The 72089-nt window shown below is 39.2% G+C and overlaps 3 protein-coding genes across 3 annotated transcripts; 2 read left to right on the forward strand and 1 right to left on the reverse strand.

Moving 5' to 3' along the window:
• Positions 1-12483: 12483 nt before the first annotated feature.
• LOC138897959 (uncharacterized) lies at positions 12484-12876 on the reverse strand. The gene has a single exon (XM_070183986.1). It carries the CDS (start codon positions 12874-12876, stop codon positions 12484-12486), a length of 393 nt encoding a protein of 130 aa, XP_070040087.1.
• A 10917-nt stretch (positions 12877-23793) lies between these two features.
• Positions 23794-27612, forward strand: LOC104105063 (vesicle-associated membrane protein 711). Its single transcript, XM_009613300.4, has 4 exons — positions 23794-24305; positions 25438-25628; positions 26283-26446; positions 27203-27612. The coding sequence occupies exons 1-4, from the start codon at positions 24089-24091 to the stop codon at positions 27291-27293; spliced, it is 663 nt and encodes a 220-aa protein (XP_009611595.1). The 5' UTR covers positions 23794-24088; the 3' UTR covers positions 27294-27612.
• Positions 27613-35097: 7485 nt separating this feature from the next.
• Positions 35098-52199, forward strand: LOC104105064 (uncharacterized). The gene is made up of 10 exons (XM_009613301.3): positions 35098-36791; positions 37472-37945; positions 38073-38374; positions 40735-41457; positions 41537-41815; positions 41966-42127; positions 42206-43144; positions 43283-43498; positions 50848-51108; positions 51485-52199. The coding sequence occupies exons 1-10, from the start codon at positions 35402-35404 to the stop codon at positions 51827-51829; spliced, it is 5091 nt and encodes a 1696-aa protein (XP_009611596.1). The 5' UTR covers positions 35098-35401; the 3' UTR covers positions 51830-52199.
• The last annotated feature ends 19890 nt before the right edge of the window (positions 52200-72089 follow it).

Raw genomic sequence — 72089 nt, forward strand, 5'->3', positions numbered from 1 at the left:
GAACGGGTACAGGCTTGTAACATAGTTATCAAATAAGAAAGACTCGAGGCTCAAATGGGTTGACTAGGGATAACAACATTGGTAGGCAATATAAAATTCAAACGGGCCAAGGAAAGCCTACAATCACTTCTCAAGCCAAACAAAACTTAGGATTTCGCCTTGAAATACATTCGGGGCAAGTTCTAGACCTTTCGCACAGGTACTTGGACTAGTGACAAAGTATCTCACCCCTGACACAATTGGATTGTTAAAAAGGATAGATTCGAGGGCCCACAACGACCTCATTCATGATTAAAAATCACTATGGTTCAATTAAACCACTCGATGGTTGCCAAAGTCAACACAAGAGTCACAAAGTCACTAACTAGAGTTATTTCTTTCAAAAATCTTATTTCTAACCATAAGCACATAGTTAAGCGTGTTAGTACCAAATGAAGCATGTTTGACTCTTCGAGCATGACTTAATTAGGTCTTTTTATTTATTACTACTACTATTATTACCTAAACACCAAAAACGGACTCATTCTCTTAAGAAGGTTGTCACGCCATCCATCGTTGGAATGAGTCACCCGGTTCACACAACAACTACATTTGGAATGAACCGTGACATTAAGAAAACCAAAGGCTTATTGTCTATTAAATTAGAAAAAGAAGCTACTAAAACAAACAAAGAAGATACTAACTCAAACTACGAACTAATATTAGACTAAAAATAAAGAAGCTAGTTAAACAAAAACTACTAAATATACATAATGAGAAAAATGGAGAGAATATATACAGAATAAGAAAGAGAAAGAAAATAATATCAAGTTATTATAGGCCAATTGTCTCAAAATGTACCAATTATCATCAAAATAAACTCCACCCCCTGAATAAAAATAAGCATTGTCCCCAATGCTTAACAAATTAAGAGTAAAAGAGGGGAAAGAGTAAAGAAAACTCCTTATGGCTCCTTGGACATGTCTGTGTCCCCAGCAATGTCACTGCCCTCAGTCTTATCTAACTGGATCTCATCATCCTCAACTTTGGGTGTGACTGGGTTGGTGAACATCTGATGCACTGCCTCAGCAGTGTCGGCAGCAGAGCCTGGCTCTTCAGATTGGCCAGCTGGTGCCACCGGTGCTGCAGGATTTGGTCATGAAGTGTGTGGGTCAATCAGCATGTCTTCGAAACCCAAGTACATATTGAGAGTAGCTTGATCAAATCTCACTTTAAGGTTACGCACTTTGGTTACCTTTTTCCCCTTCTTGATATGCGCCACATTGGCGTAGAATTCCCGGACAAGATATTCTTTGGCATTCATTATACTCTGGGTGAACCACATCCACCCCTTGCATTCCTTGAACTGTCTCAGTACTGCCGGGTTATAGCTATCAACTCTAATTTGCCCATTCAATACCTCTCGGTCAGAGAGTGATTTCGTACAATTTGGCTTTCTCAAGACCAAATGGGTATCACACAAAACAGTTAATAAAAACTTAAGTCGGGTTATTACTATCTCTAGGTTGAACCCTTTAATTGGGTAAATCAATCTCTCGATTGACCCAATTCCTTGTTAGAAAAGTTATCCTAGACTAGGTATCTCTTTCTCAAGTAGAGACTAAGTCAAATAGGCATGAGCTAATGTTTGCAACCATTAATTCTACAAATTAAAGCATTAACCAAGCTAAATAATAAATACTCAATCATAAACAAGCACTAAAGTAAATACCCATAAGGTTTACACACTAGGGTTGGGTCACAACCCTAGTAAAAATCTAGCTACTCATACTTGGATTTGAAGAAAATGAAGAAGAAAGACTAATTAAACTCATAATGAAAGCTCAAAATGATTAAAACTATTGTAAAATATGATAAGTGGGGATTTTGACTACTTATTTGCGCCTTTTGAATTTCATTTTAGTTCAAAAATGCTTAAAGGTATTCCCAAAAATTGATGAAATATGCTTACTTGTAGGAGTATTGGAAAATGAGCCAAAGTGATGAAATTCAACTCAAGAAGGAGTGATTTTGGACAAGGACAAAAATCAATCAAAAAGGCTAAAGTGCAGACCGCAGAACAAGAAGGAAATTTGACAGTGCTGCAATGTAAAGTGTGGATCGCACAATAGTTGTGCGGCCGCAGAAGTCAAAGTTCAGAGAGTTGGAAATTCAAGACAATCAAGATCTGCGGACCGCACTATAATTGTGCGGCCGCACCCAAAATTGTGCGGTTCGCAGAACTCAAGAAGTGCGGCCGTAGTTCAGAATTGTGCAGCCGAAGAAACCACTCCTGTCAAGAGCTGCAGCAAAGTGTGGACCGCACACAGAATTGTGCGGCCGCAGAACCTCCGAAAGGGCAATTTTGTCTGAAAAATTCAGTTGTGTATAAATAGTCTTTTTTGACGAAATTAGGTCATGTTTTGAATATTTGAAAGTTGGTAGCCGTTTTTCTTTACTGTTTTAGGAAACTTTATCATAGCTTGTCAATTTTACATTGGATTTTCATCTATTTATCATTAAATATGAGTTTAATCATCTTTTCTTCTTTATTTTCTTCATCACCCACTATGAGTAGCTGAATGTTTAGCTAGGGTTGTGACCTAACCCTAGTGTGGGTACCTAATGGGTGTTTGATTTAGAGCTTGGTTATGGTTGGGTGTGTAATATTTAGCCTAGTTCTTGCTATAATTGTAGAATTAATGGTTGCAAACATTTATTCAAGCCTATTTGACTTAGTCTCTATTTGAGAAAGAGAGACTTAGTCTAGGAAAACTTGGCTAACAATAAATTGGGATGAACTCAAGAAATTGATAGTCCTAATTAAATGGTTGAATCTAGAGATAGTAAAATCCGACTTGAGCATCTATCAACTGTTTTGTGCATTACTCATTTGGACTTGAGAGAGAGCCAAATCAGGCAAAACCACTATATTACCGAGAGGTATTGAGTGGGTAATTATGTGTTGATTGCTATAATACACCCCGACCAATAAAACCCGCTCTAAAGCCCATAACCCATTAGGCAAACACTTAGGTGGAAGTCACAACCTTAGATCTTTTACATACTTGAAAAACAACACCAAAAATATTATTTTCTAGCTTTACATTTGCAAACTGTAGCATAATTTAGAAGTAGAATCAAAACACAGCTTGTGGAAGTGCATCTTAGACACTTTACGCGCTTAGTCTGAATATATACCTAATCCCATATACGCTCCATGTGGATTCTATCCCGACTCCCAATTGGGTAATTATTATTGCAATCGACCGTTTCACAACCCCAAACTGAGGTGTGATTTGGGCGAGATCAATTTTTGGCGCCGTTGCAGGGGAACTAAAAAATGGATTTAGCTATATACTTGGTTTTGTGTGTGACTTGTCTTCCTTTCCTTCCGAGTTACTAATTTTTTTTTTCTTGTGAAACAATTGTAGGTACAAAAATGGCTCTTAACAACAATGCTCCTCTCGGAAACTTGCAATTGGGGGAGGATGTGGATGATGAACAAGTTGACGAGGTTCCTCTTGAACCTCAAGCAAATAGATGAGGCCGACCGCCTCATGACAATGTTCTCGTCCCTCCCCTATCTCCACCAAGAGCGGCTCCATATCGGGTGTTGCCAAACGAAGGATATGCAAGTGCCATAGTCCCGTCCCGCATTAGGGCGAGCAACTTCCAAATCACTAATGTTATGCTCACATTGCTAAAGCAACGAGGATTCTTCACCGGGGCTCCGAGTCAAAATGCATACAAACACTTGAAGGGGTTCGTGAACACTTGCTGGGGGAGTAAACAGACCAACGTCTCCGAGGATGATCTAAGGTTGAGGCTATTTCCCTCTCTCTACGGGGGAAAGCCATGGATTGGTTAGAAAGATTGCCAAAACATTCTATCCGTATATGGGATGAATTGGCGGAGAAATTTATTTCCAAGTTCTTTTCTCCCGGGCATATGGCTACTCTTAGAGACGAGATTCTAGCATTCAAGAAAGAACCCAATGAGCCTTTGCACGAGATATGGGAGAGGTATCGTACTATGGTGAAAGAGTGCCCGAACAATGATATGACGGAGGCGATGATTCAACAAACTTTCTATAGGGGGATCAATACTACCAATCAATGCGTGGTCAACCAACTTGCCAGTGGAAATTTCATGACAACACCATATGCCGAAGCTTGTGAGATCTTAGATGAAATGGCGGATACTTCATCGGCATGACAAAGTAGAGCAAATGTTTCTCAAGGTGATCCAAATGAGATTCACCTACATAAAAAATTGCATGATCATGGGCAAGCAATTGCCGAGTTGACCACCGCAATGAATCAATTAGGCAAAGCTCAACTTCAAGAAGTTCAAGGTCCTAAGAAAGTAAATGCAATGGAAGGTGTAAATATGATGGTGAACAAGCGAAAGCAAAATGGTCAACAAGTGCAAAACCGTGCGGAACAATATATGCAAGAAGATAGTGGGTTTGACCAAGATGAATCATACAATGAACAAGAGGAGGAAGTGCAATATGTGAACAACTTCCAAGGGCAAAGAAATAACTCTCAAGTCCCGAACCAACAACAATGGCAATCTCAAGGTAATCAAGGGAATTGGAACTCTAACAACCAAGGTAATTGGAACAATCAAAACAATCAAGGCAATTGGTGTCTCGCCCCCTTTTTCTTGCGAAATCGGGTTTCGACATGTGATAAATCTTTTAAGGAGGTATTAAAAGAAGAGAGTCACCACCCAACGGTTTAAGGTGAGTTAGGGCACCTATTATGAAAATGACTCTGTTTGACTAGTCAACGCCACCAAAGATCGAGTAAGGGCTCAAGTTACCTCAAAGAGAAGGTGTTAGGCACTCCTCGAGGTCCACAATTGTGGGTCCCGGCTGAGCTTAAGATTATGTGGATTACGATTAAGCTAGGTGATCAAATAAACAAAGGGAGTTCAGAAGTCACAGAACTTTATTAGAACATGATTAATACATATCTTGGTGCGAATATAGGGATACAACTATTTAGATCTAATAACCATATATAAAGCAGAAGGGGGAGGGGGGGGGGGTCCTAAGTTTTTTAGCCTAAAGGATCACCCCGTGCTACATAAATAATACTTTGTAACTCCCTTAAGATGGGGTGTTACTCATATTATTCAGCGGGGTGCATTACCTTCCCTAAATAATACTTCGTAACTCCCTCAGGTCATACCCTATGCATGCATTACCCGTCCCATTCCTATGGTCCAAGAGGTATTGGACTTCTATTTAGGGTGGTTCTAGACTTAAACTTAGGCTTCTCAAAATGATAAAACTAGGCGACATACAAAACACACATTGGACTTCAAATATGTCAATAAAGGAGGGGGCTCAAGTTTGCCTCCGCACTTAAGCAATAAATGCATGCAACCATATATGCCAATCATGAATCTACAGAATCCAATAGATATGCTTTCTAGGTGATCAAAGTATGCAGGTAATTTCAGATACAGGATATAGCTTATAGACAGAATCATGCGGGTATTATAAGCTAATTATTGAGAGTTTTACGTTACCAATCCTATATGTATGATGCCTAGGTGATCTACACAGTTGGGTATAACATAATTTGCTGGGAAGAGCCCCAGAATTATCCAATTTTTCCTAACAGTGATGATCAGGAACATTGTTTAAGTAGTCTATATTAAACAATTAACAAGCAATTATTTCCTATAGGCAGGATCTCTAACAATTGATGATTAGAACTCGTTTTATTTATACTTAGTCCTATAAACAAGATTTCTAGTGAACAATGTGATACAATAGCAAACGAAGTGATCAAAATACTATAGGCATGATTTCTAGTGAATAACTGAAGTGAATTGAAGGAAAATTCATTAACATTTATTCCTATAGGCAGGTTTTCTAGTAACACGCAGCAGCGAGAATAATGGCAACATTTGAATTCATATTTGCTAGCAGATAACGTGTGTGTGTGTGTACTTGTCCTAATGGCATGATTTCTAACAGTGCAACCAAGATTAAAGGCATATACATAGCAGTTGGATAAGTCATGTGAATCCTATAGGCATGTTGGCTACCCTTTCATGCAAACTTAGACATACCCGTTTCTTCTTCTTACTAATTCCCCAAGTGTTTATACAGAGGTTATTACATGCTCAAATACGAGTAAAAATACAAATGTCACATAACAACGATAAGAGGCCCACAGCAAGCCCAAATAAAATAAATTCCCAGTATTGCCCGGGACTTCAATAGATCTTACACAACATACCCAGGCCATCAACAAAGACCCACATTCAATACAAGACTCAGGGATCCATAGAGGAGTCCAGAACCAGTTTACTCAACCATGGCACCAAGTGTTGCATCACTTGAACCAACCAATTCAGGTACATAACACATAACAAGGGGAAGTAGAGTTAATATGAACAATTTTGAGATTGAGGGAGTGACTAAGGACCAAGCCCTGGTGTGTCAGAGTTCACAAGGGTCTCAATTGGACCCCGAGCAGTGCTTACACTAGGGAGGTCAATAATAGAACCTAGGTGGCCTTGGCTTTCAGCCGGCTAAGAATGAAGAGTTCAGAATAGCATAAGTTGCCAGTGAGGAAAATGGACAAAAGTTAGGAGATACATTCATATCCTAAAGTAGACATAGCCAAATTGAGCATATAGAGTAATTAATCAAATAGACCCGTAGGTTTAGCAGGACAGCAAAGCACCACATAGATAGCCTCATATTGAAGAAAAAAAAATAGGTTTGCAAGATATACATAGATTATCGCTCATGACATTAAACCAATTGAGACCTAAGAGGTTCGGATTAAGCTAAGCATCCATCTTATTATCATAAGACAAACATGTTAATTCTCATCAGGAGGGAAGATTGCATTGGGACATGATAGGGAGCACACATTATGACAGTCCAAGCAATCACTGAAGGAACATGGGATTAAGACATATTGGGGGGCATATTAGCAAGGAAGCAAGATCACAGTTGAGGGAAAAGGTCTTATAACATTAAAACACATTATGTATGCAAGACAAGCATCACAGAGATTCAGTACAGAGTGATGAGTAAGCTCATGTTAAATAGCTCATGTGGGTATTCTATCTTCGACACAGTAGACTATTTACCAAAAGAAGGTCCAGATTGTGCTAAGTATAGGTCTTGATGTTATGAAACAGTCATGTTAATTTGGCAATAGGGCAACATTTAGACATGAGAAAAGCAGATCATATCTACTGGTGAATCAGGAGGGGGGGGGTTAAACATGCTAAAGGCATATTGATAGAGAGCAGGGTCAAACATATTAGATAAGCAAGCTACCACAGAAATCAGAATATGATGGGAAACAGGCTTGTGCCATACAGTGGGCGTGCATATCCATGCTTTTGAACTCACTACACTAGTCGACTAAAGAAGTACAAATTATGCAAGTAGGGCATATTCAAGTAACAAGATTTATAGCAAAAGACTAAATTAAACACCAGAAGATGCTAACAAGTGTAAGAGTCCCAAACAGTAATAATTTCTAACACCTTGACTGGTCAGAACTTAATAGAACCCGGTTTAGGCATGTTAAAAGCTAAAGGCTAAAGAGACCTAAAAAGTTGAGGAAAGCAAACGGAATTACACACAAAAGCAATCCAGAAAATATACTGAACTGACCAATCTCAGGAATGAAAATGTATACAAACCATAGATGCCTAGGAACGAAATATCAAAGTATAGTGACTCACCAGTTAAGCGAAAAACAGTAAAGAATAGGTTTCCACAGAAAACCCAAGATCCCTAATGCGTCAAAGTTCTTGAGAGTTTCGATGAACTCAGGGCAGTGCTCGCACCAAGAATGGCCAATACAGAATACTAAGCAAGAGAGTAGCAAAAACCTCAAAATTTTAGTGAAGAAATTGATTTTTTCAAAAGTCTCTCCTAAAGAAGGGAAATGAGAGGGTTTATATAGCAGTCAAAAATCGAACAAACACATAAGGAAATAGAGTAAATTAAGCGACAAATAAGGAAAGACAACATGCAAATCAATTTGAAATCGATTTAAGAGAGGAATCCGATAAACCCTAGTTTTTTTAGGGAAAGTGTAAATCAACAGAAATCCAAACGAAATCGGACTCCCACAGTGTGGAATCAGACGCATCTAGACGAAATACGGTCCAGATTCAAGAAATAGGACTCATTCGAATAGAATCGGACATATGGTACTTGCCATGTTTAGGTAAGTACCAAGTAACACCATAATCTTGCAAGTAACAACGAGATAACGCATAAAAGGCAAATAAATCACAGAGGGAATCCATGATTTACTCGGATTTGGAGAAGATTGGGGAGGCGGCTAGGGTTTCTGAAGAGAGAGGTGAGACAGAAAGAGTTTAAAGGCGACGGGTAAAAGGAAACATGGGTCTTTAAGGTTTAGGGTGAGGGGTAATATAAAACGGGTAGGTTAATTATGGGTCGTTGATCATTTGAGATCAACGGCCAGGATCACAAGGGAAACAGGGCGGGTTATTTAAGACGGGTTCCGTCCGGGTATGAGACTAATGGTCGTTTGGCTTTGGGCTGGGATGGACTGGGATAAGGTTTGGGTAGTTTTGGGCCACTAATGTGGTCCAAAATTGATTAGAATAGGCTATTATTTAAATACCCAAAATTTTATAAAAATAATTTATAAACAAATGCTTAATAAATAAATAAAAATATTATTTATGCACTGAAATTCTTAAAATAATAACTTAGTATTAAAAAATATAAATATGTTGTTTTGACATAAATAATATAAAATAAAGAGCAGTTGTATATGAATATAGGTCATTATTGTAAAATTAGATAAATGGCTTTAAAATGCTAATATAATTATATGAAATAAAATAAAATATTTGAAACATATATTATAGGTGCAAAATAATAATTTTAGGTAACTAAGTCATCACAAAATAATTTAAAGGGATAATTACTAGATATTTATGTAATTTAAATGCAAGAAAATTAATTCAAGTGCTCTAAAAATATGGAAATTATAGGAAATGCTTGTATAGATTTGTAAACTAAATAATGATGCATAAAATGCTATTTTGAAGGCATGTATATATTTTGAAACATATGAGGGCAAAATTGGGTATCAACAGTTGCCCCTCTTTACCCGGGAATGATGAAAGAGTTGTTGGGTAAAGCATATGATGACCAATTTTGGCCGAATTGAGTGAGGGGTGGTATGATTTGAAAAATGGGGGCCGAACCCTGGTTCCTGAGTTGCTTACATATCCCTGGTATTACGGGAATCAGGTCGTGTGTAGTTCTGGATCCAATAGTGAACTTAACCGATGGAGTTGTCATAGGAACGGTCGTATGCTTCGGAAAGGGTTCTTTTGGGTAGGACAATATCAGATGAATTTGCACGAAATCATGAATGTGACTCTGAAATGTTATGGATGTATCTCAAAACGAGTATCTGAACGGTTATCAAGTAAAAGTGGGTAACTGATGGTGGTTGTTTGCGTTTGAAATAATTGTAGGATGTGAACGTTGAATGGAAACATGAGCGATGATTGCTCCCGTTAGGAGAACGGTTACTTCCCGGATTACCTGCAAAACTTAAAACACGATGCACGCAAGTATATATGGATTATTGCGAGAATTTAAACATGATGCAAATTCCCTTTGGACCATGAAAGTTGTCTTTGGACGGTGAGGATGATGTCCATAGACCATGACGTCCTGGGCTATGAATCGTGTGATAAGGGATTCGCAGGCCATGAAATGATGTCGACGGGCCATGAAAATGGTGCCTCTGAACTATGAGGATGATGCCTTCGGACTATGATGCCTTTGGACAAAATGACGATATTTCAGCCTATGAAGTGCAAATATGTGACGCTTGGTCACATGCGAAGATGAGACAAGACAAGGCTTAGTCTTGTGTAAGATGAGGGCAGTGCTTAGCCATAGGTGAACAGAGGATAGTGCTAGGTCTTAGGTGGCGTAGTGGGGATAGTATTTAATCCTGAAGAAAAGGCAGTGCTTAGCCGTATGCAATAGGGAGGCAGGGCTTAGCCTCATGCAAAATAGGAGACAACGCTTAGTCTGATGCGAGTAAGGGAAGTGGTGCTTAGCTTCATGCAAAATATGAGGCAATTCTTAGTCTCATGCAAAGAAGGCAATGCTTAGCCTTGTGCAGTTAAGGATGCTTAGCCTTATGCAGTTAAGGAGGTGATGCTTAGCCTCGTGCAAATAGGAGACAATGCTTAGTCTCATGCAAAGAAAGGAGACAATGCTTAGTCTCATGCAAGGAAAGGCAGCGCTTAACTTTATGCAATTAGGGAGGCAGGGCTTAGCCTCATACAAAATAGGAGACAATGCTTAGTCTCGATGTAAGGAAAAGCAGTGCCTAGCCTTGTGCAGTTAAGGGGGCGATGCTTAGCCTCGTACGAATAGGAGACAATGCTTAGTCTCATGCAAAGAATGGAGACAATGCTTAGTCTCATGCAAGGAGAGGCAATGCTTAGCCTTATGCAATTAAGGAGGCAATGCTTAGCCTCATGCAAATAGGAGACAATACTTATTCTCATGCAAAGAAAGGAGACAATGCTTAGTCTCATGCAAGGAAAGGCAGTGCTTAGCCTTATGCAATTAGGGAGGCAATGCTTAGCCTCATGCAAAGAATAGGAGGCAAGTGGAAAAGTATTTCTTAGCTGAAGATATTTGTGCTAGATAATCTGAAGGCAATGTCTTGATGTATCTGCGAGTATCGTTATCTTATTGTACCTGCATTCAAAGAAAAATGGTGAGTTCTGTGGGGGAAGGTTGGTTCGCGTTTTTCTCTTCTGCCTTGCCTGTGCTCCTGTCTTTAGATCCTGTTTGAGTTACCCTGGGTAACATCTCGCTGTTTATAGAAATAAAGGTTTTCGAAAGAAATGCATGCATTTGATGAATGTAGTTATTTGAATATAGTAGTATGCAATATCGACTAAGTTAGGTGAACCAATGACTGTGACATATTTTAGAGACATTGCAACTTCCTTGCTCTAGAATTTTGAGGGTCCTCCTCAAAATTCTGCCCCAGTTTAAAAGCAATTCTTTGATTGTTCTGCGTATGACGAAATTGGTTGGACTTGCTTTAGAATTTTGAGGGTCCTCCTCAAAATTCTGCCCGAGTTTCTGACCATGGCAAAAATGAAGATTTTATTGAGATGTGACCGAACCCACAGGGCTGCCTACGTATTCCCTCTTAAACGGGAATCAGTTCAAGCGTAGTTCAGTTACATCAGATGAAGAAATGTAAACAATCTAAACATAGTATCTCTTGACTGCGTCTGAGTTGATAGGTTTTGGCCAAACTTCTCCTTCCATCTCTGCGAATATGAGCGCCTCTCTGTTAGTACTCTGTAAACTATGTAGGGCCCTTGCCTATTGGGTGAAAATTTCCCTTTGGCTTCATCTTGATGCGGGAATATCCGCTTCAACACCAGCTGCCCCAGTGTGAATTGTCTAGGCCCGACCCTTTGTTGAAAGCTCTGGACATTCTGTTCTGGTAAAGTTGATCGTGACATACTGCATTCATTTTTTTTCCGTCAATGAGAGCCAGTTGCGCATAAAGACTTCGTATCCATTCTGCATCACTGAGTTCAGCCTCTTGTATGATACTCAAAGAAGGAATTTCTACTTCAGCGGGAATGACAGCTTCAGTGCCATAGACCAGCAAATAAGGAGTTGCCCCAGCTGATGTGCGAACCGTGGTACGATATCCAAGTAGGGCAAATGGTAACTTCTCGTGCCATTGTTTATGATTATCTACCATCTTCCTTAATATCTTCTTGATGTTCTTATTGGCGGCTTCCACAGCTCCATTCATTTGTGTCATATATGCTGTGGAATTCTTGTGCTTGATCTTGAAGGTTTCACACATTGATTTCATCAAATCACTGTTAAAGTTGTCGGTGTTGTCGGTGATGATTGATTCCGATACCCCGAATTGACAGACAATACGATCCCTAACGAAGTCCGCTACGACCTTCTTAGTTACAACCTTGTAAGATGCGACTTCAACCCATTTTGTGAAATAATCTATGGCCACTAGAATGAATAGGTGCCCATTTGAAGCGGCAGGTTCGATTGGACCGCTGACATCCATCCCCCAAGCGGAGAAAGGACAAGGTGCACTTGTTGCATTGAGTTCATTGGGTGGCACTCGTATCATATCAGCATGTACTTGGCATTGATGACACCTTTGGACATACCTGATGCAGTCTGTTTCCATAGTTATCCAAAAATATTCCGCTCTTAATATCTTCTTAGCTAAGACGAAGCCATACATGTGTGGTCCGGAAAAAAGTTCTGGCATGTATCTCTTCAAGCAATTTGTATGCTTCATTAACGTCGACACACCGTAATAACCCTAGATCTTGAGTTCTTCTGTACAGAATTCCTCCGCTTTGGAAGAAGTGGTTAGATAATCTTCGGAGTGTGTGTTTCTGAGTATGATTTGTGTGCTCCGGGTACTCTCATTTTGCCAAGTATTCTTTGATGTCATGAAACCACGGATTCCCATCAGTTTCTTCTTCAACATGAGCACAATAAGCTGGCTGATTATGGATCCCTACTGGAATAGGATAGATGAAATTCTTGTCTGGGTGTTGTGTCATGGAAGATAGAGTGGCCAACGCATCTGTGAACTCATTCTGGATTCTCGGAACATGTTTGAACTCTATTTTTGTGAATCTCTTCATCAACTCTTGTACGTAGTATAAATATGATAATATTTTGGTATTCTTTGTAGCCCATTCTCCTAGAACCTGATGTACCAAAAGGTCTGAATCTCCAATTACCAGCAATTCCTGAACGTTCATGTCAATGGCCAACTTGAGCCCCAAGATGCAGACCTCATATTCTGCCATATTCCTGATACATGGAAACCTGAGCTTTGCGAATACTGGATAGTGTTGACCTGTTTCTGACACTAAAACTGCTCAAATACCTACTCCTTTGAAGTTTGCAGCTCCATCGAAGAACATTCTCTAACCGTCATAGGTTTCAGTGATATCTTCTCCTACGAATGATACCTCTTCATCGGGAAAATACGTTTTCAGTGGTTCGTATTCTCCACCCACAGGATTTTCTGCCAGATGATCTGCCAATGCTTTCCCCTTGACCGCCTTCTAAGTTACATAGATGATGTCGAACTCACTCAGTACTATCTGCCATTTTGCCAACTTTTCCGTAGGCATGGGTTTCTGGAAGATGTATTTTAATGGATCTATTCTTGATATGAGATATTTGGTGTAGGCACAGAAGTAGTGCCTCAACTTCTGAGCTATCCACGTCAAAGCACAGCAGGTGCGCTCCAGTAAAGAATATCGTGCTTCGTAGGGTGTGAACTTCTTACTTAGATAGTATATGGCCTGTTCCTTTCTTCCCGTCTCATCGTGTTATCCCAAGACACAGCCGAAAGCCCCATCCAGTACAGATAAATAGAGTAACAGAGGTCTCCCAGGTTCTGGTGGGACCAGAACAGGTGGTTTGGATAAATATTCCTTGATCTTGTCAAAGACTTTCTGGTATTCTTCAATCCAACTTGTTGCAGCGTCTTTCTTTAACATTTTGAAAATCGGTTCACAAATCACAGTTGATTGTGCTATGAAACGGTTGATGTAATTGAGACACCCCAAGAAACTCATCGCATCTTTCTTGTTCTTCGGAGGTGGCAAATCTTGGATAGCCTTGACCTTTGACGGGTTTAGCTCAATTCCTCGGCAGCTGACGATGAACCCTAACAACTTTCCAGTAGGGACTCCGAAGGCACATTTTGCGGGATTTAATTTTAGGTTGTATCTTCGAAGTCGATCAAAGAATTTCCTCAAATCTGCCATATAATCTGTGCTTCTCTTGGATTTGATGATGATGTCATCCACGTACACCTCTATCTCCTTGTGTATCATGTTGTGGAAAATGGTTGTCATGGCCCTCATATAGGTGGCTCCAGCATTCTTTAGGCCAAACGACATCATTTTGTAACAATATACTCCCCACGGTGTAATAAAGTCTGTCTTTTCGGCATCCTCTTCATCTATCCAGATCTGATGATATCCCGCGAAGCAATCCACAAAGGATTGGAGTTCATGCTTGGCACAATTGTCAATCAGTATGTGTATATTGGGCAAAGGGAAATCATCTTTGGGACTTGCTTTGTTTAAATCCCGATAGTCGACATATACCCTGACCTTCCCATCTTTCTTTGGAACCGGCACAATGTTAGCCAACCAGGTCGGATATTCAACCACTCTGAGAACCTTGGCTTTGATCTGCTTGGTGACTTCCTCCTTTATTTTCAGACTCATATCTGGTTTGAACTTCCTGAGCTTCTGCTTTACAGGCGGACACATGGGGTTGGTAGGTAGTTTATGAGCCACTATGAACGTGCTCAAACCGGTCATATCATCATAGGACTATGTAAAAATATCCTCATACTCCTTCAAGAACCGGATGTATTCTTCTTTCTCTGACGGTGATAGGTGAATGCTTACACGCATTTCCTTGACTATTTCAGAATCTCCCAAATTAATTGTTTCGGTCTCATCCAAATTGGATTTAGGCTTGTTTTCAAAGTTTTTCACTTCTCTGACAATTTCCTCGGGTATTATATCCTCTTCCGGATCCTCTGAATCACTATCCTTATGTTGCGATATCTCATTACATGTCACAGTCGTAGGTTCATCGGGATAGGTAATAATAATGTTGTAGAGAAAAAATGTAAAGAATAATAATAAATACTAAAATAACAATGCATTAGATAAATCTTGAAAATGTCAAACAAGTACGACTCGATGACTCGAGCAATTATTTCAAAACAAAATATGTTTAAAACAAAATACTGAAAATGTCTTAAATGCCCATAAAATTATTTTCAAATATAAATGATGCTAATTGTCAGTTTACCCAGGAACTCGACGGGCCCTTGATGGTGCAGCAGTCCAATTCTTGAGAACAGCTCCCTTCTCCATTGTCTGAATAATAAGGCCTTCCTCCTCCTCCTCCTCCTCAACTATCGCACCGCAATCCATGTCTTCATCATCCAGAAACAAATTCCTTATGCCAACCAAAACTTCATCTTCTTCAGACCCCCATATCATGTCATCTTAATGAAATGACTGGTGCAAATGTGGTACCGGTTGTTCTAAAGGGTAATAAGGACCACGCCACAGTGGCGACCAATTCTGATACTCGTGCCAGGTGTATTCATACCCAAGCCCAAAAGTTGTGCCGTGACGCTTTAGCTGTATGGGTTTGGTGATCCCCTGGAGATTCTTACCGAGACCCTTGCTAGGTTCATACCCTGTCCATGCCAATATGCCTTCTATCTTATTGCTCCACCACTTGTCCTTTTCAATTGAGTTGACGCGCTCGATGCGATGGTATGTTTCTCCACCCAACTTCCTTCTATTCTCGACGATCTGAACAATTTGATTGGTGTACATGAGATTACCTCCATCCCCATGGATGATCACTTCCTGATGGTTCCACTCAAACTTCACGACCTGATGTAGTATAGAAGCCACGGCCCCAACGACATGTATCCACGGTCGTCCCAACAACAGATTGTATGTAGCAGATATATCCAATACTTGAAACTCAACATCGAACCAGGTCGGGCCCATCTCTAAGCTGAGGTTGGTCTCCCCAATTGTGGCCCTTTGAGACCCATCAAATGATTTTACATTCATACTCCCTGCTCGTATCTCGTGCAAACTTTTACCCAACCTTTTCAAAGTAGTTAGTGGACAAATGTTGAGATTCGAACCCCCATCTATCAGGACCCTGACAATGAACTTGTCCTCAAACTGCACTGTGATATGCAGTGCCTTGTTGTGACTTAGTCCTTCTGGTGGCAGCTCGTCTTCATGAAAAGTGATCTTGTGGCTTCTAACACTTGCCCTACCAGGTTGGCCATCTCTCTACTGGTGATGTTGTTAGGTACATAGGCTTTATTCAACACCTTCATCAGGGCATTCCTATGTGCCTCAGAGTTTTGCAGCAGCAATAAAATAGATATTTGAGCAGGGGTTTTGTTCAAATGATCAACTACAGAATACTCTCCTGCCTGCACCCTTCTCCAAAGATCATCTAGGCCAGTCTCAATGACATGCGGTTTAGAGGCGACTTCTTTGCTTGTTCCTCCCAAATACTCGGGTGTATAAATCCTACCAGTTCTGGTCATGCCTTGCGCTGCACCTGTTTCTTCCATTTTTGCCTTTCCTTTCCTTCTTGCTTCCGCAACATAATCCCATGGTATAACATTAGACTTATAAGACATTGTAGGTGCTACCATCACGGTGAAGGGCGTTGTTACTTCAACCTCAAATTGCGTTGGTGCAGCTACCTCGACTTCAATTGGTGCCTGAGTCTGTACCATGATAGGTGTGAGAGTGACTGGAGATGTTTTAGAATTATCCCCTTCTCGAATGAGTCCAATTGGCCCCTCTGAGTCCCATTCTTCATCAGTCTCTATTGCGATTACCCCTCCACCGCTGTGATCTAGGAGAGGATTATTACAGATATTGGGTGCAGCCTCCTTTGCCTGTATGACTTTGGTATCAATTAATGTCTGAATCTTATCCTTCAAAGTACGACACTCATCAATAGTATGACCTTTTATGCCTGAGTGATATACACACGTCTTATTTGGGTTAATCCACGGGGAAGAGTTTTCCATAGCAACAACGGGAATAAGAGTGATATAACCGACAACCTTCAATCTCTCGTACAGCTAGTCTATAGGTTCAACAATTGGGGTGTATTGTCTGGGTGGCATGTGGTCGAAACTTGTTCTAGGTTTTTGGTAGTTTTGGCGGGCTGGTGGTGAGTGGTAGTATGTTGGTTGGGTGTTATAGGTATGGTAAGTGGCGGTATGTTGTTAATATCTGGGAGGTGAAGGATGATATGTGGGTGGAGGTGTTTAGTATGTAAGAGGAGACTTTAGACCTTGGGCTACCATCACCACACCTACTTCTTTCTTCTTGGAGATACCTCGTGACTGTAGGGCTTTATTTGTGGCTTGGAGTGCTTCAAAATTTGTCACCATTCCACTTTTGATCCCTTCTTCTATTCTTTCTCCCAATTTGATGATGTTGGAAAATTTATGGTTTTCAATAACCATTAGTCTTTCGTAGTATTGTGAATCCTGAGCTCTGACGAAGAACTTATTCATCTGTTCTTCTTCTAATGCTGGCCTTACTTTTGTAGCTTTAGACCTCCACCGAGTAGCATACTCGTGGAAAGTTTCTATTGGCCTCTTCTTGAGATTCTGAACGTAGAAAATGTCTGGTGCGTTTTCTGTGTTAAATCTGAACCGATCCATGAAATCTGATGCATGCTCACCCAATTAACCCATTTCTTTGGGTTCTGACTAATGTACCAAGACAGGGCATCTCCGGTGAGGCTCCTCATGAACAGCTTCATGCGGATTCTTTCATCCCTGCCAACTCCTACAAGCTTGTCACAATATGTTCTCAAGTGCACCTTCGGATCACCAGTTCCGTCGAACATTTCGAACTTAGGAGGTTTGTAACCCTCTGGCAGTTCTACATCTGGCTGAATACACAAATCTTCATAATTCAAACCCTCAATGCCTTTGCCCTCTTCGACACTTTGAACTCTGCCAGTAAGTTTCTTGAGTTCCTCCGCTATGTTCTTGATGAGCAGGTCCTTCTCGGTGGATTCGGGTATGTATAGGGTCTGTTGTGGGGTATGGGGGTAAGGTTTCCACATATATGGGATTGCTTTGGTGGACTCCGGGAATCTGGGCGCAATGGTGGTCATTGGTTGAGTTTTGCGGGTCAGGAGTAGGTTGTGGTGTATTTTGAGGGGTGTGGTATGTGGTTGTTTATGGGTATTGAGTTAGGTGGTGATGGTGTTTTTGAGGAGTAGGTATCAGTGGAGGGTTGTGGGTTTGCGGAGGTGTGGCGTATTGATATGGTGCGGGAGGATTTTGTGGATTTTGTGTGTTTTGGGGAGGTACCGGGTTTTGGGCGTTTGTGTTTTATTGATTAAGGTCGGGGATGTTTAGGGTGAGGGAAAGGTTTGCCAAGTTCCGGACTTGCTCAAGTTACCCTTGTAGCTCCAATATTTTTTGTTCCAGACATAGGACCAATTCGTTCTGTGCTGGAGTATTCCAACCGTCCAAGGTTTCAACGTTCTCTCCATTGTCCTTTCTGATACTCCTTAAATCGTCCATTTTTTCTTTCCCTTTGCTTCTGCCTTTAGGATCACTTGGTGGAGGAGGAGGAGGAGGAGGAGGAGGAGGAGGACCTCTGGATCTAGTGTGATATGCGGATGATGCCAGTATGCACGAACCAACCTTGGGGAAGGGGAATAATCAAAAGAAAGAAAAACAAAAGGTAACCAAGTAAGTAAGGGATATTGAAAGAATGCTTGCAATATTGAACATGCTCTGCAAAATCATGTAACAGAATCACGTCCTAATTTGGGGGGACCTTGTCGTGCCCGAGGTAGGCCTAAGCGACACATAGACTTGGAGAAAATTGATGCCAATAATTATGTCATTTCATTAATTCAAAAATGAATCAAACCCTTACTAAAACGACAATAATAAGAAAGTCACTAATGACATTTTCCTTATTACATTCGAAATCTAAAACTAAGCTAAAAAGCAATAAAGAACATCATTTCCTAATTTCTTGGTCCCGAAAGGACCTTCTCCATTCTTGGCCTTCTTGGATCCATCAATCAAGTTCCCCAGGTCGTGCATGTCCAATAGTAGGTAAGCCCTTGCTAGGTGCCCTCCCTCATTGCCTTCCGTATTCTAACAATCCGAGAGCCTCTTCCTCATCTTCCCCTCAAGTTCCATTAACCCTTGCTCCAAATATTCCAATTTTTCTGTTGATTTAGTAGCAATTTCTTTCCATTTGCCGATGGCTTCCATATCCACTTTGTGTTGTTCCAAATATCTAGCTTCAGACTCGAAAACCCTCTTGCGCAGTATCCTATACTTGACTTGTGCTTCAGCAGCGTCATCTATAATCCTATTTTTCAAATTAATCCCTGGCTTGACATCTCTCGCTATATCATCTACCAACCATGATGGGTAGAAGTATACATGGCCGGCATGGTACCTGTCTGGCTCGATAGTGTCTTTCTCTACAACGACCTTTTGATTCCACATATGCTGCGCCTCGAACTTGAACGAAATGATGTTCCCTTTAAAGTCTGCTTTATACTGGACCATGTTGGAAACTCGAGGTATAACCTGCTTTCTTCCCGCTTGCCTCATTACTCTTATAGGAGCATAAGGATAGATTCCCCTTAACCCGATCAACACTAAATGAGTAGTTTCTCTTGACCGGATGATGAACTCGCTGCTAGGGAACTATTCGAACATCCAAGGTACTCTTTCGTCAGTTAAATTGCTGAAGAAACGCACCCAGCTCATAGCATTTCCAGGTTGCGCGAACCTATCTGGGATAAATGTCATTCTTTTTGGATGATGGTAGGCTATGTAGTCATTCAATGATCGTCGCCGAAGTTCCTGACGATATTCACTTCTCTGGAAATGTTCTAATAACCAAACCTGTAGCAACAGATTACAGCCCTCGAAATGCCCATACCCCTGCTTGCATCGATCTAGAGCTCGGTACATTTTGGCCAAGATCATGGGGATGATAGTGTAAGTTTGTCCTTCAATTCCTTCCATTAGAGTCCTAGCGACCGTGGTTAAGCGAGTGTGGATCCTCCCCCTTTTTATTAGAAATATCAGCAACCCCAAGAAACAGACAATGAACACAAAAACTTGGCGGTGTGTCCAACCTAAGGAAGTAATGGCAAGTTCATCACGGTGAAGGTGATATGACATGCTATGCCCATAACGTTCATAAAGGAATTCAAATGGTATGTATGACTCCTTCAGACAGAGTAATTCATCATTTTTCTTGAAACCCATCATTTTCAAAAAATCGCGGGGAGTGCAATTTTCTGGTACTAATAAGCTCGGAATATCCCATGGCAGCCTAGCGAAGCCTCCTATTTTCTCTAAGAGAGGGGTCATCTCTACATTACCAAAGCAAAAGACAACTCTTTTCTCATCCCAAAACATAGTGGCGGCCTCAATCAAGGCGTTATTTGGCCGAATGTCCAATAAGGAAGGTAAATTTTTGAGGGCCCTTTTCACATGATTTTGGTCACTAGGTGAGAGGTTCTTCCACCAATCTAGCAGCAAAAGTGGGATGTTTTGAACCATGCTGAACTAGGGGACTTCGTGCCTCATTTTCTGCAAAACAAATAGAGTTAGCCCTTTCCTCCTCTGGATCTGACTATTTACACATTAATGATCAACATACCGGTATGTTTTCTCCAAGTAATGCACATAACGTGATGGTGTCCATTGGGATTATGGAAATCCCATCGGGTTTTGGACAAGGCTTATCTTAGTGGATTGTCACGCGGACAATGTTCTAACACATACTAGGTTTGACATGATGCATACACAGTTGATATTGGAGCGAGGTTTCTAGAAGGGTCTAGACTGGTACTCTCAAGTAGACAACTTGAGAGGGAAAGACACGGAAACGTTGACTGCACCGATGATCGACTAGTTTACCGCAAATAAGCCTTTCCAATTTAAAGGGTAATTTTGGAAGAGCGCGGACACTCATCAAGTACCGCTATGGTATTAGCTGGTATTGGGTTGTTGAGTTGAGGCTGGCCTAGTTCCACGATAGGCGCCATCACGACGGTTGATTTTGGGTCGTGATAGTTCTTGACCCATCAACTTTATTAAATCTTTCCGATAGATCTTCCCAAACAGCTTGGGCACTTGAAGCATACATAATTCCTCCTAGCAGGCCCTTAGTAACTGAGTTTATTATCCAAGATAACACTATTGCATTGACCCTTTTCTAATGATTTCCCATTATATCCGGAAAGTTTTCCTTTCTTGCATGTACCATCAATCATGCCTAATTTGTTTCTTCCTAGTAATGCTACTCTCATAGACCTATTCCAGATGGAATAGTTTTCGATACCAGTTAATTGAAAAGAAATGATTTGAATCCCACTTACATCGGTTGGAGACAAGAACAATGGATGATTGTAATCAACACCTGCAATTGGATTTCCAGAGTATTGAGTCACACGCTTCCATGTGCCCAGATTTGTAGAGTTCAACCCTAATTGTTCTCCAATCGACCCCATTACTTCTTGAATTTCAGAATTCAGCTATGAATCTTGTTACTGGTATAAACTCGATCGATTTACAAGCTTCAATTTCTAAGCTTGTGAAGCTGTGATACCATGTTGTAATTCAATAAGAAGGAGAAATATGAGTTGCTATGAAGAAGATGAAGTACATAGATGAAGAGAGAGATAGAGAGAGAGTTAGTGTATTGAGTATTCTTCTGTATCTTTACAAAATGAGAGCTGTTAAGCTTAAATAGTGTTAACTAACTAACGTTAGGAATAATAACTAACTCACTAATAACGGCTAAGCTGACTTCATTTACAGCTAACTACCTAGTGTAAAATGACTGAACTACCCTTTATTATTTAACAGAATGAAATTTAGTAGAGGTCCAAATTTTACTTCTTTTTTTTTGACGAGTCTTTCATTTTTTATGTTTTGCAAATGTTAAAAAATCGCGGACATATGATCAATGATTTGGTCAATTGGTAATGAACCAGCGTCTTTTTCCATGCTGTGAAATACAATAAAACAGAAAATGATGAAATGCGCATATGCGAAGAAATAATTTTAGAATGTGAAAGTGTTCACTTTCATAACTCAGAAATTAAAATGCATTCACTTTGACAAATGGGATAGTTTTATGTGAAGCAAAAGCGAAGGAAGGACTAGGATTCAGAGATTTGAAAGCTAAACTTACTTGGAGAATCTTGATAAATCAACTAGAGTTCCCAAAAGTAGGTATTTTCTGAATAAACCCTTTCATGAGAAGGGTATTGTCTACATTTGGCTCTTGGATTTGTGAATAAAACAGAGAGATTTTGGTCGAAAAAAATATATTCCTTTCTTTGTTTTTGTGCGGAATATATAAGTTACAGTTGCAATTTACAAAGATTATGTAAAGCTCGGTAAATTTTATTTATTCTTTAGGCTAATTTAAAACTTTCACGAAGTATTTAAAGTTATCCCAAGGTGTATTCGAATCCACACGAGGGTGATGAAGTTCTTAGAATATGTGAAAATAATTAAGGGTCGTTTAGTGGGAAACAAGCTATTTTATGATTAATTATTCCGGGATTATTTATCCTGAAATTAGTTATATCACCCTCCCATAGGGATAGAAAACACTACAATCGCGGGATAACTAATCCCGGAATTAGGTATACCACCATTTTATCTCAACCAAATACGAGATAAATTCATCTCAAATTTAATCCCGAAATTAATTATCCCTTATCTCGGGTACCAAAATATAAAATTAAGCCAAGAAGTCAAAAATTTGGAGGGGTTGTGTGTTACTGTTCCAACTTACTACTTTTTTGGCTCCATAAATAAAGTTTGATTGCCACAGTCACAAGTTCAATAACATAGATGAAAAAAGAAAAAACATAAATTGCACCCTATAGTTATCCTAATTTTTTTTTACACATTTTAACTTTACGAATGTTTCTTTATACCATAACCTTGTTTGACGTGGAACAAGTAACCCTTTGTCATAAGATTCCAAATTTTGGTTAAGATAGACAACTTTTCTTTCACGATTTGAAACACACCTTCCAAAGAAAGGAGTTATAATGAAGCTAGTGCATCCTTAACACTTCTGGGGCTTGATATTTCGTTTAAGGTATGGTCGAATCATGATAAAAATGTTCGATATTAAATAAGAAAAAAAATTAGGTTTATTTATCTATAAAAATAATTAAAAATGGGTGAAGTCACCAAATTCATATTAGTATTAGGCCCATTTTAAGCCATATGAAACCAACAGAATAATCAATGTGCACAAGATATGGGATATGTCGAATAGGAAATTTCCTTTCTTTATATATCTATTTCTATTTGTCCAAATTCAAACCCAATTTGTTTTTACGAAATCAACAAGCACTAAATAATGACAAAAAGAGTAAAGACAAACAAGAATATACATAGAAATGTGTCGGAATAGCATTAAGAAGCGTAGTAGTTAGTTAAGTCTGCCCACATGTACGAGTAATAACAGGCCGAATGTTTTAAAATATCATCGTGCAAGAACAACAATAGAGGAAAGCCAAATGGCACAAAAACTCTTAAAGACTAATTTTGAAACTTGCAATATAATTTAAAATGTAATTGGTCATTTAAATATGAAAATACAAAAATGCCTGCCGACAAAATGGGAAAAAAAATTAATTCGTATATATTTATGACGCTCGTGACGGAGGACGAACCAACGAAAGGGATAAAAAAGAGTATTGAGAGACTTTAGGCTGACAAACTTTTAAAAAAAGGAGTTAACATAACATGTCATGTGAATTTCACATAATAATAGATTAAACTGAAGAATTTTTATAAGTCAAATTACAACTTCACATGGTATGCATATTTCTGAACTGAATACATAACTCAAGGAACAAATTGTATTTCTGTTGGGTCAAAAGGGACAATATGTGTCATGAACTTGTATTGTGACTATTTATTTAACATGTTATACCATATTTTTAGTCTTATATATAAGATGACAAATTTTACTAATTATACGTAATTAGCCACAAGTTATGTTTTATTTGATTCATTCACTATGTGAATGCAACTAAAAAAATATTGTAGTAGATAAACGGCTTTCAAATTTTAAATTCAGTCACAATGCATAAGCTAATTTGACAACCCAAAAAGGCAACAGAAAAGCGTGGGTCAATGTTCCCCCGCCTAAGATCCAGCTTTCAATCAATCATCTTCCTCTTCTTCTCCTGTACACACACATATACCCCACTCATTACTTTTTAATACGTTAATTCATTCATTTTAATCTTAATTATTTCCAATTTCAACTCTTTGATAGCGATTGATCCAATCAGATATATACAAGTACAATCATACACAGATTTTTTCACAAATTATTTCTATTATTCAGAGGAAGAGCAATAGATAGAGAAAAAGGAGAAATGGCGATTCTGTATGCTCTGGTAGCGAGGGGATCGGTAGTATTGGCGGAGTACAGTGCTACGTCGACAAACGCAAGCGCAATTGCGAGGCAGATATTGGAGAAAATACCAGGGAATAATGATTCTAATGTTTCGTATTCTCAGGATCGCTATATTTTCCATGTTAAACGCACTGATGGACTCACTGTTCTCTGTATGGCCGATGAGGTTGCCGGAAGTAAGTTGTGTTTTTTAAAACAAAAAACTTTTTTTTTCTTCATATTTTTAGGTTGTGATGTTTGATTTTGGAGCTTAGTAACTTAGGATTATTGAATTTGATGTTTTATATACTTCTCAAGTGCCTATTTTTGGTCAATTTAATTATGAAAAAGTAAAGAGTGGCAACCAAAAAAAAACTTGCAGTTTTCAGGGTGTAATTGACTTTAAAATTCAAGGAATGTTTTAATTTTGGATTTATTTCCGGAAATTCGAAACCAAAATATAGAGTCGTTCTGTTGGCTAGAATTTGGATTGTACTGAGACCTTGACAAAACTTTTAAAATAAGATAAAAGGGAACTATTGTATTTGGGAATTAAACAGTTCTTTTCTATGCTTTTGAAATGTTTTAAACTAATTTTAGATTTATAACATTTTATATGTAGTTTCTAAATATCTAAGTTTATTTCAAAAAAGAAACGTGTACCAAAATTACAACGGAAATTAGAAATGCTAATGCTCGTGTGATCAATCATGTCATTCTTTTTGCGACTGGTTGGAGTATTAAACAGTGTTGAGGAGAACCTTTGGTATGGAATCTGTAGTGTGCACTAGAGATTAATAAAGAATTCTGTGGTAGTTTATAGTTATTGGGCCTTCTCATTACCTCACTCACTAGCTTCCAACAACGTTAGATACTGTTAGATTATTTACTTTGTTCTCCCTCTGGACGTCTTGAACTTCAGCATTGTACTCATTCTCTAGATTATGCATTTTTAACTTCGGGTTGTTATTTTCTAAGAAAACGATTTAAAGATCATCAGAATTCAGACATCTAATTGAGTTTGGTTAAATCGTTTCAAATTGTGAAGTTGATCTTGTCATTGAATCAACTGCCTCAAGTCCAAATTAGTTGGGAGCTATATGAATCTTCTGTTTTTGTTCCGCTCTATTCTGGTCTATTTCTATTCAATACTAAATAATCAGTCTTTTAAGGTACATTATGGATTTTGAAAATTTGAAGTTTTCTAAATCTTATACAGACTGATCTACTGTAATATTACTGCACTAGGACAAACTTTATATTTTTGACTGTTGGCTCAGAAGACTGTCATCTTCTATGGATATTTTACTGTATTGTAACTCCTTACAGGGAGAATCCCTTTTGCATTCCTTGAAGAAATTCACCAAAGATTTGTGAGGACCTATGGTCGGGCAGTTCTCTCTGCACAAGCTTATGCCATGAATGATGAATTCTCAAGGGTCCTTAGCCAGCAAATTGAATATTACTCTAGTGATCCAAATGCAGACAGAATAAACAGGCTAAAGGGTGAAATGAGTCAGGTCAGTTCCCATATATTGTTCAGGAAGCTAATGTGCTAGATGAATGCACATCAGCAGATGTGTTGAAATCTGCATTTTTCTCAATTTGAAGAGGGATGCACCTGCGCATATAGTTGCTTACCTCTAAATGCCTCAATAAAAATATTACTGGTAGTAGTACCTCATCAATACCATGGAAAACTTAGCACTCTCCAACCCCAATTTCTTTGACACTCTTTCCTTTTTTGTCCATCCCAAAAAGATTGGCACCTTTGAATAGTTAGACATTCTCATTTTACCATTGACATGTCTTGTTGTGAGTTGGATAGATAACAAATTATTTGATACAGTGGTACTTTGGGTATTTTATGCATATTTAGCTTATTTGTTAGAAGTCTTAGCTTTTTATACTCTATTTTATAGTCAAACAATGCCAGACAAATTGGGATAGGAGGAGTGAGTTATAGACCAAAAAAACGGTGTATATATGCAGTTTTTCAATTCCCTCAGATTATCTATCAGTATAATACAATTGTAGTAGTGACTTATGGATTTAAATGATGTTTGTAATGTCATACATCTTTGCATACATGCTAGAAATTGCATTCAATCATATGATAACAGCCTTATTTTGTCATTTACTGAAAGTTTGAGGATATCCCATGCTTGTAACAGGTACGTAATGTCATGATTGAAAATATTGATAAAGTTCTGGAGAGAGGTGATCGCCTGGAGTTGCTGGTTGATAAAACTGCTAATATGCAAGGAAATACTTTCCGATTCAGGAAGCAAGCTCGGCGCTTCAGAAGCACTGTGTGGTGGAGAAATGTCAAGCTCACGTAAGCAGCTTAAACAAGAGTCCTTTTCCTTTTCTTTATTTCTTTCTTTCTTTCCTTGTCTTTTTCTTTCTTTCTTTCTAAAATGGAGTCATTTCTTTTCTTGGATAGGAGTTTAAACTCAACTTCATACATTTAGGGCTGCATGTCTGAGGCACTTAATTCCCTTTAAGAAAAAGGAAAAGAAAAGAAAAAGGAAATGCACTCTATCCCTAATTACATGGGGGAAGCTATAGTGCTACTGACTACCTAGATGACTTGAAACTGATAGTGCATGCATCTCAAAGGATCAATCTAGAGAAATATTCTTTAAAACGTCAATAAACCCCGTTCTTATATCTTTTCATAGTTCTCCTGCTGAGTTGTAAATCCTCATGGTTTTGGGAAGTCCTATCATAAGTATGTTAAAATGTCTAGTATTTTATTAGCATGACACATCCACACCTTGTTATATATCCCACTGTGTTTTGTCTGTTTGCTGCTATGGTTGACTTCAGAGTTGGTGACAAATTCTTCTTTGACATTTCAATATAGCTAGTGCCAGTTGTTGTCATAATTAGCTGCTATCTTTTGCTACTTTAATTTGGATCTTGAGATTGTTCCAATGGCGTGTGATTTGTGAAGTAGTTCTAATGCATATGGCTGATTGGATATACATATTACTATAGTCATTCTCTTGAAATGCATATTCCTTTTTCTTATTTATCTTTCTTTGTGATCTTGACAGGATACTTATACATGATATTTGATTTTTTGCAGGGTTGCACTAATATTCCTTCTCCTTGTGATAATATATGTTATTTTGGCTTTCGTTTGTCACGGGCTCACACTTCCAACTTGTTTGAAGTGAGGATCACTCGATCAACATCTACTGGGATTTGGTTGTTGTTTTCTCGCTCTCTGTTTTGGTTCTCATACGTGCAATTCTTTGATCTTAATTCTCTAGAGGTAAAGCTTGAATTCATGTTTTGACATTGATCTTGTGCTTGCAATGTTGTATCTGTTCCAATTGCCAGAAGTTATTCAGGTTGTAAGTTTGCTTAAACTCTTGCTTGAGAAACGTGGAAAGAGTTTACTTTTCGAATTGGGCTCATGTAACCTATTCAGATTTCGACGTTTTGTGAAACTGATTATGTAGTATAATGATACACCATTGACTCTCGGCTTAACTCTGGTGGAATATATATTGCTGATTGTAATTTGGAATGTATTCTGTGGTGATATATATTTTGATATTTTTTTCATCGATCATGTATATATTCTAGTAAGAGGGAGAATAGGGATCAGAAGGCTTCAAATCTAAGAATGTTCTGTCTCAATGTGTTGGTGCAGTCTCCTTTGGTGTCACAATGAGAAAAATCAAAAGATACTCATTTCCTCTTGTACTTTGATGAAATAGATGAACTGACGAATTAGTTAACTTTCACTTTAATAGTGTCACAATAATTAGACTTTCGAGAAAAAAAAATCTTGTTTCCTATTAGGTAAATACAAAATTGAACCTGTTACAGTTAGAAGGTTCAGTCCCTGTAAGATACTTCATATTTTGTGCGAGCAATTGTCCATTTAATGCTGTCATTCACACTGATAAACTGGAATTAGTCACTGATTAATTTGTGCCGTCAAAACACCATACAATGCAAACAATTCTTAATATTTTTATTTTGGGAAAGTTGGCTATAAGGAATGTTAGATGAGTCACAGTCCTCTTGTTTGGAAGGTTAGGTTTCAAACATCAGCAGAATTGAAATCATAAATAAAACAAGTTTGCATGATTTGATGTTGAAATCCCGTAGTTCCTATCTTGAAATGATAGTACCATTGATTTTGTAGCATATAATTCTATCTATAATTGTTTCAAATTTGAGATAATTATCAAACAATATTAATATTGTAAAAGTCGTTTTCTTACTTTTGTGTTAGCTCATGATCTTAAAAAATTGTAACATATACACTCTAATACATTTTTATCTGCAGTGAAGGTACCTCCAAAGAGCAAAGAATTTTGTAACATTTTTCATTGATTATCTAGTAATACTACTAAGTTATGTAATAATTGACATATTGAATCGTATCCATATAATAAATCTCTTGCTATGCAAGTAACTCCACAAAAAGTGAGGAACTGATCAAATATTTGTGTAAAAATCAAGCAAAATTGGTTGGTTTCCCAAACATCAACCATAAGAAGGGAGCTAAATATAGTAAAAGTGTAACTCCTGCTATTGACTTGGGTCAGTTGGGTGCATCTTTCCCTCTTTTTCTTTTCTATTTTTAGAATTTTATTATCAATAATAATATTGCATAATTCAAACGAAATATCATTTGTTATATAATCTCTTTCGCGTTACATATTAAAAATCTTATCATTCAATTTACGTGACTCGTACCTATATGATACTAACAGCTTGTTTGGACGGTTGTTACACATCGTTTTATAATGTATCGTATTGTACTGTATCGTTTGATGAATACAATGTTTGGATAGATCGTATCGTTTGCCGTTGTTTCATGATATCATGCACCAGCAATACGAAGAATAAATTTACAATATTATAAAGAAAAACTACGATACAGGATAAATTTATTATATAAAAAGGTAGGGTAAATGATAAAATAAAATTATTTAATAATAATGAAGGGTGATATGAGAGAAAAAGACAAGATAACGACGTAACCACACCAAATCGGTCGTTACATAAAGTGACATATTTTGTCGTTACGTAACGACGGATTTAACGATACGATATAATAAAATTTAAGTAACGACCAAAACAAACATCGTATTTAAAGTAACAATACGATACAATACAATACAATAGATAACGACCATCCAAACAAGCTGTAAAAGAAAAAATCTGCCCAAAGTAAGAAAATCATGCAATAACTTAGCTTAGGAACATATAAAATTTGACATTAAAGTGAATCACATTTTTTAATCAGCTTTAATAGTTAGCAAACATATGTTTCTGTATTATTCTAAACCAAAAAACGAGCTCCAGAAAAAATGAATATTATTTACCGGTAAAACGATATAGTTGAATTTATGGCGTGGTTTATAGACAAGCGAATCGATTTGATCCCAAAAATGATATGTGAATTAAATAAAATGCAAGACTTAGTATCGAAAATCGAGATAAAATAGCAGATAGCTTAGTTGCGGGAGAAGACTTCCGAAGGCAGCAATGAGAATAACGTTAGACGGAAAATAAAATATTATTTAACTTGGAATAGTGTGTAGCATCAATTTGTCAGAGATTTTTCGTGTGTTATGTCATGGGCTGCTTTCCATCATCGACCCATGACTCCTTGGACATGCCCCGTAGTGTCCCGGCAAGCCTCCCAACGCCTAGCGCCACGGTCGGCCCCGTAGTCTCGGCAGCGCCAAGTGACAAGCGCGCATGCGCCTCTGTCGCCCCGCCGATAATCAGTGCCAGCGGCTGGCCAATGCCATCAGTGCAGCGCGCACCGACAATGCCGCGCGCACAAACCATCATGTTTGCCAATAGCGCCGCACACACAGACAGTGCCCCGCGCGTAGACCCAATGCCAAGCACCAGCGCCCAGCCGCTGGCATATCCAAATAGTTCCGCGCGCGCCAACAACAATGCGCGCGCAGACCCTGATGCTCAAGACAAAGTTGCTGCCATCGGACTTGCTTCCATAGAAGACTAAGTCCTTTTCATTGTAATTATAGAATAGTTTTACTTCATTCATTTTCAGTGTGCTTCTACAACTTTCTTAGGTCAACTCATGTAACTTTGGTTTATTTTTTTCAAGCATTATTAAGGGGGACCAAATCATTCAAACATTCAAGCATTCAAACAATTCTCTGTACTGGTGTCTTTCCCCCGACACCGCATTGCATCTTGTAATAGCTTTCATCATCATCAATACAATCATCAGCTTTCATCATCAATTGCTTATTTTCCACTGCTCAATTGCTCACGATATTGGTTTTTCCGTACGGCACTGACAATCTAGTCTAGCGTATGACGAGGACCTCAGTTGGCGCATAGCAACCGCACTGACATCGGTTGCTTAGCCTTACGTCGCCCTTCCAAGGAACTTCAGGAAGGCGTCGCGTATCAGTTGGTATAAGAGCCTAGGCTCGACATCGGACGAGGGAACTCATTGCCATCATCATCACCATTTCTGACCATGGTGAATTACGGGGATAGTATCACGACCCTAGAAGAGACGGTTGACGCATTACGGCCCATCGTGGATACGTTGCCTGATCTAAAAACCAGCTTAGTGCAAAGGTTAGATGACCTGGACCGCAGAATGCGGCAGACAGAAATTGACATAGCAAACATCAGTCACGACTCTGAGGAAGACCGGGAAACGGCTGCCGTCGAGGCTACCAAAATTCATGGCAAATTCGAGGACCTCCAACAGGAGCATGCCGAGGATTTAGCCCATCGGAACTAGAGGCAGACTGGCTGACCGTCATGCAGCAAACCATAGACAACTTGACAGGCCAGCTCAATGTTGTCAATGCTGCCCTTCAAAGCCTGCTCAAAGGAGGTGAAAACCATATCAGGGTGCCATGAACATTGCCCCCATGCCACAAAAGTTAAAAATTTCGGAGCCCAAGCCATACAACGGAGCCCGGGATGCTAAAGAAGTGGAAAACTTCATCTTCGACATCGAACAATACTTCGATGCCGTTGGACAGTTGGAGGAATCCAAGAAGGTAGCAACTGCTGCCATGTATCTTCAAGGCGATGCAAAACTCTGGTGGCGAGTCAAATACGAAGCCATCATGGCCGATGAAGATACTCTCCAGACATGGGCAGAACTGAAGGCCGCCATACGCCTGCAGTTCTTCCCCGAAAACGTGGAATACAATGCACGGAGAAAGTTGCGTGAACTCTGCCACACCAGGTTGGTGCGTGACTACGTGCGTGAATTCTCCGCACTCATGCTAAACATACGGGATATGGGGGACAAAGGCAAACTGTTCGCATTCATAGAAGGTTTGAAACCTCATGCTCGTATGGAACTGCAAGGACAATGGGTAGATACCTTGCCCAAGGCCATTCAAGCTGCAGAGTGCCTTGGGGATTATCAGTTGGAAACTCAAAATGATAGGCCCCAGCCGCCTGTCCGAGGGGGATACAATAGGAGCCAACCTAGCAACGGTGGCCCCAACAGAAACGGAGGAGATCGAGGTACATCCAAATCTAAGACTCCTTCCTCAAGCAGCAACAGTGTTGCATCAGTCAACAAAAATCAGGGGAGAAAGCCCCCATCAGAATGCCGTCATTGCGGTGGGGAACATTGGAACAATCAATGTCCCGATACACAGATCAATGCTCAACAGATTGTTTAAAACGAGTCAGATACCGACGACTCAGACGGCCCCGATCAAGTAGGTGCCTTCAACGCATTTGTTGGCTCCATTCATGATACCTTGGCGGGAACCAGTGCCGGCAACCCCAAGAAGAACGCATTCCCAATCGACAAGAAAGGGAAAGGAAAGGCGGACGAGGGGCCTCCCACATCACAAAAGAGGACCTTAATGTTCGTTGACATGAAAGTAAACGGCAGACCTATTCGGGCATTGATAGACACGGGTGCTAGCCAGAACTACCTGGCCTCAACTCAGGTGCAACGCCTCGGTCTAGCAGTGCAAAAATGCAAGGGTCGTGTCAAGGCTATCAACTCTCCATCTCAGCCAGTGAGTGGAATAGCCCAAGAAGTGCCAATGAAGCTTACCATACAAAGGAATATTCGACCTACGCATAGCTATCATCGATGACTTCGAACTAATAGTGGGATTGGAATTCCTCAGGCAAACCAACACCATCCCGGTACCATATGCCAACATGCTCCTAATGATGGGAGACAACGGGGCCAAACCCCGCACCATACCGTGCATACCCATCAAGATGGCCGCTGGAAACATCACGGCCATACAGTTAAAAGAGGGAACCAACAGACCTGAACCTACGGTTCTGGCTGCCCTCAACATCATCAAACAAACATCACATCATCGGGATCCAACAGCTCATGTCGCCCCTCATTGTATGAAGACTTGTCAAGCATTCCCAAAGGACAAGTCAGATCACTCAGCACAAGCGGGACTCTTGGAGCCGCTACCTGTCCCACAGAGACCTTGGGAAAGCATTTCCCTGAATTTCATCACAGGATTACCCAAGGTCGGAAATCATGCAACCATCATGGTGGTAGTAGACCAATTTTCCAAGTATGCTAACTTCATCGCAGCCCCACAGAACATATCGGAAGAAGATACATCTCGACTCTTCTTCTCTCATGTTGTCAAACATTGGGGTATGCCCAGCAACATCATTAGTGACTACGACCCACGCTTCACTAGCAAATTTTGGACCCAACTCTTCAGTTGCCTCGGATCCAAATTGAGTTACAACTCAAGCCATCATCATCAGCAAACATATGATCAAACGGACCGGTTCAATGACATGCTGGAGGAATATCTCTGCCAATTTGCAACCGGGTCACAAACACATTGGGTGAAACTTCTGGATGCTGCTCAGCTGTGTTTCAATTCACAAAAGTGTGCCCATACAAACAAAAGCGCTTTTGAAATTATTATCGGACAGCAACCGCTACTCCCACAAAATGTGAATGCACCAAGCGTGCCATCATCTCATCGAGCTGCCAGTTTCTCGACAGAATGGGAGCAAACTTTGAAGATAGTGCGGAGCTATCTTGTCAAAGCCCAAGAGAGGGCAACGAGGTATTCCGAACAAAACCTTCGCTTTGCCCAACATCAAGCAGGGGACAAAGTGATGGTAAGAACCCCGAGGCGGAACTTAATTGCAAAGAGGACCCAAGATCCTCGACTATTGCAAAGCTACATCGGGCCTTTTTCCATTGAAAGGCGCATCGGGAAATCCACATACCAGCTGAACACACCAGCATGGTGGAAAATCCATCCAGTCTTCCATGTCAGTCGCCTCAGGCCATTTCAGAAATGCATGGAAGATCATTCAGAAAGACATCTCACAACACCGAGGGGAACAGATCTCCCAGCCAACAAGAGCCTGACCAATCATCATCATCCGGCAGGTAAGGCTCCGAGGACGTCGCCAACTCAGGTGGGGGAGAATGTCATGGGCTGCTTTCCATCATCGACCCATGACCCTTGGACGCGCCCCGTGGCGTCCCGGTATGCCTCCCAACGCCTAGCGCCACGGTCGGCCCGTGGTCTCGGCAACGCCAAGTGACAAGCGCACATGCGCCTCTGTCGCCCCATCGATAATCAGTGCCAGCGCCCAGCGGCTGGCCAATGCCATCAGTGTCGCGCGCACCGACAATGCCGCGCGCACCGACAATGCCGCGCGCACAAACCGTCATGTTACCAATAGCGCCGCACACACAGACAGTGCCCCGCGCGTAGACCCAATGCCAAGCACCAGCGCCCAGCCGCTAGCATATCCAAATAGTGCCGCGCGCGCCAACAGCAATGCGCGCGCAGACCCTGATGCTCAAGACAAAGTTGCTGCCATCGGACTTGCTTCCATAGAAGACTAAGTCCTTTTCATTGTAATTATAGAGTAGATTTACTTCATTCATTTTAAGTGTGCTTCAACAGCTTTCTTAGGTCAACTCATGTAACTTTGGTTTATTTTTTTAAGCATTATTAAGGGGGACCAAAGCATTCAAACATTCAAGCATTCAAATAATTCTCTGTACTGGTGTCTCTCCCCCCGACACCGCATTGCATCTTGTAATAGCTTTCATCATCATCAATACAATCATCAGCTTTCATCATCAATTGCTCATTTTCCGCTGCTCAATTGCTCACGACATTGGTTTTTCCGTACGACACTGACAATCTAGTCTAGCATACGGCGAGGACCTCAATTGGCGCATAGCAACCGCACTGACATCGGTTGCTTAGCCTTACGTCGCCATTCCAAGGAACTTCAGGAAGGCGCCGTGTAACAGTTATAATGGTTGTTGAAGCCACTATTTATAGCTATACCTATGTAATAAGGTCTTAGATCAAGCTCCTCTTAAATAACAGTAATGAGGGCCATTGATGGATACGTAACGGCAGGTTATGAATGCCAAAATTCTCTATAATAGCTGCGTTTTTAATAATGAGGAATATTCTTAATTGAATGTCATCTGGTGACAAATATTCTTTTACTTTCGTCGTAATGTTCCCTTCAGGATCTACCTGGTGCTTACCGAAACTGTTGTCCCTGGTCTTGATTTTCACTCGCTTCATCTTCCTTCTGTCCGGGTTCTACGTGTCACTCCGCCATTCCATATGTATAACAATGTTTTTCCTTTCGGGTAGAAGCTCACCTATGATAAGCATAAAATTTCAGGAAAAAAAAAGAAGTCAAAAGAAAAAAATTCGAAGGAACGAAAGTGGGAGAATTTTAGTCTCAGTTTGGACTTTGGACATCACCTTTTTAAATTTTTAAAATGAAAATTTTATATTTAAAGATTACAATAACAATACTATAAGTTTTATAAAAACTAGTAATTAATTTAGATCTTAACATTCAATTCAGAAACAACTATTTAATTTTCCAAAATAATAATAATATTATATTCAAATAGAGCAAACGAAATATTTTTTTTTTGAAATATTAATTAAAAAATGGAAAAGCAATAAAAAAAGAAAGGCTCGCCCACGATAATTAACGTGCACCCTCGTTCGTACTCCTCTGCTGTCCTCTCTTTCACTCTCTCACCCACAATCACATACATTTTTGGCAATAATCACCATACCTCTTTCTTCTTCTTATTTTCTTCTTCTCCGCCATTGATGATCACAAAAACCACACTATCATACTCATAATACACGTAATTGGTATATAATATTACTAAGAGAGAAGAAGAAATTTCGGAAAATATAATTTTCAATTTATATAAAAGACAAAAAATCTTATAGAATCTACCAGAAGAAAAAAATTCCTAAGCTGAATCCCAGCTAAAAGTGCACAGAAAATGAGAAACCACCATAAGAATTTGGCCTCCGCCGGAGAGACGGCAGTTTCATCGTCGGCCGAGCAATCACAGCCGTCCGCCGTGCTGGTGCCGCGGCGTCCGATGATGTCATCATCTCCGGCAGCCACGTCATCGTTGTCGTCAGAGAAACCAATGGCGGCGTCGGAGGATCCAGCTGCCTCCCGCGACCCTACCTCTGTCACAGCTACTGTGGCGGCGGAGTCCGTGATGGTGGAGAGGCGAGGTGAGTATGCGGCGGTGTGTAAATGGGCAGTCAGTAATTTCACACGAGTGAAAGCTAGGGCGTTGTGGAGCAAGTACTTTGAAGTCGGCGGTTATGATTGCCGTTTGCTAGTTTACCCTAAAGGTGACTCACAAGCATTGCCGGGTTATATATCCGTTTACCTTCAGATAATGGACCCTCGAAATACGGCGTCGTCTAAATGGGACTGCTTCGCCAGCTACCGCCTCGCTGTTGAGCATCCAACGGACAGCTCAAAGTCTATCCACAGGGACTCGTGGCATCGCTTCTCGTCGAAGAAGAAATCTCATGGCTGGTGTGATTTTACTCCTTCTAATTCCATCTTAGACTCAAAATTAGGATTTTTATTCAACAATGATTGCATTCTTATTACTGCTGATATACTTATTCTTCACGAGTCTGTTAGTTTTTCGCGTGATAATAACGAAACACAATCTAATTCTGCTTCGAATTTAGTAGTTTCTAGCCCAGCTGGTGATGTTTTGAGCGGGAAATTTACTTGGAAGGTTCATAATTTTAGCTTGTTTAAGGAAATGATTAAAACTCAGAAGATTATGAGCCCGGTTTTTCCCGCTGGGGAGTGTAATGTAAGGATTAGTGTGTATCAAAGCTCAGTAAATGGGGTGGATCATTTGTCAATGTGCTTAGAGAGTAAGGACACTGAGAAGACTTCGAGTTCGGATAGGAGTTGTTGGTGTTTGTTTAGGATGTCAGTGTTGAATCAGAAGCCGGGTTTGAATCATATGCATAGGGACTCTTATGGAAGGTTTGCTGCTGATAATAAGAGTGGGGATAATACGAGCTTGGGATGGAACGATTACATAAAGATGGCAGATTTTGTAGGGTCGGATTCAGGGTTCTTGGTGGATGACACTGCAATTTTCAGTACTTCGTTTCACGTTATTAAGGAGCTTAGTAGCTTTTCCAAGAATGGCGGATTGATTGGTCTTAGGAGTGGCAGTAGTGCCAGGAAATCTGACGGTCATATGGGCAAGTTTACTTGGAGGATTGAGAACTTCACAAGGTTGAAGGATCTTTTAAAGAAAAGAAAGATTACAGGGCTTTGCATAAAGAGCAGGAGGTTTCAGATTGGCAATCGGGATTGTCGGCTGATTGTTTACCCCAGAGGTATGCCTTTATGCTGATCACAGCAATCTCTTTACATGGGATTTTTTTTTATATTATTGCTGTAACTACCTTTTATAGTATTGGGAGGCTTCTGAATTTCGATATACAGATACCCTTAAATTTTGGTCGGTATAATTAGAGGTCAAGGTTCCCTAGAAATAAGAGGATCATATTCATGTAATGTGTACATTTCTCTGGTTATTGCCTTTTCTTACTTCTTAAGAAATGATCCTTTATGTCATAGTGACTTTTTATTTTATTGTATAAAATACTGGTGGTGCCCATGGCAGCTTGCGCTCACCTCGACTAATCCACCGAGCACCTACTCCACTAGTGGGGGTTCTGGTACCTCTCTACACCAAGGCTTTAGATAGATCGAAAGAAATTACCTAACGTAATGGAATCCTGGCCTCCCATGGTCCTTTCCAGCTTACACCCTTGGGTGCCCCTTTCTGTTGTCTGCTTGTCCATGCACTTACAATTGCCTCAAGTGTCCTAGTCATGAGCGTGTTAATTGCTGAGCACTTTCAGTGCTCGACTCCAAAATATATGAAATCTGTAGATTCCTCATGCATCTTCGTGCATCAGTCTTTCATTTGGAAGTATATGAGCTTCTTTGAGTTGCTTGTCTATTGCTCCTCCACTAAACTAATATGTAGTACATTTATTCACGGTATCAGGGCAGTCTCAGCCTCCATGCCACCTTTCAGTATTTCTCGAAGTCACAGATACAAGGAATACTAAGAGTGATTGGAGTTGTTTCGTGAGCCATCGGTTGTCTGTTGTGAACCAAAAGATGGAGGAGAAGTCTGTCACAAAGGAATCTCAGAATCGGTATTCTAAAGCTGCAAAGGACTGGGGTTGGCGCGAATTTGTGACCCTTACTAGTCTCTTTGATCAAGATTCTGGATTTCTTTTTCAGGATACTGTTGTGTTCTCTGCCGAAGTCCTTATTTTAAAGGAGACATCCATCTTCCAGGAATTGATCGATCAGGATAATGAGTCAGCAAATGGAGGTTCCCAGTTGGACAAAGGTGGGAAGAAAAGTTCTTTTACATGGAAGGTGGAGAACTTCTTGTCCTTCAAGGAGATAATGGAGACACGGAAAATATTTAGCAAATTCTTTCAAGCAGGCGGGTGTGAGCTTCGTATTGGTAAATTGCTATACCCTTCTCGTCCTCTTCCTCCTCTCCACCCCTTTTACTTCTCTCCCTTATGATTCTAAACATCGTTGTTGAATTCCACGTTTGACAACTGGCATTTATTTATTTTAAATTGCAGGTGTATATGAATCGTTTGACACTATATGCATATATCTAGAGAGTGATCAGTCTGCTGGTACTGATCCAGACAAGAACTTTTGGGTTAGATACAGGATGGCTATTCTGAACCAGAAAAATCCTTCTAAAACAGTGTGGAAGGAGTCCTCCATTTGCACTAAAACTTGGAATAATTCCGTTCTTCAATTTATGAAGGTCTCAGATATGTTGGAACCAGATGCAGGATTTCTCGTACGCGATACAGTCGTCTTTGTCTGTGAAATTCTGGATTGCTGTCCTTGGTTTGAATTTTCTGACCTTGAGGTTAGTGGTTGACGCACTTGTGTAAATTGGTTTTCCTTGTTTGTTGGTGGGAAGGTATCTGCCACTTCTTTCTGTCTGTGGCTTATCCAATTTACATGAAGTGTATTTTAACAACAATATCTAAGACACAGAGACATGCATTTCAACTGCACTCCTTATCCAATTTACACGAATGTATCAATGATGTTCATTCTCCTCCTTGTCTCTTTTTACTAAGCACTGAAATATGTGCCTCTGGAATTTAGGTTTTTGAGTATTAGGTACTGTCATGATGAAATGTGTAGCTTGAGACAAATGCTTCCTCTTTATATGAGGGTGAAGATGCTCCAGCTGCACTTTCACTGTAAGATATCACATGGCTTACCAATGAATTATTGATATAACTAGGTTTACTGGTAAATCTTCTTTATTGAACTGTTTGGATTCTTTCGGAGAATGTCTAGGATGTTCATTAGACTGATCCACTGGTGGATTCTTTCTGGTAATGTCTAGGATGTTCATTAGGACTGTGTATCCAACTTAAACTCTTTCTCTTCTCTATCCTGTCACTACTATTGGTGGAATTAACAGGGGGTAGGGGTTGTGGATGCATTTATCTAGACACAAACATAGACACCTCCCCAAACAAGTTAGTACCTCTATCCCGGAAAGCTTGACCCACTTTGTCTAGTGTGGAGAGTTAGAGAAATTTTAAATTGAGTATTGTATTCAACCGGGACTCCAAAGGACTGACTATTTCCCAAAAAGAATTTAGAGGACCGACTTGTCTCCAAAATAAAACGAGTGTAGACGTTAAAAGAAACTTACTGGTAGACATATTAAGTTACATATGTTGTTACTTTGGATCGAAATTACACCCGTCAAAAACTTATATACGTGCTCTGATCAACAAGTATCTAAGGACTATAACTTTCGTTAACATAAGGAACAGAGAACTCTTCTGCCACTGGATAGATTGTGGCAGGAGGATGAGATTGTTGGCCTTCTTGTTGCACTATGCAGGGGGGTGGTTTCAATGAGGGTAGAAGAGAGGAAAAGCAAAGAGTTTGGCTGGAAAGGCAAAACCTAGTTGGAGATACCAGAAGGAAACAAATTTTTGTATGTACAAGCAAAAGGGGGGGAGGAGATCTGCAGTCGACATTGAGGCAGAGAAGTAGATTCTTTATGCTCACAAAAGGAAGTTGTGTATGGCTTTCAATTTGTCGTTCTGTTGGTGTGCTTTTTTTTCTTTGTATGTGAAGTTTAACTTAAGATAACCTCATAATTAACGTATCAACCTGGCTATCGTACAGTAGTTATGTTAATTATCTACTACAATCAGAAAAATTATGTTAACCATCTATAGTCAACTGATCACTGGCCAATCTTAATTGTCAACCTAGCTGCTACGGACGTGTTCATTCTGTAATTGAAATTTTTGTTTCAGCACTTTTCGGATCTTTCCCTTCGCTGTCCCTTATGTAGAGCTAACCGTAGGTTTGGTTCAAGGGACATTGCTCTTCAGCATCTTTTGTTGCATATATTTTATAATTCATGTTATAGTTGCAAAAAAGATAGTGGTAAATGCAAGGGTATTTGGTAATCGTATCATGATAGTTTATTTTTCATGGTAGACGGTTTCCTCCTTTTTTTGGTTGGTGTGTGTGTGTGGGGGGGGGGGGGGGTTGAGAGTAGCGTATTTTTTGGGGGTGAGTGGGTATCGACGGACCCATTACAGTACTTGTAAGCATTTTTATCTTGGTGTTTATATCTTTTCATTTCTATAGTAGCTTTCACAGGCTGAAAATTTACGTTTGTAGCTTCTCTCTGTATTCCGACATCTTCTTTCTTCATTAAAGAAATGAAGTTACTCTAGGAAACTGGAAAGTGAGTACTATGGTCACTTGATTCATTACGGTTAAATATTGAAAAGTTTTCTTTTAGTGTTTACTTACAATGAATTTAGAACGGCTCAATATGAACTGACAATTTTGGCATCAGTCACCAAGTCTTTGACTTAGCAGGTATATAGGCTCTTATCCTTTAGGGTTAAGCGTGAGCCCCTTTTTATTATTAACTCATAGGAAATAGAGGATATCGTATCATTTTTAATGATCTCCAAAGTCCGAGGCTTTATGTTTTACCACGAGGTCCGCTTTCTGTAGTTATTTAAGGACAGTTGCATTTTTGCAGTCAAAATGGAGCTGAATATATAGAGGCTAGTTTGGAATTGAGATGTAGTTGATTGATTGATTGATTTACCTTTGTGGTCAGTCATCAGTGGACTTATTTGAGTGCCCCCATGTCATAACTCTCTATCTATTTTTGTTCTCCATGGGATTTTATATATTGATCTAGTAATTTCACTTGTTATTCCTTAGGTATTGGCATCCGAGGATGATCAGGATGCTTTGACAACTGAACCTGATGAACTCATTGACTCAGAAGATAGTGAGGGAATAAGCGGAGATGAAGAAGATATATTCCGGAATCTTCTTTCTAGAGCAGGGTTTCACCTCACTTATGGAGATAATCATTCACAGCCACAAGTCACTTTAAGAGAAAAACTTCTTATGGATGCTGGTGCAATAGCTGGGTTCCTGACAGGACTTCGTGTTTATCTTGACGACCCTGCTAAAGTAAAGCGCTTGCTCCTTCCTACTAAGATATCTGGCTGTAATGATGGAAAGAAGGTAAATAAGAAGGAAGAATCTTCACCAAGTTTGATGAACTTGCTGATGGGTGTAAAAGTCTTGCAGCAAGCAATCGTTGATTTACTTTTGGATATAATGGTTGAATGCTGTCAACCTACGGAAGGAAGTTCTAATACTGAGTCATTTGAAGTGAGTGCCAGAGCTATTCCAAGTGGCAGTGGAGGGAGTAGTTCTTTGGAGTCTGATAGGTGCAATAGTGCAAATGAACCTTTGCAACTTTTAGTCCATGACAGATTGGATTCAACAGCGGATGAAAGCATGAATTCATCTGCTGTGCAAAGCTCTGACATTGGCAGGATTGATGCTCCCGAGAAGGCTTTCTCTGTACAGCCTATTTGTCCACCAGAAACATCTGCTGGTGGTTTCTCTGAAAATCCTCAGCGCGCAAAGGTACTACTATGTCTTGCTCTTGAAGTTTTTATGTTTAAGTTGTTCTTGTATAGGCCATTCAAAGCCACTGTAATTTCAGACCAAATGGCCAGAGCAGTCCGAGGAGCTTCTTGGGTTGATAGTGAACTCCTTGAGAGCACTTGATGAAGCTGTTCCCCAAGGTTGTCCTGAACCAAGGAGGAGGCCCCAGTCTGCACAGAAGATAATGCTTGTACTGGATAAAGCTCCCAAGCATTTGCAAGCCGACCTAGTTGCTCTTGTACCGAAACTGGTTGAGCATTCAGAACATCCTCTTGCCGCTTGTGCGCTTCTAGAACGACTTCAAAAGCCAGACGCCGAACCTGCACTAAGGATGCCGGTAAGATAATCTGAAGTTATCTTTCTTTTCTTCATCTGAGATATGAAAATGTAACTTTGGTCTTTATAGATCATGTATAGCATTGGGAGAATACAGATTTTTGATTCATAATGTCACTTTTCCCGATGATCTGATTGCTAAATCTTTCAGGTCTTTGGTGCACTTAGCCAATTGGAATGCGATAATGATGTATGGGAACGTGCTTTTTTCCGGTCATTTGATCTTTTAGCAGATTCCAATGACGAACCTCTGGCAGCAACAGTGGACTTTATATTCAAGGCTGCACTTCACTGTCAACATCTTCCAGAAGCAGTACGCCTTGGAATTGGTTTTTGTATACATTTAACCTTTCATCTCTTTAAAGGTATAATATTTTGATTTCCCCTGCAGGTAAGAGCCATACGTGTCAGGCTTAAAAATTTGGGAACCGAAGTCTCTCCATGTGTTCTTGATTATTTGAGTCGGACTGTAAATAACTGTGCAGATATTGCTGAAGCTATTCTGAGAGATATAGATTGTGACAGTGATTTTTGTGACAACCACTCAGCTGTACCTTGTGGGCTTTTCTTATTTGATGAAAGTTGTCACAATTCTGATAGGCCACGTACAGTGGATGAACAAGCTTTCCATTTGACTCATCATTTTTCTGATATTTATATGCTGATTGAGATGTTATCAATTCCGTGTCTTGCTGTCGAAGCTTCCCAGACATTTGAAAGAGCTGTAGCTCGAGGGGCCATTGTCGCGCAATCTGTAGCCATGGTTTTGGAGAGGTGTCTTGCTCGGAGATTAAATTTGACCTCTCAATACGTTGCTGAAAATTTTCAGCATACTGATTTGGTTGTAGAAGGGGGAACCATTGAGCAATTGAGAACCCAGCGAGATGACTTTACTTCAATTCTTGGTCTAGCTGAGACATTGGCACTCTCTGGAGATCCGCGTGTAAAAGGTTTTGTAAAGTTGCTTTACACCATTTTGTTCAAATGGTATGCTGACGAGTCTTACCGATTGAGGATCCTCAAGAGGCTTGTTGATCGTGCCACAAGTTCGACAGAAGGTGCACGTGAAGTAGATTTAGATTTGGAGATTTTGGTAATCTTGATTCACGAGGAGCAAGAAATTGTTAGCCCAGTTCTCAGCATGATGAGGGAGGTGGCTGAACTTGCAAATGTTGATCGTGCTGCACTTTGGCATCAATACTGCACTAGTGAGGATGAAATTCTACGTCTTCGTGAGGAAAGGAAAGCGGAAAGTGCCAATATGGCTAAAGAGAAAGCTATCATTTCCCAAAAGCTTAATGAATCAGAGGCTGCTAATAATCGGCTCAAGGTATTTTGATCATTAGTGTTCCATGTTTGGGCTTTCTTTTCTTTTCTTTTCTTTGTTATTGGTGGATGCTTGCTTGAAAAAATATCTTCTTTACTTGATATTTTTTCTTTGATGAAATTTACAAACCTTATGGCACAGTCTGAGATGAGGGCCGAGATGGATCGTTTTTCTGGGGAAAGGAAGGAACTCATGGAACAAATACAAGAAGTTGAAAGTCAACTTGAATGGCTACGCTCTGAACATGATGATGAAATTACTAGGCTCACAGTAGAGAAAAGGGCTCTTCAAGATCGCTTGCACGATACGGAAACACAACTTTCCCAATTGAAATCACGGAAACGTGATGAATTAAAGGTCTGCAGTTCATTTTCTGAATTGGCACCAGTTATTATTTTTCATTAAGGCTTGATTTTGTATATTTTTCTGGATGAGCTCATTAACGCTTTGAAGCTATCTAAACAATGTTAAATAACTTTAAGCCCATCTAAGCAAAAGTAAAGTTTAATTATGTTTAGATAACTTCAATGCTTTACTTAGCCCTTGCTCAGTCCTCTGCCATTTCTGCAGTCGCTTGGTTTTCTTTAGATAGCTTCAAAGCTTAATGGCCCTCACTCCATCCTCTGCCTTAATTTCCATTGATCTCGTTTTTATTTCTTCTTATTAAGCTGTCTGTTTTCATTACTTCCACAACCTCATTTGGTATGACACTTTATCTTGGAGGATTTAACTTCTTTTTTTGACTATGGTTTTCTTAAATATTTAAAGAAGATTTTGACAAGTGTGGTTAATTACACCTTTCAGTGTAGTGTCAAAATATACAAATTGTTTTCAACAAAAATATCAGTATCCTTTCAGTGTAGTGTCAAAATATACAAATTGTTTTCAACAAAAATATCAGTATCCTAAATCAAGGATACTGATATTTTTGTTGAAAACAATTTGTATATTTTGACACTACACTGAAAGGTGTAATTAACCACACTTGTCTCCTTTGGTTATTTAGTTGGCAGTATTTAGTCCCTGTAGATTGCCATATTAACTTTTTGGATTTTGTCAGCTCTTTTGCTTTAGCCTAGTATTTCTTTTCTTTTTTGTATCAAAGCTGACTCTTTCCCCCTTTTGTACTTCCTGCACCTTCTTGATGCCTTTTTCTATAAAACTCATTACTTCATCAAAAAATATCAGTATCCTAAATCAACCTGAAATTTGGACACCTTAGCATTCATACTCCGAATAGTTATAAACTTATCATGCATTTTGGGATTTGAGGGAGGGAGTGTGGGGTTCATTTTGAGTTGTGAATTTTTGTTGTTGATAAACAAACATATGTAACTTGAGATGTCATACATCCCATGAATTTGAGATTCTTGGTCTTACTGAACCAGAATTTATAAATGCATTCAATACAACAACAACAACAACATACCCAGTATTATCCCACACCGTGGGGTCTGGGGAGGGTAGTGTGTACGCAGACCTTACCCCTACCTTATGAGGATAGAGATGCTGTTTCCAATAGACCCTCGACTCAGGAAAGCATAAGCACCACATTAATGAAAATATAGACAAGAAGGAACAATACCAAAAAGCCATATAAAAGCAGAATAAAAACAATAAGATAGTAAGGTGATCAACAAAGAAAGGAAACAACGGCTAGTCATAAAAACCCTACTACTAACAGAAAGCCAGACTGCGTACCAATACTACTGTTATAAACACTCTAGACTACCTACTCTACTACCCTAATTCTCGACCTCCATACCTTCCTATCAAGGGTCATGTCCTCGGTCAGCTGAAGCTGTGCCATGTCTTGCCTAATCATCTCTCCCCACCTCTTCTTTGGCCTACCTCTACCTCTCCGTAGGCCCTCCAATGTCAACCTCTCACACCTCCTCACCGGGGCGTCTGTGCTCCTCCTCCTCACATGACCAAACCACTTAAGCCGCGCTTCCCGTATCTTGTCCTCAATAGGGGCCACACGCACCTTGTCGCGAATAACCTCATTTCTGATCCTATCTAACCTGGTGTGCCCGCACATCCATCTCAACATCCTCATCTCTGCTACCTTCATCTTCTGGACATGAGCGATCTTGACTGGCCAACACTCATCCCCATACAACATCGTTGGCCTAACCACCACTCTGTCGAACTTACCTTTAAGTTTCGGTGACACCTTCTTATCACACAAAACACCGGAAGTGAGTCTCGATTTCATCCATCCCGCCCCAATACGATGTGTGATATCTTCATCAATCTCCCCATCCCCATGAATAATAGACCCAAGTTATTTAAAACTTCCTCTCCTAGGGTTGACTTGCGAGTCCAGCCTCACCTCCCCTTCCTCGCCTTGAGTCTCGCCACTGAACATACACTCCAAGTATTCTGTCTTGGTCCTGCTCAACTTGAAATCTTTAGACTCCAGGGTCTGCCTCCACACCTCTAATTGCGCATTCACACCGTCTCGCTTCTCGTCAATCAATACAATATCATCTGCAAATAGTATGCACCACGACACCTCCCCTTGGATGTGGCGCGCCGGTACGTCCATCGCCAGAGCAAATAAAAAAGGGCTGAGTGCCGACCCCTGATATAACCCTATCATAGCCAGAAAATGGTCCGAGTCCCCACCCACTGTCCTCACTCGGGTCTTTGTTCCATCATACATGTCCTTAATAAACCTACCGTAGGCACTAGGTACACCTCTAGCCTCCAAACATCTCCACAAAACCTCCTCTGAACTTTATCGTACGCCTTTTCTAAGTCGATGAACACCATATGCAAGTCCTTCTCTCTCTCCCTATACTGCTCCGTCAATCTCCTAACAAGGTGGATGGCTTCTGTAGTCGAGTGCCCCGGCATAAACCCGAACTGGTTCTCGGAAATAGACACACTCCTCCTCACCCTTAGCTCTACCACTCTCTCCCAAACTTTCATAGTATGACTAAGCAACTTGATACCCCGATAGTTATTGCAATTTTGGATATCACCCTTGTTCTTGTATACAGGAACCATCGTGCTCTACTTTCACTCTTCGGGCATCTTCTTCGTTCTAAAAATGACATTAAATAACCTAGTGAGCCACTCCAAGCCTGCCTTGCCCGTACTCTTCCAAAACTCCACCGGGATTTCATCCGGCCCGATCGCTTTGTCCCTGCTCATCTTACGCATAGCCCCCTCAACTTCATCAACTTTAATCTGCCTACAATACTCAAAGTCACAACGACTCCCGGAGAGTTCCAAATCACCAAGTACAATGCTCTTGACCCCCTCCTCGTTCAAGAGACTATGGAAGTAGGTCTGCCATCTCCGATGGACTCATCCAACAAAACTCTACCTTATTCGTCCTTGATGCACTTCACTTGGTCCAAGTCACGCGCCTTCCTTTCTCGCGCCTTGGCTAACCTGAACAACCTCTTATCCCCACCTCGGCCCTCGAGTTCCTCATACAAACAACTAAAAGCTGCAGTCTCGGCCGCCGTAACTGCTAGCTTTGCCTCTTTCTTAGCCAACTTATAATGCTCCCTATTCGCCCTCTTCTCCTCCTCGTCTACACTTTTCACTAGCTTCAGATACGCTGCTTTCTTGGTTTTCACTTTTCCTTGCAGTCTCCCTTTTGACCACCAGTCTCCCTTTTGACCACCAGAGTAACCCTTTGAGACCCCTAATACCTCTCTCATGGCTTCCCTAATGCACTGCGCAGTCGTGGTCCACATAGTGCTTGCGTCCCCACTACTCCTCCAAGCCCCCATAGTCAATAGCTTGACCCCCAACTCCTGCGCTTTAGCTTCCGTCAAGGCTCCCCACTTGATCCTATGTTGGCTATACATCGCCCTCTTCCTCCTCTTCCTCGTGATCTCAAGGTCCATGACCAGGAACCTATGAAGGGTCGAGAGGTTCTCACTCGGGATGACCTTGCAATCCGTGCAAAGACCTCTATCGGATTTCCTGCAGAGTAAATAATCAATCTGAGTCTCGGCCACCGAACTCCGAAAGGTGACCAAGTGCTCCCTCTTCTTCGGGAAACTCGAGTTTGCTATCACCAAATCAAATGCTCTAGCAAAGTCCAGCAGAGACGTTCCTCTTCCGTTTCTATCCCCAAAACCAAAGCCACAATGCACATCATCATACCCCCAGACGTCGCTCCAATGTGGCCGTTGAAATCTCCTCATATGAAAAGCTTCTCGGTATGCGGGATACCACGCACCATCTCATCCAAATCCTCCCAGAAAAACCTCTTGACTTCCTCATCCAAGCCTGCTTGGGGTGCGTACGCACTGATTATGTTCAAAATAAAACCTCCAACAACTAGCTTAATAGTCATCAGTCTGTCATTCACCCTCCTAACCTCCACCACTAGTTCCCGGAGGTCCTTATCAACCAAGATACCTACCCCGTTCCTGCCCCCACCCTCTCAGAATACCATAGTTTGAACCTGTGCACATCCCACACCTTATCTCCTACCCATCCAGTCTCATGTACACTAGCTATATTAATCTTCCCTTTCTCGAGAATCTTCGCTAACTCTATAGATTTTCCAGTCAAAGTTCCTATGTTCCAAGACCCCACTCTCAGCCTAGTAGCTCCCTTAGCCCTCTTACCCCCCGCACCCCCTCCCCCGCGCTGACACCCCCGAGGACAAGACCTTACCCTACCATCGTTCACCAAAGCCACTATATCTCGAAAACAAGCGACAAATAAAATGAATTCCGAAATATAATCTACCACTAAAAGTCGCAAAACAGGTGAAGAAATAAAATAAAGGAATTAACGGGACCTATAATCTACAACTAAAGGTCAGAAAAACAGGTGAAGAAATAAACTAAAGGAACTAAAGGAAACTATAATCTACAACTAAAGGACAGAGAAATAGGTGAAGAAATACAATAAAAGAGCTAAAGGGGACTATAATCTACAACTAAAGGTCAAAAAGAAAATGTGCAAAACTAGAGCAGAACTACTGGGAGATATATGAAATAAAGATTCAAAATAAAGATGTAAACATGTAGATAACAATATAAACAAGTAGGCAAAGCTATCACTAATGCAATTAATTTGACAATGCTAGGGCAAATACTAACTATTCAAGAACAAAATAGGCAAGTAAGGAGATACAATTACGCTAAAATATCAAACTATGAAATATCAAGACAAGAGAGGAACAATAGAACCTGGATTGCAGCCCTTGAAGTTAACGGAAATTTGGCCGGCGGTAATGAATTGCGACGAGCTGGTTGAAAGGGCTAAAGTTTCAATCTTTGTACCAAAAGCTAGGTTACGGAGGAAGTGGAAAGAGTAGAGACCAAAGACAGAATGTTCTTGAAGAAGCAGAGGAAGGGAACAAGAAGGGCAAGTGAGGAGGGAGGAGTCTGTAGGGGCGAAAATGGTAAGTGGGAAATTAATGGTGGAGATGTTGAATTCTTGATTAAAGATCAGATCTTTGAACCAAATCAACAATACCCAGAAATGTTTTACCAAGAAAAACAGTTCAAGAAAAACTGTTCAATCAAAAATTAAGTTAATTAAATCAATCAAAAATTGGTTCAAAGAATTTAAAATTGAACAAGAAATCCCAAATCCGCAAATTATTTTTATCGGAAGAAGATCAACCCTATTTTTCTTTTAAAAAAACAGAGAAATCAAGGGAGAAAAAACGAATAATGGGATTTCAGAAAAGTACAATAATGGGTGTTCTTGATTCTGGCAATTTTGGGGAAGACGAAAGATAAACGAATAGCAAAAGAGCAAAAGATAAATGCATTCAATTGGTTTTAAGAAATAATTGCGAGTACAATAGTTCACATTCAACTCAAACAGCAAAGGCAGTACATTGTTGGATGTGTGGTGGGCACATGTCATACATTCCTTTAATTTGAGATTCTTGGTCTTATTGAACGAGAAGTTATAAATGCATTCAATTGGTTATAAGAAATAATTATGAGTACAATAGTACACAGTGGTTCAACTCAACAGCAAAGGCAGTACAACAGCGAAGGCAGTGCATTGCTGGATGTGTGGTGGGCACATGTCACGGGTTTGAACCTAAGAGCTACCAATAAGCCTTTAGGCAAGCAGCGAAGTTATAGCTCACCCTCGGATAAGGGGATACCTTAAGTCAGCAGCTTCCTTTGAAGATAATCTGGCTGTTGCAGCAACTTTGGTATTTAAGTGGAGAAGGGTAGAGGGGTGGGGTCATTTAATATCAGAGTTTCGAAGTTCCTAAGCGGATCTCTCAGTCATTTAAAAAAAAAGGAATTATGGATACAATAGTTTATGTACTTCTAGTCTCTAGTTGGTTCAACTCGTGTGTTTAGCTTATCAATTTGAATTTGTCAGTTTATCGCTTAGATAGGGTGTAATTAGTCCTTTTTGGTAAAGTTGCTGCCATGTGACCAGGGGGTCACGAGTTCGAGCCGTGGAAACAACCTCTTGCAGAAATGCAGGGTAAGGCTGCGTACAATAGACTCTTGTGGTCCGGCCCTTCCCCGGACCCCGCGCATCGCGGGAGCTTAGTGCACCGGGCTGCCCTTTTAGTTAGGTTTATCATCCTAAATGGTGTGCTCTTTTTATTGCTGTTTGTGGCTGGAAAACTGTGACGAAAATAAGAACGGAAGGAAATAAAAGTTTAGATCCACACATGCTTTCTTAGTAGTCACGCTATAAGAGTCCTTACTATGGAATCTCATGACCTATGAAATTGAAAGAGAATAATTAAAAACACTGAATAAAGCTCTCAGATGTCATTTGGTTCACAAGCAGTTATGCATGGTTTATGATATGTAGGTTGCAATAAATACAATGATTGGGATTTTGGTAAATAATATGTTATGCTGGGCTTGCATTGCCAAATGTAAGAATTAGTGTTAATTGTATTTTAGTATTTTTAGTTGCTCTTATCTCAGTATTGGTAATATACATGTTCTTATTCCACATCCTATTCCACATAAAATAATGTGCTAATTCACATATAAGTTGTGCAGGTATTATTTGTGTGGAGTTTTATCGTGAAACTGAATATTTTATCAGCAGTGCGAATTTGTATTATTTTTTTCTTATACGTCTAATAAAATAACCCCTTAAAAATGTGTCAGAAGACTCAGTTTGTTGGTTGCAAAATAAAAATAAACAAATAATCAATCAATCAGAGATCTCAAAACAAATAAAAATAAAGCTCCATATTTGGGTAAATATTGAACTTGCTTTTCCTTTAGTATTTTCTTGTCCGTATCTTACAGCTTGTCCAAACAATCAGTATGTTAGTAATCTTTTAAAAGGACCACTGATAACTTCAAACTTTGTATATTCAGTTAAATCTTGTACAGAATTTGATCTCTTTCATTATTCTTTTACTCCATCCATGTCCGTAGCTTCATTTTAGTCTTAGTCTGTCTCGAAATAATGTCCAATATAGCAAAACAGTTTCACATAGATGGAGTAAAATTCAAACATGGACATTCAAATTGAAGTGGAGGGTGAGTTATGGTTTAGAAATATCCAGAATTGACTTCTGTTTTCGCTACTGCTGAAAGGTCCAATCTCCTTCTGGAAGTACTAATATTTTCATAAGCTTTGATGTTTATGCTCTGAATGGTTGATTTGTATGGCTTTTTATTTATGTTGTTCTTGTTAGGGGGTTGCCCAATTCTTTTTCCAATTCTTAGTACGTGTTACCTTTTGGCCACTAATAGTAACTTTTCAATCTTCAGAGAGTGACGAAGGAGAAAAATGCTCTTGCTGAAAGGTTGAAAAGTGCTGAAGCTGCTCGAAAAAGATTCGATGAAGAATTGAAACGTTATGCGACAGAAAAATTGACTCGAGAAGAAATACGGAAATCACTTGAGGATGAAGTACACCGGTTGACTCGAACAGTTGGACAAACGGAAGGGGAGAAACGTGAAAAGGAGGAGCAGGTTGCTCGTTGTGAAGCATTTATTGACGGGATGGAATCCAAATTGGAAGCCTGCCAGGTTTTTGCTCTTGATAATTTTTCCCTCTTTTTTTGATGCTGCATTTGCTGCATGATATGGTTACATGGAGTCTTTATCTCTTGTTGTTGTTCCTTGCATCTATTGCTTGCACTTACTCCCGACAAGAGGCATAGGAAGAGGTGGAAAAAGCAAGAAAGCTGCGAACCTCTTTATGATATTTTTGGGGGTTTCTTTTTTCACGTTACAGATAATTTGAGGATTTACTCGTTTGCCCTTGTCCTTTGCATATTTATCTTTCTTTTTATCATCTTCTACGCCTGAGCTTAATGCATTCCTTTGTAAAATTTACTTGTGATTAGAGATTAGGAATCAGAACTGATGCCTTATCTTTTTTGTTGGTTGTTTCATCTTTCAGCACTACATCCGTCAGCTAGAAGCATCACTTCAGGAAGAAATGTCTCGGCATGCTCCACTGTATGGGGCTGGTTTGGAAGCTTTATCGATGAAGGAGTTGGAGACATTAGCACAGATTCATGAAGAGGGACTTAGACAGATCCATGCTATCCAACAGCATAAAGGAAATCCAGCTGGTAGTCCTCTAGTAAGCCCCCATAACCTTCCGCCCACTCATGCACTGTTTCCTACTGCTCCTCCTCCGATGGCTGTTGGACTGCCCCCTTCCCTGATACCAAATGGTGTTAGGATCCACAGCAATGGACATGTAAATGGTTCCATCAGGCCCTGGTTCAACCATTCTTGAATCTGGGTCTCAGACTCATTTTGCTCCGCTGACGATGTGGTTTGTCGTCTCATTCTCAAGCCTTGCTCATCTATTAGGAGCTTGGTAGCAGTTGAATGTGTACGGTGGTAATCTTTTTTCCATTTTCTAGATCTTTTGGCATTATGGCTGGTAGGACTGTTGGAGAAAGGGAAAAGTCATTAGAGTCCAATAGCACTAACAGTTGCAAATGCCACACTCATTCGGAGTTTTTCTCCTCAAATCAATTTAAAGCGTTTGAAAGTTTTGTTTACTGCTGATCTCATTCTGCAGAAACTTTCCACGATCCTCATATATAACTTTCAAGTTACCTCTTCTCTAACATATAAAAATGCAGTTACTACTTCTCTAACTTCCATTGACAGAGCCTTTTAACTTGCATATACCCAATTTTACCACCTGTGCTAGTTTTCTTGGTCTTTCTTGAAATCTTCTTACATATTTGCTTCAGTTGTATTTGATAGGTTCTGGTTTCCGTTGCATATTCTGTATGTAGTACATGTAGCTTCCCTGCACATAATAGAGGCTCATTGATTTAGAATCATGATAAATTGCTTCATTGCTCATTTGTCATAAGACCTGGTAGGCTTCGATTCACATCTCTAGATTTGAGTTTTTGCTTGTGAAACTTGCCCACTCTTACTCTTGGGCAGGACAGAAGATTAATCTCAATGATATATAGAGAACTCCAAATGGGTAAATATAGTACGACTGACTTTGGGGAAAAAAGGTCGTGAGAATTTCTCGCTGAAAATGCGGAAAGCTATGATTTCCTCCACCCCCTCGGTTAAATTTCTCATGTTACTTGAACTCATGGCAAATGGCATGGTTTGGTGGTCAAAGAAATGAGTGAAAAATTGAAGATCAGAGTTCAAATTTTAGTAGAGACAAAAAACAAATAGTTTATTTCTTCTCATTTGCCTAAGCTTTGACAGTAGAAGTATTCAGTACTAGTGCTGGTGTGAGGTAGTAGTGGAATAATGCAGTGTATGCTGGTTTGGACACCAGTATCTACAAAAAAAATGAAAAGAAGAGAAAGAAATAAGTTTATCATAATTAGTATTGGAACCCTGTACGTGTATAAAGATGGCTGTCAGACTCATTTATCTCGGTTCTGAAACAGGATACGCTCTTAACTCTCATTTAAAGATACTCTGTATATAATCCATTAATCTCCCTTCAACAAACTAGAGAGTTCTTAACAACGGAAAGTAGGCTTTTTGTGGGTTAGATTACGGGAAAATGACATTGTATAGCCGTTTTCAAAGTAATTGTCGAAAAAATATATATGTTTTGTATATTTTTTAACACTTTGTATATTATATACAAATTTTATACACTTTTTCGGCTACCAAATGTAAATATTTCTGGCGCGGGCTAAAAGTGAAAAAAATCCTTAGATTATAGTAATAAATATTTTTTACTCCATCTGTTTCAATTTGTTTGGCACCTTTTCCTTATTAATTCGTCTAAAAGAAATAGTTTAAAACTTCTCATTAGCTTTTATAACCGCAAAAAATTATGGTACATTTAAGATACGAAATTTCAAAAGTCTTATAGCCATATAAATATTATGACATATTTAGGATTACAAATTTTAAGTCTTGTTATTTTCTTAAATTTGCTAGTTAAATTATACCAAACAAATTGAAATGGATGAGAGTATATTCTTCCGTTGGTTTTTACAAATTTTACACGGCAATTCTAGTTTTCACATTATGTTAGGTTGGGTCGTCATAGATCTTATACAAATACAAAACGTACCATATAAAACAGTTTTTCAAAATTTAGAAATAATTTAACTTAAATTTTATATTATATTTTTAGTTATAAATTTTTATAGGGATATAAGTGTTCTAACATGTTTAAAATCACAAGGGTCAATAGTTTTGTAGTTATACAAATATTATGGCATATTTAAGATAGTAAATTCTAAAAGTCTTCGACTCTTTCTTAAATATTGTAGGCAAAATACATAATTTACCCATCGACCTTGCAGCGACATTCCTGTTACACATCTCACGTTCACGGAAAATCTTTTACACATTCAACCTTTCAAAAGTGTGTTTAAGACACACCACTTTTGTACTTGACCAATTTTTCAGATAATGTGACAGGCATGCCCTAATAGGGTCGTCGTGACACGTGTCATTGACTTTAAAAGAAAAAAAGATATTAGAAATTACAATTAAAACCCATCTTCTTCATCTTCCCATTTTCTATCTTAAGCACCATTGTTGCTTCTACTATAGTTGTTTGTGAGAAAATTTTCAACAACACCAAAATTCAACCACACTATCTAAACAACTAGTCGAAAATAATCGAGTAACAAATTGAATTCAACAACCCAATAATCAACAAAACCCAATTGAATTTTCAAGCTTTTTTCGATCCCCAACAATGGCGGATTCTAAATTTTTTCACCAAACCTTCAATACTACTGTTAAAGCTTTTACATCTTTCACAAATAAATGATTTTCATAAAATTTGGACAATAAACCAACAAAACCCGCTCAATTTTAGATCTAAAATTCTATTTGGGGAAGAAGATGAAGGGGAGGGTGGTCTAAGAAAGAAGACCTGAGGGAGGGGGAGGGGTTCCTACGGGGAGAGAAGACAAAAAATGGAATTTTTTTATGGGCTTTATGCGCTTTTTTGAGTGTAAACACGCAAGTGCTATCTGGTCAAAAGTAGTGTCTCTTAGACACATTTTTAAAAGGTTGAGTGTGTAAAATTTTTTTTCGTGAAAGAGAGGTATGTAACATAGATTTCGCTGTAATGTTGATGGGTAAACTATGTATTTTACCAATATTGTATCACTGCAAACTTTGCCATATAAATTGAAAAGGAAGAGTATTACTCAACGGGTTCCATGGCTAGCTTAACTCGGTTTATACTTAACTAGAGTAAATTTGTTGATCTTAAATATATAAACAAATCGAATAAAATAGAAACGACTTTTTGGTCTCGAGTTCTGTTGGTTCTTTTAGTCGCACTTTATTTTAGTTCACATCATTGAATTTAGTAGAGGTACGATTGGAAATTTCATATGTAAATATTGTAGACAATAAATTACGTCAACAAAATAATGAAGAACGAAAGATATTGCAATAATCGTAGTATTTGATTTTAATAATATGAGTGCACAATCTCTATGAATCTTCTGATTTTTCTTTCCAATAGTAAATAAATTCAAGGGTCCTTGAGCTTGATCTTGAATCTATATTTGTTGCCACGAACGATGATCTTGGATTCAACTAGCACGAACTTTGATTTGAACTAGTACTCCTTGAATCTTGATTTGTTCTTCGTTCTTGAGCTTGAACTTGATTGCTTGAAGCTTGAAACTTGTAGAGAAATTTGTGGCGTTTGATTCACGAGCTCTCTCTTGCTTCTTGTTATAACTTCTGGTGCATTTTCTAGGTTATGAATACCCCTATTTATAGTTGTGGGAGGGAAGAGTTATAATAAGAACAAACTCTTTCCGACCAATCAAATTGAAGTGTGATAATGCTGCATTTGATTGGCCAGAACATGCCACTTGCACACGTGGCGCGCTTCCATTTGCCTTTTAATTTGACTTGACATGCCTTGTCATTTTGATACGTGGCACGTTTCTATTGGCTCTTTTGTTTGACTTGGCGTGCCACGTCATTTGACACATAACATCAAATTGGGCCTCTAGGAAGATGACATATTGAGCCTAATAAAGTGGGCTCATCACTTGTAACCCAACTAGATGGGCTAGCCCAATAAATTTAAATTTATTTATTTAACCCATATTATTGAACTAATATAATTAATCTAATTATATTGACTCATAATATTTATTTGGACCAAAATATATTTAATTTGAAATTAAAACCAAATATTTTATGGATTTAGATAAAATTTTAACTGCCTACAAATGTCTCATACTTCAAGATTTATCGAAGTGTAGACTAATTGAAACTCAAAGATTGGTCGGGTCAATTAGTTTTTTGACCTTTTATAAACTTGTTTTTAGTTTTATGACCTTACTTCTTTTTTTACACATGTGAGATTTACTTTTACACGTAAGAGATCTTTCTTTTACACGTAAGAGATCTAAAAAAGATATTTTATTAAATTCAATATTGTAAAAGGTCAAGAATACCTAAAACCTCGTAGAAGACATATTTGTTCTCTTAAAAGTGATCGGGAATTGAACTTTCTCTTTCCTTGAAACAATACCATATTATAATGGCATGTGTAAAGATACATAATAACCAAACATTAGTCATCACGTAGGAAAACTTATGAAAACCTTTTTTTTCATTCTTTGCATTAAAGAAAAGTTTTTCATTTCATTTAATATAGCAATTTGCATCACTAAGGTACGTGACTATCCATGATCAGAAAACTTAATCCATATAGCATTGTCGTCTTTTACCGACTAGTACGTGTCTTTCATTATTCTCCGACTAGAATTGTAAAAATGCAAGCTCATTATGCACAACTAGCATTCTTCAAGTTTGAGTAGGAATAGAATTATAGCGTCCCAATGCATGATGGAAACTAATTGTGCTAGCCGCCTTTTCAATTGATCCCACATGGAATGACATATTGTAACGATCCCAAATCCACTAGTCGTGATGGCACCTAACCCAACCCGCTAGGTAAGCCAATTAACCTCTAACCAATTCTAATAACAATTAATAAAGTGATTAAGTAAAGAAATATCTGAATCTTATACATTCCCCAAGGACTAGTAGTACAAATCATAAGTTTTTAAGAATAGAATTTACAAAGCTGAAATGAAATAAATACATCGTCTGTTTGAAAAGTACATAAACAGAGTTTTATAGATCTAAAGCTACCACGAACAAGAGGCAGCTACAACCGGGACGCAGGTATATCTTCAATCCAGCTCCCATCGAACACAACAACATCAACAACCAACATCTGCACGCAAGGTGCATAAGTGTAGTATGAGTACAACCGATTCCATGTACTCAGTAAGTAACAAATCTAACCTTAGGTTGAAAGTAGTGACGAGCTAACACAAGATCGGGTCCAATACCAATATCCCACAACAGTTCATAACAGCATAATACAAGTAATAAAAGATGTATCTTAGAAGTAAAATGCTCAGCTCGTTCACAGTTCCAGAAAATAGTCATACTTTTCAAGTATCTTAGTGAAAACCCAAATATTTTACCGAAAATGCCAAAAATACGAGTAAGTTTGAAAACTGTAATTTTTTCAAATATCCTTTCCACAATAAATAAGATATTTTATTTTCTTTCCAGATAGCAAGTGTGAAATACCTCTCTATGCCCACATATCTTTGTGTGTAAAAAGTCATGAATGACGTGATACCGTATGCGATGACCCAAAATATCATCTTTAAATTTAATAAGTAATTATGTGTTCTAAGATCTCGAAAAGTAGTATTTATCATTCCCCGACTTGCATGCGTAGTCCGTAAAATTTTTCAGAAAGTTTTTATGTGAAAAATAGATTAAAATGTGAAATAGAGCCTTAAAACTTAACTGAGTTGACTTTGGTCAATTTTATTTTGAGCAAACGGACCCGGATTAGTGTTTTGACAGTTTCGATAGCTCCATATTGTGATTTGGGACTTGGGCATATGCCCGAAATTTATTTTGGAGGTCCCTAACTCAAGTTATGACCATTTAACGGAAACTAGTAATTTAAAGGCTAAAGATTTTCAAGTTTGACCACGGGGTTGACTTTTTGATATCGGAGCCGGAATCCGATTCTAGAAATTTGAATAGCTCCGTTATGTTATTTATGACTTGTGTGCCAAATTTAAAGTCATTCCAGATTCATTTAATATGTTTTGGCACGCGATTTGCAAATTGAAAAGTTTAAAACTCAAAGTTCGAATCGAGGGGTGAATTGTAATTTCAGTGTTGTTTGACGTGATATGAGACCCCGAGTAAGTCCTTATTATGTTATGGGACTTGTTGGTATATTCGTACGGGGTCCCGAGTACCCCAAGAGTGATACAGATTGAAATCGGATCAAGAAATGGACTTAAGGAAAAAACTGAAATTTGGCCTTCTGGTATAATCGCACCTACGGAATGCTAGGCAGAATATATAAAATCGGGTCTTAGCCATTTTTACTCATTTTTGAGTTTTAAGTCTCGGATTTTGGCGATTTCAAAGGAGTTTTTCACGATTTCGAACTGAGTAAGTGTTCTTTATCATATAGTGATTATATTTCATAAATCCATGTCTATATTCATCATTTATTTCGGATTTAGATGGAAAAAATTAGAATTTTTGTAAAACTTTCCAAAAACGAAAATCTTAGATTTGAAGGTCCATTTGACATCGGAATTGGATAATTTTTATATGGCTGGACTCGACTCGGAATGGGTGTTCGGATTTCGTAAGTTTTTCCGAGATTTGAGATGTGGGCCCCACTGTTGAGGTTTAAAATGAATTTCGGAGAAAATTAATAAATTCATATGGAATTAATTCCTACGATTTGTATTGAGTATATCGAATTGTTTGTGAATAGATTTGAATATTTTGGAGTCCAATATAAAAGGAAAAGCTATGGTCAAGTAATTTATTGAAATTGCAAAGCGAGGTAAGTGTCGTGGTTAACCTTGACTTGAGGGAATAGAACCTTTAAATTATTTGTTATGTGAATTGCATGTGAACGACGTATATGCGAGGTGACGAGTGTCTATACGTCGTCAAATTAATTGTTTGCATAATTATTTGAAAATTATAAATCGTTTTAAATCATGAATGAATTATTATATTAATTGTTTCACTCATAATTCTTTGTCAAATATTAATCCTTGAATTCCTGTAATAATTGCTACATGCTTATTTGAATTATGTGCACTAATTACTACTTGACATTTAGCATATTAAACATTAAACAGCCTATTTTCTCCCTGATTTCCATAATAAATTGCTATTTGTCATTGTTTGTTTCATAATTAAATCATAATTATTCTATGCTTGTTGTCTTAAAATGTTATATTAATTGTTGCATTTATTGGGGCAACTTCTTCTATAAGAATTGGTAAATGAATATATTGGAGGATCGGGTTGCACGCCGCAACAGACTTATTTAAAAGTTTATATTGGAGGATCGGGTTGTACGCCGCAACAGACTTGTTGAAAAGTTTATATTGGAGGATTGGGTTGCACGCCGCAACAGACTTGATTAAAATTTTATATTGGAAGATCAGGTTGCACGCCGCAACAGATATATTAAAAAGTGCATATTGGAGGATCGGGTTGCACGCCGCAACAGAATCGATTGAAATGAATATATTGGAGGATCGAGTTGCACGCCGCAACAGACTTGTTTAAAAGTTTATATTGGAGGATCGAGTTGTACGCCGCAATAGATTTGATTAAAAGTTCATATTGGAAGATCGGGTTGCACGCTGCAACAGACTTATTAAAAAGTCCATATTGGAGGATCGGGTTGTACGCCGCAACAGAATCGATTGAAATGAATAAATTGGAGGATCGGGTTGCACGCCGCAATAGACTTATTAAAAAAAGTCCATATTGGAGGATCGGGTTGCACACCGCAACAGACTTATTAAAAAGTCTATATATATACTGGATTAAATAAATATATTGGAGAGTTGAAAATGAATATATTGTGGAAACGGGTTGCACGCTGCAACGGAAAGTAATTGAAATAATAATTGATTATGACTTCTGAGTTAGCTTCAACTATTAAAAATAAGTTACCTGATTTATTTCTATTATTGTTGTTTTACTAATATTGCGTACAAGTTAATGTACGTGACCAGCCTTAACCTCGTTACTACTTTGTCGAGGTTAGGTGTAACGACCCGGCCGGTCGTTTCGAGAGTCATAGCCCCGTTTTCTCCATTTCTGCTTATTTATGTGTTGTTCAGCTGTGTTGAGTTGTATCGAGTTGGTAGGTTTGGGTTCGGAGTAGTTTTGGAGTGAAATGAGACACTTAGTCTCTTAGTTAGAAAGCTAAGTTAGAAAAGTCAACCGAAAGTTGACTTATGAGTAAACAAGTTCAGACTTGTAATTTTATGATTCGGTTAGCTTCGTTGAGTGATTTTATACTTAGGAGTGTGTCCGGAATATAATTTGGAGGTCCGCGGTAGAATTAGGCTTGAATTGGCGAAAGTTAAAAATTTGGCGATTTCGGTCGGCAGTAGAAAATTTGATATCGGGGTCGAAATGGAATTCCATAGGTTGGAGTAGGTTCGTAGTGTCATTTTTGACGTGTGTGCAAAATTTGAGGTCATTCGGACGTGGTTTGATAGGTTTCGGCGTCGTTGGCGAATTTTGGAAGTTTAGAAGTTCTTAGGCTTGAATCCGAGATTGAATTGGTGTTTTGGTGTTGTTTTGGGTGTTCCGAAGGTTTGACTAAGTTCAGGTAGTGGTATATGACTTGTTTGAATTATTGGTTGAGGTCCCGAGGAGCTCGGGATGATTTCGGATGGGTATTGGGGAGTTTGGAAGTTGGAAATTTCATAAGACTAAAGTTTCAAATGAGTTCGCACAAGACCTAACTTTCAATGAGCATAACTCTCATGATACGAAATGTAATATGGTGTATTACCTATCAAAAGAAAGGTCTATGTGTCTAGTTTCCAATGCTTCACACCGTTTATCATTTGGACATTCCTACAAGAGATTATGACCAAATCACCAAAGTCTGGAAAAGTACAATTCTGCGATCGCAGAATCATTATGCGATCGCAGAAGTAGTTATGCGACCGCAAAATGGTCGCAAACCTGTCCAGTGAAGCCCATTTCTGGGCATCGATTTTGCATTGCATTTTGCGACTCGCATACCTATTCTGCGGTCCATTATGCGACCGCAGACCTACTTTTGGAGGGTTAATTTTTCTATTTTCATAACCCGAACCAATTTTGATAAATTGGCTTTGGGACTCATTTTGGAGCAAAAATCTGACAATTTTTTGAGAGAAGGGAGAGTGTTCTAGAGAAAGGAAGAAGCTCAAGTGCTTTGTTCATCAAGATCTTGTTCAAGCTTTGAAATCCAATAAGAAAATATCACAAGATCTTCACCCAAGAGGTAAGGTTCTAACCCCTAGTCTTCAATTTCGAGTTTAGGTAAAGATGGGTGATTAAGAGTATGATCCTTGGGTGTAATAGTATCATTTATACATATCAATAAGGTTTATGGAAAGATTGTTGAGTTTAAATGGGTATAGATTGGGTTGAAAATGGAAGAAATTTTCAAAGACTTTAATTGAAGATTTGAGGGTCGAGTTGATGTCGGAATTTGGTAAAATTTGTATGGTTGGACTCGGGTGAGGACGAGGTTTGTTATTATGCCATTTTTGAATGGTTTCTAGACGTGGGCCCGGGGGCCGGGTTTGAGCCAATTTCAGATTTTTGGCATATTTATGTAGTTTTTATTGTGGAATTCAATTCTTTAGACTATGTTGATAGTAGTATTCTGATTTTGGTTAGATTCAGAGCTTTTGGAGACCGAGTCCCGAGATGAGGGCATCCCGGAGTAGGATTTTATGTTGTGAAAGTAAGCAACAATTTTAACTCTGGCTTTTAGGGTATAAACCCGAAGATTTGATATCACGTGATTGTTTGGAGGTGATACCCACGCTAGGAGACGTCGTGTGGGTGTGCACCGCGAGGGATTGAGATTTGGTCTATCCTGTGAGACTGTGAGAACTAGTGGATTTTATCTTTGGTTATGTATTCATTTGTTGTTGAACTTGTTTGCCTTCATGTTAGAGATGATGCTTAGGCTTTATTCATGCTCACATTATTTGAACTCAGTCATAGATATTATTGTACATGTTTACCTTAGTCCCTATTATTTTGCTGATATGTTGTGATACTTGACGTGGGCTGTGTTTCCCTTAATTGTTGATGATGGTGAGGCTAGAGAGGTACATGACTGAGTGAGGCCAAGGGCCTATTGTGAAGTATTAGGCACATGAGTTATCTGTGCAACACGTGAGTTGTCCGTGTAGATCCAGGTATTGATACCATAGCGCGTGAGTTTTCCACGTAGCACGTGAGTTGACCGTGCGAATCCAAGGATTGATATTATGGCACATGAGTTGTCTGTGCAACACGTGAGTTGTCCGTGCTTAGCGCTTGGGCTTTGGGAGCCCCTCCGGAGTCTGTAACCCCCCTAGTGAGCGCAGGTACCTATTGAGTGTTGAGTACCGAGTACTGAGTGATGGAGTGACATTGTTGTGAGGTTGCATTTACTTTTGCTGTTGTTGCATTTACTTGTTAATTTCTTTGTGGAATTTGTTGGTTTTTATGGAATTTACCTATTTATTCATGTTTATTGTAAATTGTGAAAAGAAATAATTGAATTGTTCTACTTAGCTCGTCACTACTACTCAGTTCCTTAGTTATTTCTGTTACTACTGAGTCGGTTGCACTCATACTACACCCTGCACTTTATGTGCAGATCCAGGTGAGTTAGAGCGTGACAATCGTTGAGTTCATGCCGGCTATATTTGGAGACTGCAAGGTAGCTTCTAGCGTCCGCAGGACCTTGTTACTCATTTTGTCATTTCTTCTTTTGGACAGTTAGACAGTTTATATATCATAGTTCATAGTTTTAGATGCTCATGACTTAGTGACACCCTGATGTTTGGGGCTCGTTTCCGTATTTTCTATAATTATATTTAGAGTTGATTTAGTTTATGAAAAATTCAAATGTTGAAAATGTTTTATTAAATTCTTATAATCGATTTGGTAGTAATATTTTGGGAAATAGGCTTTACTTGTAACATGATAGGCGCCATCACGACCATAGTTAGATTTTGGGTCGTGACAAGTTGGTATCAGAGCCTAGGTTACATAGGTTTCACGAGTCATGAGCGAGTTTAGTAGAGTCTTGCGGATCGGTACAGAGACATCTATACTTATCTTCGAGAGGCTGCAGAACCCTTAAGAAAATTTCACTTTCTTGTATTCTATCGTGCATAATTGATTCATGTTGGAACATAACTCCTTGAATTCCTTCCACGCATTCGTATGCACACATGAGCGCTCAGTATCGGGTGTGCATCGCCGGCTTGTGATTCTACGAATAAAGTTGAGATGTGTATTCTGTGTATGTGGTGGTGGGCCAGTCTGGAGGACTTGAGGCCATGGTTAGACCGCAACTTAGGCTCGGTAGCTTCAGTTATAACCTATACATTTGGACTCATATGTCCGATAATGTCCCTACGAGTGAAATTTATGGCTCGATGAGCGGTGGAATGACTTTGTGGTGAGTATGATGTAACTGCGGAATGTGTTAAGACGATGTGAATGTGACGAGAAGTGTTTTCTTGAAATGTAAAGGAAGGCCATTGGGTGCTTGATTTTTCGTTTTGATGTGACGTACGGTTTTGAGTGTGAATGTTTTGAAGGATCTTTCACGTTGTTAAATTTAGGCGCAAATTAAATTCTCATGTCTGTCAATGAGTTTTGACTCAAGAAGAGTAAGTGGTTGGGTAGTAATGGTGGTTGCGAATGAGTATTTTGATGTTGATGGCTCGAGAAAGATAATATTCGAAGAGACTTAGAGTCGGTAACATTCTATTGGTTCTGGTACGACAGAGATACATTTCGAGTTGATGCAGCAATTGGGCAGCTAAGTATGAGGGAAGACATGACGGGAAGCGTTTCGCGGTGGTTGAAGTACTAGCGGGTCAAGTAGGAGAAGTAGAGGTTGAGAAATTTCTAAAAGGAGATGATTTAACCGAAGTAAGAATGGATTTTGGAACACGGGCACGTTCGAGGACGAACGTTTGTTTAAGAGGGGGAGGATGTAATGACCCGGCCGGTCGTTTCTAGAGTCATAGCCCCGTTTTCCCCATTTCTGCTTATTTATGTGTTGTTCAGCTGTGTTGAGTTGTATCGAGTTGGTAGGTTTCGGTTCGGAGTAGTTTTGGAGTGAAATGAGACACTTAGTCTCTTAGTTAGAAAGCTGAGTAAGAAAAGTCAACTGAAAGTTGACTTATGAGTAAACGAGTTCGGACTTGGAATTTTATGATTCGGTTAGCTTCGTTGAGTGATTTTAGACTTAGGAGTGTATCTGGAATATAATTTGGAGGTCCGTGGTAGATTTAGGCTTGAATTGGCGAAAGTTGGAAATTTGGCGATTTCTGTCGGTAGTAGAAAATTTGATATCGGGGGCAAAATGAAATTTCGGAGGTTGGAGTAGGTTCGTAGTGTCATTTGTGACGTGTGTACAAAATTTGAGGTCATTCGAACGTGGTTTGATAGGTTTCGGCGTCGTTGGCGAATTTTGGAAGTTTAGAAGTTCTTAGGCTTGAATCCGAGATTGAATTGGTGTTTTGGTGTTGTTTTGGGTGTTCCGAAGGTTTGACTAAGTTCAGGTAGTGGTATATGACTTGTTTGAATTATTGGTTGAGGTCCCGAGGAGCTCGGGATGATTTCGGATGGGTATTGGGGAGTTTAATAGTTGGAAATTTCATAAGACTAAAGTTTCAAATGAGTTCGCACAAGACCTAACTTTCAATGAGCATAACTCTCATGATACGAAATGTAATATGGTGTATTACCTATCAAAAGAAAGGTCTATGTGTCTAGTTTCCAACGCTTCACACCGTTTGTCATTTGGACATTCCTACAAGAAGTTATGACCAAATTATCAAAGTCTATAAAAGTGCAATTTTGCGATCGCAGAAGTAGTTATGCGACCGCAAAATGGTCGCACACCTGTCCAGTGAAGCCCATTTCTGGGCATCGATTTTGCATTGCATTTTGCGACCCGCATACCCATTTTGCGGTCCATTATGCGACTGCAAACCTGCTTTCGGAGGGTTAATTTTTCTATTTTCATAACCCAAACCCATTTTGATAAATTGGCTTTGGGACTCATTTTGGAGCAAAAATCTGACATTTTTTAGAGTGAAGGGAGAGTGTTATAGAGAAAGGAAGAAGCTCAAGTACTTTGTTCATCAAGATCTTATTCAAGCTTTGAAATCCAATAAGGAAATATCACAAGATCTTCACCCAAAAGGTAAGGTTCTAACCCCTAGTCTTCAATTTCGAGTTTGGTTAAAGATGAGCGATTAAGAGTATGATCCTTGGGTGTAATAGTATCATTTATACATATCAATAAGGTTTATGGAAAGATTGTTGAGTTTAAATGGGTATAGATTGGGTTGAAAATGGTAGAAATCTTCAAAGACTTTAATTGAAGATTTGAGGGTCGAGTTGATGTCAGAATTTGGTGAAATTTGTATGGTTGGACTCGGGTGAGGATGAGGTTTGTTATTCTGCCATTTTTGAATGGTTTCTAGATGTGGGCCCGAGGGCCGGGTTTGAGCCAATTTTGGATTTTTGGCATATTTATGTAGTTTTTATTGTGGAATTCGATTCTTTAGACTATGTTGATAGTAGTATTCTGATTTTGGTTAGATTCAGAGCTTTTGGAGACCGAGTCCCGAGATGAGGGCATCCCAGAGTAGGATTTTACGTTGTGAAGGTAAGCAACAATTTTAACTCTGGCTTTTAGGGTATAAACCCGAAGATTTGATATCACGTGATTGTTTGGAGGTGATACCCATGCTAGGAGACGTCGTGTGGGTGTGCACCGCGAGGGATTGAGACTTGGTCTATCATGTGAGACTGTGAGACCTAATGGCTATTATCTGTGGTTATGTATTCATTTGTTGTTGAACTTGTTTACCTTCATGTTAGAGATGATGCTTAGGCTTTATTCATGCTCACATTATTTGCACTCAGTCATAGATATTATTGTACATGTTTACCTTAGTCCCTATTATTTTGCTGATATGCTGTGATACTTGACGTGGGTTGTGTTTCCCTTAATTGTTGATGATGGTGAGGCTAGAGAGGTACATGACTGAGTGAGTCCAAGGGCCTATTGTGAAGTATTTGATTGAGGCACGTGAGTTGTCCGTGCAACACGTGAGTTGTCTGTGCGGATCCAAGTATTGATACCATAGCGCGTGAGTTATCCGCATAGCACATGAGTTGACCGTGCGAATCCAAGGATTGATATTATGGCACGTGAGTTGTCCGTGCAACACGTGAGTTGTCCGTGCTTAGCGCTTGGGCTTTGGGAGCCCCTCCGGAGTCTGTACACCCCCCAGTGAGCGCAGGTACCTATTGAGTGTCGAGTGCTGAGTGTCGAGTGCTGAGTGATGGAGTGACATTGTTGTGAGGTTGCATTTACTTTTGCTGTTGTTGCATTTACCTGTTAATTTCTTTGTGGAATTTGTTGGTTTTTATGGAATTTACCGTTTTATTCATGTTTATTGTACATTGTGAAAAGAAATAATTGAATTGTTCTACTTAGCTCGTCACTACTACTCAGTTCCTTAGTTATTTCTATTACTATTGAGTTGGTTGTACTCATACTACACCCTGCACTTTATGTGCAGATCCAGGTGAGTTAGAGCGCGGCAATCGTTGAGTTCAGGCCGGCTATATTTGGAGACAACAAGGTAGCTGCTAGCGTCCGCAGGACCTTGTTACTCATTTTGTCATTTCTTCTTTTGGACAGTTAGACAGTTTATATATCATAGTTCATAGTTGTAGACGCTCATTACTTAGTGACACCCCGATGTTTGGGGCTCGTTTCCGTATTTTCTATAATTATATTTAGAGTTGATTTAGTTTATGAAAAATTCAAATGTTGAAAATGTTTTATTAAATTCTTATAATCGATTTGGTAGTAATATTTTGGGAAATAGGCTTTTCTTGTAACACGATAGGCGCCATCACGACCATAGTTAGATTTTGGGTCGTGACAAGTCGGTATCAGAGCCTAGGTTACATAGGTTTCACGAGTCATGAGCGAGTTTAGTAGAGTCTTGCGGATCGGTACAGAGACGTCTATACTTATCTTCGAGAGGCTGCAGAACCCTTAAGAAAATTTCACTTTCTTGTATTCTATCGTGCAGAATTGATTCATGTTGGAACATAACTCCTTGAATTCCTTCCACGCATTCGTATGCACACATGAGCGCTCAGTATCGGGTGTGCATCGCCGGCTTGTGATTCTACGAATAAAGTTGAGATGTGTATTCTGTGTATGTGGTGGTGGGCCAGTCTGGAGGACTTGAGGCCATGGTTAGACCGCAACTTAGGCTCGGTAGCTTCAGTTATAACCTATACATTTGGACTCATATGTCCGATAATGTCCCTACGAGTGAAATTTGTGGCTCGATGAGCGGTGGAATGACTTTGTGGTGAGTATGACGTAACTGCGGAAGGTGTTAAGACGATGTGAATGTAACGAGAAGTGTTTTCTTGAAATGTAAAGGAAGGCCATTGGGTGCTTGATTTTTTGTTTTGATGTGACGTACGGTCTTGAGTGTGAATGTTTTGAAGGATCTTTCACGTTGTTAAATTTAGGCGCAAATTAAATTTTCATGTCTGTCAATGAGTTTTGACTCAAGAAGAGTAAGTGGTTGTGTAGTAATGGTGGTTGCGAATGAGTATTTTGATGTTGATGGCTCGAGAAAGATAATATTCGAAGAGACTTAGAGTCGGTAACATTCTATTGGTTCTGGTACGACAGAGATACATTTCGAGTTGATGCAGCAATTGGGCAGCTAAGTATGAGGGAAGACATGACGGGAAGCGTTTCGCGGTGGTTGAAGTACTAGCGGGTCAAGTAGGAGAAGTAGAGGTTGAGAAATTTCTTAAAGGAGATGATTTAACCGAAGTAAGAATGGATTTTGGAACAACTCTGGGCACGTTCGAGGATGAACGTTTGTTTAAGAGGGGGAGGATGTAGTAACCCGGCCGGCCATTTCGAGAGTCATAGCCCCGTTTTCTCCATTTCTGCTTATTTATGTGTTGTTCAGCTGTGTTGAGTTGTATCGAGTTGGTAGGTTTGGGTTCGGAATAGTTTTGGAGTGAAATGAGACACTTAGTCTCTTAGTCTTTTAGTTAGAAAGCTAAGTTAGAAAAGTCAACCGAAAGTTGACTTATGAGTAAACGAGTTCGGACTTGGAATTTTATGATTCGGTTAGCTTCGTTGAGTGATTTTAGATTTAGGAGTGTGTCCGGAATATAATTTGGAGGTCCGTGGTAGATTTAGGCTTGAATTGGCGAAAGTTGGAAATTTGACGATTTCTGTCGGCAGTAGAAAATTTGATATCGGGGGCGAAATGAAATTCCGAAGGTTGGAGTAGGGTTCATAGTGTCATTTGTGACGTGTGTGAAAAATTTGAGGTCATTCGGACGTGGTTTGATAGGTTTCGGCGTCGTTGGTGAATTTTGGAACTTTAGAAGTTCTTAGACTTGAATCCGAGATTGAATTGGTGTTTTGGTGTTGTTTTGGGTGTTCCGAAGGTTTGACTAAGTTCGGGTAGTGGTATATGAATTGTTTGAATTATTGGTTGAGGTCCCGAGGAGCTCGGGATGATTTCGGATGGGTATTGGGGAGTTTGGAAGTTGGAAATTTCATAAGACTAAAGTTTCAAGTGAGTTCGCACAAGACCTAACTTTCAATGAGCATAACTCTCATGATACAAAATGTTATATGGTATATTACCTATCAAAAGAAAGGTCTATGTGTCTAGTTTCCAACGCTTCAAACCGTTCATCATTTGGACATTGCTACAAGAAGTTATGACCAAATTACCAAAGTCTGGAAAAGTGCAATTCTGCGATCGCAGAATCATTATACGATCGCAGAAGTAGTTATGCGACCGCAAAATGGTCGCAAATCTGTCCAGTGAAGCCCATTTCTTGACATCGATTTTGCATTGCATTTTGCGACCCGCATACCCATTCTGCGGTCCATTATGCGACCGCAGACCTGCTTTCGGAGGGTTAATTTTTCTATTTTTATAACCCGAACCCATTTTGATAAATTGGCTTTGGGACTCATTTTGGAGCAAAAATTTGACATTTTTTAGAGAGAAGGGAGAGTGTTATAGAGAAAGGAAGAAGCTCAAGTGCTTTGTTCATCAAGATCTTGTTCAAGGTTTGAAATCCAATAAGGAAATATCACAAGATCTTCACCCAAGAGGTAAGGTTCTAACCCCTAGTCTTCAATTTCGAGTTTGGGTAAAGATGGGTGATTAAGAGTATGATCCTTGGGTGTAATAGTATCATTTATACATATCAATAAGGTTTTTGAAAAGATTGTTGAGTTTAAATGGGTATAGATTGGGTTGAAAATGGTAGAAATCTTCAAAGACTTTAATTGAAGATTTGATGGTCGAGTTGATGTTGGAATTTGGTGAAATTTATATGGTTGGAATCGGGTGAGGACGGGGTTTGTTATTCTGTTATTTTTGACTGGTTACTAGACGTGGGCCCGTGGGTCGGGTTTGAGCCAAATTCGGATTTTTGGCATATTTATATAGTTTTTATTGTGAAATTTGATTCTTTAGACTATGTTGATAGTAGTATTCTGATTTTGGTTAGATTCAGAGCTTTTGGAGACCGAGTCCCGAGACGAGGGCATCCCGGAGTAGGATTTTACGTTGTTAAGGTAAGCAACAATTTTACCTTGTTAAGGTAAGCAACAATTTTAACTCTGGCTTTTAGGGTATAAACCCGAAGATTTGATATCACGTAATTATTTGGAGGTGATACCCATGCTAGGAGATGACGTGTGTGTGTGCACCGTGAGGGATTGAAACTTGGTCTGTCCCGTGAGGCTCTGAGGCCTAATGGCTATTATCTGTGGTTATGTATTCATTTGTTGTTGAACTTGTTTGCCTTCATGTTAGAGATGATGCTTAGGCTTTATTCATGCTCACATTATTTGCACTCAGTTTGTAGATATTATTGTATATATTAACCTCAGTCCCTATTATTTTGCTGATATGCTGTGATACTTGACGTGGGCTGTATTTTCCTTAATTGTTGATGATGGTGAGGCTAGAAAAGTACATGACTGAGTGAGGCCGAGGGCCTGTTGTGAGGTATTTGATTGAGGCACGTGAGTTTTCCGTGCGGATCCAGGTATTGATACCATAACGCATCAGTGGTCCGCGTAGCACGTGAATTAACCGTGCGGATCCAGGGATTGATATTATGGCACGTGAGTTGTCCGTACTTATCGCTTGGGCTTTGGGAGCCCCTCCGGAGTCTGTACACACCCCCAGTGAGCGCATGTACCTATTGAGTGTTGAGTGCTGAGTACCGAGTGCTGAGTGATGGAGTGACATTGTTGTGAGGTTGCATTTACTTTTGTTGTTGTTGCATTTACCTGTTAATTTCTTTGTGGCATTTGTTGGTTTTTATGGAATTTACCTGTTTATTCATGTTTATTGTAAATTGTGAAAAGAAATAATTGAATTGTTCTACTTAGCTCGTCACTACTACTCAGATTTTTAGTTCATTGTCTTCACTGTCACCCCCATTTAGCGGCGGTACTACCTATTTTTGGCAGACAGTAACTTGCGCTTGATCAGGCAGGGTTAACGATGAAGCTAGAGCAGTTAAAGCATCAGATTTCTTATTTTCTTTCCTAGGTACATGTTGAATAGTCACATCACCAACCCATCCTATCAATTTTTAGCATAATTATGATAAGGGCTTTCTTATTTTCTTTCCTAGGTACATGTTGAATAGTTACATCACCAACCCATCCCATCAATTTTTAGCATAATTATGATAAGGGCGTAGTTCAGGTTTCTTAACCTCGTAGCTACCTAAAAGCTGGTTGACCACTAACTGAGAGTCAGCAAAGACTTGCAATTGTAACTGCTTCATATCGACAGCCATTTCAAACCCAAGTATTAGTGCTTGATATTCAAAGCTCTTCATCTTTTGGTGCCATGCGAATTTGGTTATAGCCCGACGAACCATCCATAACTGATATTGCCTCGTACCTAGTAGTAGCATCGATCATCAGCTCTGGAATAGGAAACGGAAATTCATCCTTGGGGCATGCATTGTTGAGATCCCTAAAGTCAACACACACTCAAATTTGACCATTCTTCTTCCTTACAGGGACAATACTTGAAATTCATGTTGGGTATTTAATTTCACGGATAAAGTCAGCTTCCCTACAAATATATGTTTAACTAGTCTCGAATAAATTGATGAACCTATAGTCTACTGTCTACTGATACATACATATGCGAGGTAATTTCACCTCAAATATTATAATTACTCATTTTATAAATATATCGACAATTCAATTCAAATTTGTTTTCGACAATTACAAAAATTTCATGATGAAAAACCAAAATGTAAATGACTCCGAAAGAACTTGAATATAAAACAATACAATTGATATCCACGTCTATTTTTATCAATTTTAAACAAAGCGTTGTCTAGCGGATTCACCCCTTTAGGAAGGACTGGCATGACACCCGTTAAGTTGATAAATTTGTATATAGTTATGTTGAAATTTTCTTAAACTAGGTTAAAATATCTAATCTTGCCACCGACGGTCGTAAACTAGACAAATGTGCCACGATTGATAGACCTTTTTGAAAGCTTTTCTCGTGTGTAAAATTCAAGTTGGAATTTAGCTTGAACCTTGTCTGACTTCCCCTTTTATTTCTGCCTTTTATTTTCTTTTGTCCCAGTCATTTTCCTTTTCGGCTACCTTCCAATTTTTCATTTGTCGTTTTATTATTTTTTGTATTTTTCTTTTCTCTATTCTATTATTTTATATGTAGTTTCTAGCAAGACACTAAAAAAAGAGACTTTAAAACTTTAAAATTATATAAAATAAACATTTTTCTTAATCTTAAATTTATGAGTTTTCTTCTTTCAAATCCGAAACATTTCGGTCATAATGGGAATTTTGGATTGAGATCATTTTTTTTTATTTTTTTTTATTATATCATAAATTTTTTTGTTATTATATGATTATTAAATATAATTTAAATCTCTTTACTATTAAATTATGGTAAAATTTCGTAAACATTGCTTAAAAATATATGAGATTTATGATTTTAATTTTTAAGAACTTGTAGTTAGTTTAATTTTATACTTATGGGGTATAATTTATCTATTGAATATATTTTTTTTTTAAAATTTCTTATTCTGATTGACGTAATTCTATTATTGAAGACATTATCTTACTTGTGTAATTTTATTTTTAATATACAGAAAAAGATATAATTTCCTAGTGAAAATATTGATTTTACTTGTGTTGTTATAATAAAGGTATTCTTCCTTATTTAAAATACTAATTACATTTGTTTATTGATATCTGAGATATAATTTTTATTTTTGCAAATAAAAAATACCTATTAGGTTGACCCGAATGAACTAAAAATAAAACAGCATAAACGTCCCTAATAAATTTC

This window comes from Nicotiana tomentosiformis, chromosome 8 (assembly GCF_000390325.3).
Source record: "Nicotiana tomentosiformis chromosome 8, ASM39032v3, whole genome shotgun sequence".
Lineage (NCBI taxonomy): Eukaryota > Viridiplantae > Streptophyta > Magnoliopsida > Solanales > Solanaceae > Nicotiana > Nicotiana tomentosiformis.

Coding starts and splice junctions, on each gene's coding strand:
- LOC104105063 (XM_009613300.4), top strand. CDS start 24,089: ATGGCGATTCTGTATGCTCTGGTAGCGAGGGGATCGGTAGTATTGGCG. Junction 24,306..25,437: donor GGCCGATGAGGTTGCCGGAA/GTAAGTTGTGTT, acceptor AACTCCTTACAG/GGAGAATCCCTTTTGCATTC. Junction 26,447..27,202: donor TGGAGAAATGTCAAGCTCAC/GTAAGCAGCTTA, acceptor GATTTTTTGCAG/GGTTGCACTAATATTCCTTC.
- LOC104105064 (XM_009613301.3), top strand. CDS start 35,402: ATGAGAAACCACCATAAGAATTTGGCCTCCGCCGGAGAGACGGCAGTT. Junction 38,375..40,734: donor TTGAATTTTCTGACCTTGAG/GTTAGTGGTTGA, acceptor GTTATTCCTTAG/GTATTGGCATCCGAGGATGA. Junction 43,145..43,282: donor CTGCTAATAATCGGCTCAAG/GTATTTTGATCA, acceptor CTTATGGCACAG/TCTGAGATGAGGGCCGAGAT.
- LOC138897959 (XM_070183986.1), bottom strand. CDS start 12,876: ATGGCAGAATATGAGGTCTGCATCTTGGGGCTCAAGTTGGCCATTGAC.